This window comes from Amblyomma maculatum, chromosome 9, assembly GCF_055883805.1.
Source record: "Amblyomma maculatum isolate TAMU_Amacu chromosome 9, ASM5588380v1, whole genome shotgun sequence".
NCBI classification, from domain to species: Eukaryota; Metazoa; Arthropoda; class Arachnida; order Ixodida; family Ixodidae; genus Amblyomma; species Amblyomma maculatum.
This window is the reverse complement of record NC_139352.1, coordinates 40134285-40206373: the sequence shown is the minus strand read 5'-3', so window position 1 is coordinate 40206373 and position 72089 is coordinate 40134285. Positions and strand designations below refer to the sequence as shown.

At 46.2% G+C, this 72089-nt stretch overlaps 1 protein-coding gene and 1 long non-coding RNA gene across 2 annotated transcripts; both read left to right on the top strand.

Moving 5' to 3' along the window:
- Nucleotides 1-39050: 39050 nt before the first annotated feature.
- On the top strand, nucleotides 39051-42353 carry LOC146178900 (uncharacterized). Its single transcript, XR_014700889.1, has 3 exons — nucleotides 39051-39242; nucleotides 40789-40940; nucleotides 42166-42353. It is a non-coding gene; the product is annotated as an uncharacterized LOC146178900 (long non-coding RNA).
- A 15508-nt stretch (nucleotides 42354-57861) lies between these two features.
- Nucleotides 57862-60397, top strand: LOC146178899 (uncharacterized; the record flags this gene model as incomplete). Its single annotated transcript, XM_084580065.1, has 2 exons — nucleotides 57862-59275; nucleotides 60290-60397. Coding segments are annotated over exons 1-2 (1446 nt in total), but the record flags the coding sequence as incomplete, so codon positions are not given.
- Nucleotides 60398-72089: the final 11692 nt, after the last annotated feature.

Genomic DNA, 72089 nt, shown 5'->3' with positions numbered 1-72089 from the left:
ATCAACCTATATATACGGAGTCACAAGAAGCTCCAACCCCGCCACCCATGTTTTATCTTGCACACATTGCGGATGATATATGAAAGAGCACCAATAAACGAAAAACAACGCAGCCCGCCCCAAAAACGAGCTGAGGTAGATATGTGCGAATAACTGCTTCTACAGAAGTTTAGATATAGGCCTAAGTAATTAAATAAAATAAGCGCCCGTGATGTGGTACCCTTGAACACAACCGGTGTCTAGCGTTGTGGTTACGGCGTATCATGTTAGCTCCAATCAAGACGAAAAAAGGAAAAACGCGGCAGATAGAACAAAATGCAAATGGCTTATAAACATTGATAATGATGTTCCCCTACTCAGAGACGCCGACTCGAATAGGGGGTGGGGCCCTGCAACTAGAAGTGCTTAAGAACATACTGATTCTTCCCGACTTCAGTCGCTAGGCGGACAACTTCTTTTCGGTTCTTAGAATTTTCACTTCGTAGGAAGGATTCCCAAGCTTACGTGTCTTGAAAGTTAGCCATTGCGCACGGGGAAAAGAGGCATTGCGAGATTATGCGGTCTAGTGTACCTCTGTGCCCGCAGTGCTTACAGTTCTCGTGTTCTCTGTCCTCTGCTTTTAAATGCGGCAGCCATACTGGGTTAGGTTGGCTTCTTCGTTGTTTAGTTGTTTATGCGGCGTGGAGAATGTTTTCTGTTGAGTTGGTAACAGACCTCGTGGTATGTGTTTAACCTTCCCCCGGGTTTTGTGTTGTCGACGCGCACGACGTGCATACTGTAGTAGAAATCTCGGGCGAGCGGGTGAGCGTCTGCGTTTCGAGACACTGATTCGTGACCACCGGTCCATTTTATCGTGACCCTTCATGACACCCCCCGATTCGATAATTTTCTTTGCTGTGGCTGAGAATCGTTCTTTTGTTAATTTCCAGATGGCTGTTTTGCTGTCGCCTATTACCACCTTAACTTTTGAGCCGATGCAGGGTAGCGCAACTGCTACCATTTCGGCGATGACCGAATTTCTCGGTGATTAGAGGGACTCCGGTTCTATCCACCACTGCTGCGACTGCATCTCTCAATTTCCCGTTGTCAGTGTGCGCCACGGAGTTCGGGTCTAGCTTGCTCATCTCCTTTTCGGTAGCTTTGGCTCTATCTCCTCCTTTTTTGAATGAGGCTGAGGTTTTTTGGCATGGGTGGAATGTACAAGTTTGTTCTGAAGTTTTCGCTCAGGTTGGTTTTGAGGTCCGTCCTTCTGTCGTGATGGAGCCCTACCTAATCTAGGATTCGTCTTTCCGTCTGGCATTGACTGCATCTCTTCCTTCATGCTATTCTTGTGTCTCCCATCATTTCCTCCAATGTGTTGTGCACCCCGTTGCCAGCAGTCTGGTCGCGGAGGCGCCGTTGGGAAGGCTGAGTGAACCTTTTATGGTTTTAGTTATCACGATGTCTATTTGTTCCTTTTCGCTTGTTGTAACGTTTAGATAGGGTGTTGCATATCCTTCCCTGCTGATCATATAAGCCTGTACTACCCTTCTGAAAAACGAAAAGTTCTACGAGATAATAACCTCACATAATTTCATCAAATCACATAGACTCTCATACGTTTTATGGTTTTAATTATCACGATGTCGATTTGTTCCTTTTCGCTTGCTGTAACGTTTAGATAGGATGTTGCATATCCTTCCCTGCTGATGATATAAGCCTGTACTACCCTTCTGAAAAACGAAAAGTTCTACGAGACAATAACCTCACACAATTTCATCAATTACATAGACTCTCATACGGTGCACGTCATTATCATACAATATCTTCCATAATTTATAGTAATGTACAAGAAACTATGAGATATTACGCAAATATATGCGACTTGCATGTGATTTCTTATGCGCATTGAGTGAGACTGTGTGAGAAAATGTGAGGTTATTGCCTCATACAAAGTTCTTAGCAGGCTCTTTTCTTTATAGTCCCCTGTGTTTGCAGATACTGTTCTGATGAAACCCGCTGTTTGTGTCGCGCAAATCTGTAGTTTGGATATTAGGGGTCAGATTCTGCCGTCTGCCTGGATGATGGGCCCGAGGATTCTAATCAGATTAACCTAGGCCACTTTTTAACTATGCACTGTAATTTTGAAGCGTTGTTTCTCCTTTTACATGTAAGTTAGTAGCTCTGAATTTCGCGGTGAACACTTGCGTCGCATACTATCCGCGTACCCTGTGACAGGTTTAGCCACGCACTGGAGCTTCTTCTGTATTTCTGTATCCGAGTTTGTGTTTAGCCAGATGTTGATGTCCGCGTATTCTTTTAAAGATATTGTCCCACATTATCACATTTGCCATAACCTTTGCAGTCGCCCGAGTAAAGGTCTATCAAGACAGAGCAAGTGCTTATGCCTCTTCTCTATACCACCACTATCTGTACATGGCAGCATTCAAACATTTGGTCCTTCTCTCATAAGTAGCTGTTCGCAATGTGCGGGGAACGTTTCGGACATCTACAACATGAGGTGGGGCTGCTAATTCATACCAGCTATCAGCTATACCCGTCATTATAACGCTGCTCGGGAAGTTTGGGATGCGATCCTGCTCGGCTGCTATGATCTGCATGTCCAAACGGCCTTGGTGGAGCGCGACCGGAGAGCGGCTGACGCCACTCGTGTCCTGGAATAGGGACTCCACTTGGCATATTTAAGGACCGGGCCTTTAAGGGCCGTCTAATGCACACCTGCGTGTACTTTCCTTTTCCTCCACGGCATCTCCTCCATTCCTCCACTGCTATGTCAAACCTTTGCCTTTTCCGAATTTAACGAGGCCATTCAATGGACTAAGCTTGCAAAACAAATCCCTGAGGTACTGCAGCGTTCTATATGGTGTCTGAGGAGCATTATTGATCCATGCAGATCGCGGCATCCGCTTGTATGAAAACAAAAACAAGCAAACTACTGCATGGGATGCATGAATGCATTGCAGCCATCGGTATTCATATGTTCATATGCGCACTTTTCGGAAAGTGGCACTTTGTGCCACATTTTCCGCACGCAGATTGCGCAAGTCGTCCGCTTTATCCGGATTTCTTGACTTGGTGTGTATTTTGTCCTGACAAAAACAGAAGGAACAAGGACAGTCTTTGAAGAGAGCAGCTAGAAAGATGTTCCCGTTTTTTTTTTTTAATCACACCTTTGTAAAGAAGAGCAGACTACCTAGTCGCGTACGCAAAGTAAAAGACATATGGAAGTAAAGAAATACCGAATCTTTAACGGCGCGTATTTTATTATCTGCAGATATGTCATGACCCGCGAAACAACATAAAACTTCCTGCCTTTGTGTCCCAAGCATGTCATATATTACGTTTATATAATGCAAATAAGTAGACAGAGCTAGAAAACTATAGAGTGGGTCGTATGTAGATCGATGTACATCTTGCACGGGACATGGGAAGTTTACCTTTCTGCGCCATGTCTGGTATTGTACGGCCGATTCCGATCACGCGAAACAATCCCGATCGCGGCCAGATTATTTTCATCACAACAAAACACAGAAGTCGTTATCTTTTCCGTATCCAGCTTATATTCTCATATCTGGCGTCGCTGGAAGCCTATAGCCATGTTCCAATTTTCCCATGTGATGACATTCAAATAAGAATAACTACAACGACCTCCCTCGGAACCGGACAAGTCAAGCATGAGCATCACTTAACTGAAGTTTCAACCTTAATTCTCCTGTCAGGAGTTTGGAAGCTGAAATTCTATAGTTTGGATGCAAAAAGAATACCCCATAGTCCAACTCATGCATATGCGCACAATATATTTTTATAACGTGAAAATAAAAACGTTGACGAGGTAGATGTTTTAACGTTGAAATTCTTTTATAGAATAGTAATTTGAAATGATAACTAGTGAATTCGAAGGCTGCCTACAAAAAAAAAAGTGTATGAACCTGAAAAAGTAAGAAACGCGTCAGTAGTATTTGCTGCTGTTAAACAGTAAGAAAGATGGGATATGTATGATATGAAAGATTCCTTATCTAAAAAAAAATAAATAAGTATAGAAACTCTCCAAATGCTAAGAACGCATTCGGTCTGCGGCAAATTCTCAACCCATTAAGGCCCACATCGCTGATCTCAGCAGTAACGTATCATTTGTGTCGCTATTTGTGTTCAAAAAGAAATAAAATGTGACGAAAAAGGAGGGACAGTACAAAGAACGATCAACAATAAAACCAAACTGCCATCATGATTTGATGCTTCCATTTAGTACGCTTGGCTGGATAAACAAGAAATGAGCGAGGCTGTTTGTTCAGTTGTACAAAGAAAAGAGGGCCTGAAATGCTGTATCGTGCTCGAGAGTGGGTGGCGTCTGTACACATCGACGAATCCTTGGCCGCCTGAGACAGAATGCCATGACCGTACAGGAGGGCATCCAAAGCCCTCAACGTACATCTTGACGATCATGAGGCGGGAAACGAAAGACAGAGAGAGGCGTAAGGAGTGGAGGTGCCTAGGGTGAAAGGTTGCAAGTTGTTTTCGAGCTCAAGTATGGCTCTCATTCTTGAAAGGAAAACGGTTGCCGTGTGAAAAAAAAAAAAGTAATACAGCAGAAATCACTAGCAATCTAGGTAGGAAGCTGCGCGATGTTGAATCAACAATCTTCACCGTCACGGGCGAATTGGGTTCCCGTTCGCCTGCTCTTTGTCGCTTGAGAGCCGCTTCAGAGAAAAACAAAATGCTTCTTTTCACGTCGAAGGTGCTGGTATTTTTTGGTCCAGAAAGGTTTGCGTTTCGTTTGAAAGCTTTTTCTTTTAGTTTTCTACTGCTTCACAGACACTTCTTTCATAGTTAAATTTTATGTAAGCGAAGAACGAATACTCGGACAATCAGCCAATGATAACTTCAAATATGATGCCCTAAGAAAGCATCGTAGTAGCTTGCTTCAGAACAAAGAAAACATTGTGGCGAAGTATGTGTAGGAAGAACACGGGTTTATGCGTGGGCCATCTTCCATGGCTGAAAATCAGTCCGAGATGCTCCAATCGAAACGTGCTACCATGCACAGCAAGAAACACGAACCATAGCACGAAACACGACGATACTAGGCAAGATAGTAGTTAAGTTACGTAAGTATTTTTCAGAAGAAAGTAGTTTTGGCTTTATTTTGGGCACAAATGTGACATGCGTACGGAAGAAGGTTGGCTTACGCGTGAACCACATTGCCTTCACCTGGCACGCGCTCTCTTCTCTCTTTACGCGTTGTACCAACCCTCTTTTGAATGTTCATGTCGATCGCTTCAGAACGATATCCTACAGCCGTCGAGTTGCTGGATTCTGTGGCGGCTTAATGAAGTAACTCGTGAGACTCCTATGGGTACCTCAAAGAACAACAGTATAAACTACACTGTGTTTCGGTTCGCTCGTAATATGATTATTTTTAAAATATATTTCTAGAATATAGAAACATAATATTGGTCACAGCATGATGCAAACTTTTTGCGTGGTGACGAAAAAATTGTGCGCACAATATTGAAAAACGCACGTGGCACGGAAACAAACCCTCCACTAGCCAAACTTGCCCCCACAAGGAACCAAACAACTAATCGGCCGTTACAACTGTAAGCGAACTCTGAGGTCTCTCAGAAACACGAAAAAAAAAACACCACTGCTATTGACCCTGCTGGATTAAAAGCTGGCGAATAAAATTCAAGCCAATTGTGAAAAACCACCTTTTTGAACCTCGAATACCGTAGATTCAGTTGCTGGAGCCCTAGCAGCGTTCTATGTACATTCTGTTGCATCTTATGTCAGAAAACGTGCTATCCAATTAAATCCAATCCAAGTTTACAAACTCTGACTTGAAGCAAGATCTCACTCATTATTATACAGTCTTAAAGTACCACAGTAGACGAAGACTCCGGCTTCAAGTATGAAGCCCGCTTTACCGAAGCAGTGTCTGGCACGGCATCAACGTTTTCCGGATAATTCAATTTTTATCTCGCCGTCCTATTCCAAAGGAGTCGTCCGAGTTGGTAGCTTCTGCCAACGAGGCCACATAATATGTTAAAACAGATGCTTGGGCAAGTTGGTAACTCATTTTGACCGGAACAGCGCGCACTAAGACACAGACAAGAAGAGAGACACGACACACACGAGCGACACACACAGCGCTCGTGTGTGTCGTGTCTCTCTTCTTGTCTGTGTCTTAGTGCGCGCTGTTCCGGTCAAAACACATAATATGATTTCGTGACGTCAGACAGCCCGCCGGCCAATCACGTAACCTCCCAACTACTTGCAACAGTACCCCTTGCTGGGCAAGTTGGTGTGACAATGTGTTAACAAAAGAAAAACAGCGATAAATTTTACACAAACTGGCTGTTTTTACTTAGTTAACACAACTGCCAACTACTACCGGCAACTTCCATATCCCTGATTTGTCGCTCACACATCCGGAGTTTCTGTAGAAAGGGGCCTTCAACCCTTCCACGTCAGCACCTTGCTGTACTGCGACACAATGTATTTGAGCAACATTTGCAGCAGAAGTTATTATGAACCTGTATTTCTGGAGGCATTTGCTACAATCGTGTATAAGGGCGTGCCTTTAAATGTGGGAGGGCGAATTTACAAAAGAACCGCTTTATAGTTGGCTCCAAAAGAAACTCACGTAGACGTGACGTCACTCAATGTAAAAAATTGGCAGTCTCTGGGAGTTCGGAGTGCTAATGAGCCTATGAGCCGTCATGTTTGTAAGGCAAAGGCTTCTGTAGCAGCGTCGATACTAGCTTGCATTTACTTTGCTTTACAGTGCATTTGCGCGTTGCTGGCAGCTGTTGACACCGACTGCACCACTTTATATTTGATTTGATTTATTTATTTCTCAGAAAGCCTCACTCATAAAATAAATAAACAAACAAACATAGCAAAAAGCCTCACTCATAAAGGTCAGAAAGGTCGCTTTCTCCGGCGAGACATGATAAGATCGCGCGTGTGTGCACGCGAGCTTTCAGTCGGACAATAAACACGCATTAAGCGTTCACAAACGCTATTAATAAACGGCAAGTACCTGTACATTAATATTTGCACAATACTGGAGTCTTCCCAATTGATTATATGCATGCACGCATAAAGCTGGAGAGGAAGGAAGCATTACTACATTAAGATTGGATAAAAAAGAGATTCTTTGGGCGAAGGTTTGCGAAAATGGGATAAAATAACCATCTTAGGACACTTTACAATGAATGTTTTCTGAAAACTCAGTCACAAAAAAAGAGCGTTTCGAAAAGCCTTGATTTACGCGCCGAAACTCATTGGCTGACAGGTATGTAATGCAGGGTGCATTTGCGCACAGGTTTTAGGTAGGTGAGGAAGAGTTTAATCCTGAACTCAGCGTTGCTCTTACACCAGTAATTTTCCTTATTAAAGATACGACAAACCTTGGGGCAAGGCCAGTTTTGCAATAAATGATGTGTATATGTTCCCACCTATGCTCTCATATCATGAAACATTTCCATGTTCTTGTGAAATATGCCTGTCAGCTTCTTCTAGGTGTCGCATTTGTACAAAAAACATCCGGGGTCTAATTCATACTAACTTGTCAGACATCAAGGTTTGATAAAAAAAACTTGCCAAATTGCAGCACGTAATGTAAAAAATAAACAGGTCAAAAGCAATTCCACAGTAAAAATTCACTCTGTATCTTCTGCACTACCTTCCCGTAGTTTGAGCCAAATATTCACGTTCGAATGAATAACGTCCTTGCGACTGCTCATTCGGCCACTAATTTATGAATCCATACAATTCTACAAACTGCAAAAAGCAAAAAAATCTTTCCGCGCTGATCTTTGGAATAAGAACGCTGCCTCTATCGTGCTGTCGTCTCCAAACCTAATTTCACTGTAGCGAATAAAACCAAGCATAAAAACAATAAAAACGGGATTTCTACGAAGGCCTAGTGAAGAAGAATGACTGGGCTGCGAGCGTAATCCACGTTGGTTACGAGCGAGAGAGTGACTAATTCGCCCACGTTGCACAACGAAACAGTGTCCACTGAATGGAAGATGGCGATCATTTGCAAACTTTCAAAACGGGAATATTCTTTTCGTAGAGACATCTGTCGTTGTTATCGCTTGACAAATGGCCTTTTCCTCTTCTGCATGTACCTCGTAGCCGAGTGTGTTATCACCGCTAAGATAGCCCAAGTTATTCGTCGCGTTAAGACTCATTTCAAGAGCGCTGAAACTCTGCAACACATAGCTCGTTTTCAGACCTGCACTACGCAGACTTGCCTGCAGTCATATATTAGCTCACAGTGTACTTGAAGAACTGCAGTCAGGACTGCACTGGAGGCGAGCGTGATAGCGGCTCTATTTTGCATATCAACTTCACACTGACATCTTCAGTGGTTTTAAAGGGACACTCAAGACACCCAAATATGCTATCAAAATTTAATAAACTGCATTTCGTGACACTGATGCCGCATATCCGGCAGCAAAAAATCGAATTACTACTGTGATATTGTGATAAGAAGTTGAGGTTTTTTTTTTTTGTTCCCGCGGGTCGAATTCAAACTGTTTTCTTCTACTTCGTAGTAGGACGCAAGAGAAGACTCCGTGATTGCTGGCGAGCAGGCGCGGCCCGCGGCGTTGACCGGTTAGCACCCCTCAAGGGCCAACATGGCAACAGCGTACTCGCAATCGACCATCGGCTCGCAATAAGTGATGGCTACAGTCGAAATAAATAAAACGATGAAGAGAGTAATTTGCCGAGCGATGGGCCGAGAAAGGAAGAAAAAAAGAACATAGAGCGCTTGTAATGCACAATACTTTACAAGTTTCTCAAGCTTTTGCGCTCCTTCTTGCACTGCGTATAAACAAACCGATCCCTCGGTCATCGCAAGGCTTCTAGAGATGTTTACATACAACTAAGATTTAGTTACCAGCAAAATAGTGTCCTCGCAGCTGCGTTTGCTAGTTTTGAAACTTCGTCGCACTTTTGTCTTTGAAGGTTTGTGCTACAGCTCGGTGTTCAGCGAAAATTACGCCCACGGTACCATAGCATGATAGAAAAGCCGGAGCTCCTAAATTTGCCAGCGCTGTGAAATTCCACATGTTAAACTGGTTCAAGTGCACAATATAGTGTGCATAGGCATCCAGAGCATTAGTTGCTATAGTCGTGAGAGCAGGCAGTATGCGCCGATGGTCAAGAAGCTGTAATTTTTAGATCGGCGGCAATGGCCTGTACCCCTCGAAGCATGAAGTTCCATTATAAATGCGGCCGTGACTTCATATGCAGAAATATTTCCCTGCTTCCTCTGTCTCGTTCGTTCAACACATTTATTCAAAAGAGGGAGTAGATATGACGGCAGTCGTGGGTGGCGCCCGCAGTCCTCTGTCTCGGCGGGGCCGAGATTTTTTTTTTTTTTCTTATTGCATGGAAGTACTTCGAGCACTTTAACCAGATCGCATTCCGCAACCTGTCAATACACAGTTACACCAGCGTCGAGCTCTCACTTTGATCACACATCAAAGTTCCGGGAGACCATGCATCTAGTAAATGTAACCAGGCTGGAGGTCGATCCTGCGCAGTGTATACCCCCGCACCATAGCACAGTTTTCTCTAAACAGGACTTCGATGAACGTGGTGGCTCTGCCTGGCGATCGGTCATGCGACTCTTCCACAGGCTAAAAAGTCCCATGAGCACAAAAAGGTCACATGGCGCCTCAGAAGCTTCTTTTGTAGGCAAAAAAACCTTTATAGTATAGGGCGTAATATTGATGTCCTTTTTGAGAGCCCGTTGAAGGATGTCCCAAAAAACACTGCATTACAGCAATACACAAAGCAATTATCTATAGTCTGCTGACACAGGCGACAGTCTACTGTCCATGACACAAAAGTCCCTTTTGCACGAAGCCACGTTTGGACAGGTAAGGTTGATGTGTGAAGTTTAAAAAAGAAAGTCTTTGCGGCTGATTGTACATACATTCGTTGAACACGCCTTAATACACTATTGTCTAGAGAGGGTAGGTAAGGCTGCCAATAGATCGGTACAAGAAATAATGTCTCAATAACAACTTATGTTATCTGTCTTCTGGATAGACTGTAAGGTATTCCAAGGAAAACCATACAGTGAGGAAATGGAATGTTTTAGAAACTTCCTTAAGAAACCCCCACGAAGGACCCTCACTCCTATGACCAGTGGGCGCAAACAAATTAGGCAAATGGGCACTTAATCCTCTATTAAACACAGCTAGGAGGAAGGGATGACTTTCTTTTTTAGAAAAGAAATACCTTGAAACAAGCTTATGAACAAACAAGTGCTAGAGACCAGCTCCACCAGCCTCCAGAGTGAGAAAGAAATTATTTCGAAGCATAGGCTCCCCTTAGAGCGCCACACTAAATGTAGCAAAAATGCTATGCATGGACTGTACTTTGTTTCTTGCACAATGCAACACCTGCAATACATAGATAAGCTTAGAAATCAGGAAGACATTGCAAACTTGTGCTCGTGCAAATAAAGACAGCTCCCTACCCATTCATGGTTTGTCTCCTAATTGATGAGATCTGAGAATCCCAGTGAGGCCCACTATTGCCATATTGATGCAAGTGAGCGCGGAACGTTACGGAGTTAGCAGTACTGAGTTCGAATCCTGCTGGTGGTGTCTTTTTTTTTCATTTATTATTTTTTTACATTTTTTATTGTATTTTTAGTGCTTCGTTATATTTAGTTTTTACCAGCGCAATAAGCAAGGATACAATAGGGAAACAATGACATGTTGAATAAGGTCGACGCTCTTCTGGGTATGAGCGGCAAGTCTGCCCCTTTTGTTTACGACGCCTGCAAATAGCACGTTGAAGCTCTTGTTGCTACAAGATATGGGTCAGATGCGCAATGATTTAGTGAACAATTGAATGATAACGCGTTTTTCCTTCGGCACTTAGCATATGTGAGTTTTTTGTGGCGTACGTAGCTGCAGTTGAGCGGTCAGGTCAGGGTTAACGGGAGCTCGCAGTCGAAGTGGCGACGGTGGCGATATGTTGGCTCAGAAGTGTGTAAAAAGGAGCGTGTCGGCGGCAGCGGATTGCGCTCGCTCGCACCTCCGAATGCTCAGATGTGAACGAGCCAGGCGCATCTGCTGCTCCAAGCGCGTATTTCAGGCGCCGCAGGTCCAAAACGAAACTATACGAGTACGCACGAAGTGCCCGAGCCGGAACATAACACAAACTCAAGTGGGCGCCTGTGGCGCCTCCAAGTATATATTTGTATTTGCCTTGCAACGTTTACGTTGTCTTTTCGCCGTCGTTTACGTATAAGCATGTTATCATATTCAAGACAAAACCTACTACCGCATTCAAACGGGCAACGTAATTCACATTTTTCAGCCTCCGGGATCTCTAGCGCGTCACGTGATTTGTAGTTGCAAGTCTCGGCCGTTTTGGCTGTAGAGGCGATGCCTGTATTTCTGTTCTTCCTCTTTACTACCTTATTACCGCTCTATTTTCGGTAAGAGTGGATTGTTTTGTAATCAGGAATTGGCATTCTATCGATACAAGCCCACTTCATTTTTCTCTTTAGTATCCCTTTAAAGCTAGATCCAATTTGTTTTCTACCTCTTGAGATTTCAATCAAATAATTTCTCCGTACCATTTTTCGAGATATTTTGGTTCGTTTTAGAAAATTTCGCCTAGAGGTGGTGTTCTGTGCCACACAAATGAGTTCTAAAATTTAAGTAAGTGGTGGTGGGGGTGGGTGACAATCGTTTAATGATTTAAAAGGGGTGGAGGTATGCATGAGAGGGATCTTTGAAGATCCAGCCCTTACAGATCCTAGGTGGGGTCCCTAGTACGGGACCCCAGTGGCGTCGGTCGCTGCCCGGGCGCGCTCGACCATGGCCTTTTGGGCCTGCAGGTCATACCAGCCGAGCAGGGTCACCTCCCAGTCCTCCCGAGTGGGGTTGGGGTGAGGAGAATAGCTGGGTTGGATGGGCAAGCACACACCATGTGGTAGAAGTCCGAAGACTTCTCCGCCCGGTGCAGACAACTGCCCGTGAAGGAAGGATTAAAATATTTTAGTGCTGCCGGGCTGGTGTACAGACGAAGTAGAAGACGCTCCTCCGTTGTAGATAGACCTTTACTCGGGTGAGAGTAAAGACTATGGCAAGACTGATAATAAAGAACAATGTCTTTAAAAGAATACGCGGGTTCGAATTCGAGATCCCAATCTAGGGAGTCGAGATGGGAAGCCCGGAACGAAAGCGAATGGGTGGCGGCGTCGGCTGCATCATTCGCCTCGAGACCGACATGAGCAGGAGCCCATAATAGTTTCCGGTAAGCGGGGTCCCCGGTATAGGTGCAATTTTGAAGTAGTCGGTAGGCTAAATATGGCATCCAGCCTTGCTCGACGTTCCGACAGGCTCCTCGCGAGTCGGAGATAATTGTTTTGGAATCAGTCTGGGTAGCTGCCAGCGCAATGGCGACCTCCTCCGCGTGAATTATGTCATCATCATCATCATCAGCCTGATTATAACCACTGCAGGGCGAAGGCCTCTCCCATATTTCTCTACTTACCCCGGCTCTGTGCTAGCTGCATCCGCTTGACCCCTGCGAACTTCTTAATCTCATCCGCCCACCTAACTTTCTGCCGCCCCCTGCTACGCTTTCCTTCCCTTGGAATCCAGTTTGTTACCCTAAGCGACCATCGGTTATCCTCTCTTCGCACTACATGTCCTGCCCATGTCCATTTCTTCTTCTTAATTTCTACTAGAATGTCGGTAACTTGAGTTATTTCTCTGACCCACTCTGCACGCTTTCTATCTCTTAATGTTACCCCTACCATTTTTCGTTCCATAGCCCTCTGGGTTGTCCTCAACTTAAGTAGAACACTCTTGGTTAGCCTCCACGTTTCAGCCCCATAGGTGAGTACAGGCAAGATGCAACTGTTGTATACTTTCCTCTTGAGCGATACCGGTAAGCTGCTAGTCATAATCTGAGAGTGCTTGCCAAATGCGCTCCATCCCAATCGTATTCTTCTTGTTATTTCCTTTTCGTGGTCCGGATCTGCGGTTACTACCTGTCCTAAGTAGACATATTCGCCCACTACTTCCAGTATTTCGCTACCTAATTTAAACTGCTGTTCCTTCCCGAGGCGATTGAACATTACCTTAGTCTTACCGCGAATTATGTCACGGGTGCGAAATGTAAGCCCATTGACAGTTTTGCACTGGTGGACCACTGCGGCTGTGTACCATCCCTTATGGGGGGGGGGGGGGCGGAGGCGTCCACGTAATAAATGCCGGGTTTCGATCGATAATGGCTGCCCAGGGCTTCCGCCCGCGCCAGGCGCCAGGTCGTTGTGGTCTTCACGTGTCATGTTTTTAGGAAGAGGGCGTACGTGGAGGGCGCATCTCCACTCGAAAGGGAGACGTACACGATCTTCCATAAGGGTGGTATGTCGGATGTGTAGCTGGGCAAAGAGGCGGCGACCCGATGGTGTCTTAGAAAGACGTGTGTATTGGATGGTTAAGTGAGCCTCTCGGATCTCCTGGAATGTATTCACTACACCCAGGCCCAGTAGACGCTGGTTGGAGGTGTTCACGGAGAGATAGAGGGCTCTCTTAAAAATTTGCGCAAGATGACTTCGAGTGCATCCTCGTCTTGTTTCCGAAGGTGGGGGTAAGGAGTCGAATACAGGATTCAACTGGTCACGAATGCATACGCCAGCCGCAAGGTGCCTTTGCACTGCAACCCCCCCCCCCCCCCCCCCCGTTTGTTAGAAACCCGGCGGACCATGCTGCCCACCAGGTCCCCCACGTTACGGAGTTTCGCCAAGGTAGTGTCCGTCTGTCTATGTTGATGAATGAAGAGCCCCAGTACCCGGACTTCTGTGCGTTCAGGAATTCGTCCTGTCTCCAAAGAAAACTCAATTTTGGCCGTACAATTTGTTGAGGGGCGTATGTGTACAAATTCACATTTTTGAGAGGAGCATTGACGGCCGCAGCGGCGAGCATAGCGGTTCACTATGGTTGCCGCTTGCTGCAGGTTGGCCTCAATATCTCCAAGGGAAACTTGCGTAGCCCACAAGGTGATGTCATCGGTATAAAACGCATGCTGCACACCAATGACAGCACCCAACTGGGCCGACAGGTGCATCATAGCCAGATTGAATAAGAGAGGAGACAGCACTGCACCCTGTGGTGTTCCTCTGGTTCCAAGTTAGAACGGGCCATGTTCTGTGTCCTGGAGTTTAATGTAGGATTGGAGATGTGTCAAAAATTGCCGAATTTATCTGAACGCGTTGCGTCCGCAGCCGGTTGTGAAATATTGAGTGAGTATTATCTCATGAGTAACGTTGTCGAAGGCTCCTTTCGAGTCTAAGGCGAGTATGACCCTGTCGTTGTGGGGGCATTCGACCGGGTGAAGAAAGTCCCGATTAGGTTGTAGCAAAACATCCTGTGTGGACCTGTACGGGCGAAATCCGAACATGGAGTCTGCGAAGATGTGATGATTTTCCATGAACTCGGACAGCCAGTCATGCAACATCGTCTCATTAGTTTCCCCGCACACGAGGTTAGAGAGATGGGGCAAAGGTTGTCCGTGTTGATGGCCTTGGTAGCTTTTGGAATCAAGTGACCAGAGCAGTCTTCCAATCAATGGGGAGTGGCGCGTCCCCCAGCCAAATTGAATACGCAGTGGTAAAGATGCCCGACTACTGTCCGGATTACCCGGGTCGACCCCGACAGCCGGCGGTTGCGTTTCGATGTAGGCGAAACGGAGATGCAACGGTGGGCTGTGCGATACCAGTACACACTTATCATGTGGTTGAAATTACTCCGTAGTCTTCTACTACAGTACCTCTTTCCACTTTAACTACAACCATCCTTCTTTTCCTTACCACACGATTCACTGTCTACGAAAAAACGTGAGCCAGATACTGCGCTTTTCCTTTTTAGTAAACGAGTTATTATTAACGCGAAAACATTTAATGACTGATGCTGTCGTGAACAAAATGTGTCCCGCATTTTCGGCGGCTCTGATTGGCTGAGACGGAATGACGTCATAGAGGTCTCGACCAATCAGAGCGCCACCACACTATGCACAAATGCGTGCTTTATATGGCTGTATTTCAGTCAATGATCAATTACGGATTAATGTATAATCAATGACTTATAAATGACTAACTATAATGCACGTATTAACTAATGAACTAATAATTTGAATACATAAATAAGTATTTTTTCACATACTTGCTGTCTCAATAATTAAAAATTAACTAATTGCAAATAATAAAAAAAAATACAACTAACTAGTGCCAGTTGCGTACCAGAAAGCGGCGCTCAGGCTTTCGCCTTTCACTACTTTAGTCGCTAATGTCCCCGTAATTTTATTATTATCATTACTATATTATTATTTTTTTATTATATTTTTGTTGTGATAGTGGTGTGGAAAACGTTTCAAGAGTTTAAAGAGAGTTTCTGGGTCTGAGGACCCCGCTACACAGTTGTGTTTTTAGTCTGAAACACAGCACGATGAGGCCCCGTCGCAAGACCGGTTTACTAGAGCCCTTTGGGCCTCCAGAGTGGAGAAACTGATGAAGGCAGTCTCCAATGCCTCTCGACTAGGGGTAAGGGGAGGTGCGGATTTTGAACACATGTCAACACCATGCGATTGTCCAAAGTGTAGCGATGTCATTGTGCGCACGGTCGAGCTTATTCGCTCGGCTTTTGGAAAATATCGAATTTGGAGTTTTTACGCCAGTGTCACGATATGCGAGAGGGGTTAATGAATGAAAGACCGCTGCCAAAGTCTCCCCGCGCTCTCAGTTATCAGTTTTGGGGGGCAGAGGGACAAACACCTCTACCCGAGTGCTAAAGTTAATGCAGGGCCAGGTGGCTAACCGGCGATAGGTCCACGCCTGATCAGCGACCGACCGAAGGCACGACACAGGAGTCGGGAATGGAAGGAAAAAGATTTAATTTCTGAAAGACAAAAATCAGCACGTTTAAAACTGGTAAATCCTAATCCAAAACAAAGCAGCTGTCACAGAATGAACAGAATAAAATAACAGCCCCCAATTATACAGATGAAGGGATATACAACACAGAACAATTTGGAAGGGAAGAATTAAAGAAAGGGTTCACCAGATGACAGGGTAGCGAGTGCTTAGCTGCTCGGGGTGGTAGGGTCCGATCCGAAGTGAGCGTCGCACTGTCGTCGTCGGCTCGCCGGAGACATTCCTCGCTGGGCCGGACACTTTGCGACGAGCAGACGCCCCCTTGCTGACTCACCACACACACGCGCTGTTAGAGAGCGCGACTTTACGAGTCTCCATATCGGCTTGGGGACGCCCGTAAGGTCACCCTCCCCCGCCGCCGTCTGCAGACAGCCCGGGGCACCGGACGGACGAATCAGTGATTGCGGTAAAACGCAAACTCTTCGGCCGAAACGTCTCGCCCCGAGCCGCCGGCTGTCCTCGCAGACGCTCGCAATCCGGGAAACACTGCCTTCCCAGAGTCGGGAGCCAGACAGTGGGGAATGGGTGACGAAACTTTCGATACGGCGTTCCCAGCGCTGGGTTCAACAACCGCGTCTGGCGGTCGCAATATGGGCGAATTCTGCTTCACTACCCTGGCGTTAAGAATGTTATTCACAATAACATTTTACAAAAGGAACAGCAGAATTCGCGCACGCTCGCAGAAAGCCACACAAGAATATTGCACTGAAATCATATCACTAATAAAACAAGGCGCAATACATAAGCATAGAACTATATAACACTGCGCAACACATTGAATACTGAGAACAAAGGAAAAACACGCTGACCGCTAGTTGTCAGCAAGAAATGGACCGGGTGCGATGGACCCTGACGCCCGGCTGAGGTAATCAGCCCCGACATTATCTTTGCCCGTATATTATGCACTGTGAAATCGTACTCCTGCAGTAGGAGTGCCCAACGGAGCAGTCGAGAGTTCATGAACTGCGCCTCGCGGGGTTGATGGTCTGTCTGAAGGGTGAATTTCTTCCCATACAAGAAAAAATTAAATCGCTTGATGGCCCAAACGATTGCGAGGCCTTCTTTTTAGACTGCTGAGTAGGCTCGCTCCCGCTGCAATAGCTAACAACTTGCGCAGGCCACGGGCTGGAGCAATCCCTCTTTACTCTGGAGAAGTACGACTCCCAGACCCCTGTCAGAGGCATCCGTGCGGAGCACGAAAGGCTGATCAAAACCTGCCACCTGAAGTATAATGGGTGGCTCCGAGAGGAGTCTTTTCAATTCTTCGAAGGCGCGTTTCTCTCGGTCCCTCCACTTTACCTTGTTGGTCGCTAGCTCCTCATTTAGGTCGGCCAAGTGAGCTGCCACAGTGGCGTAGTTTGGAATGAAGTCCCTGTAGTAGCCTGACAGTCCCAAGAATTCCCGAACTTGTCGTTTAGTCATAGGCCTCGAAGCGTCGCGAATCTTCTCCAAGGTGCTCTTCATTGGGCTTGGGTTACCCCTTACGATGTTGTGCCCGAGGAAGGAGAGTTCCTCAAACCCCAGGTAGCACTTTCCCGGATGCACCGTCATTCCAGCCGTTCCCGGATTCGATCGAGAACTTTGTTGAGAACCTCAACGTGGTCCTCCCAGTTTTCGGTTGCTATTAAGGTATCATCATAGTAGCGGTACACGTTGTCAACTCCTTGAAGAATTTTCCTCATGTGCTTTGCGAACACGGCTGGGGCAGTTTTAATGCCGAATGGCATGTTCTTGAAGTGGTAATGTTCGCTCGGGCTAGAGAAGGCGGTCTTTTCTTTTGATCTTTCCTCCAAGGGCACCTGCCAGTATCCCTTTGCTAGGTCCATCTTCGAAAAGTTCCTCCTCGAGCCAACTTCAGCCATTAAGCAGTCCGCCCGGGGAATCGGTTCTGCGTCTGTCACTATCAAGTCATTTAGTCGTCGGAAGTCCATGCAAAACAGGTGCGAACCATCCGGTTTCTTGACCAACACAACACAAACCAGCACAAAGCTTGGTGATCCATAAAAGATCGAATGAGCGCCCGTAAAAGTATTTCCGAAATTTCTGAAGCGCCCACAAGGTGACGTCACAAGGTTGCGGCAAAAGAGGCAGGGGCTACCAACTCTAATAGTTCATTTGGAATGTGAAGGTGGGATAGGGATTGAACTCTATGATACCCCTAGATTCTGATTTAGATCTGAGGAATTAAAGCAACGATGCAACACTTGTATGGCTGGGTTATAATGGGGCTTTATATTCATGTCGAGTGATATTTCACATGATGCCAGCTTATTAAAGACCAAATGCTTTAAGCTTCCATAAAATAACAGAGGCAATTAAAGTATTAGTGATAAAGCGATTAGTGAAGTGCATAATATATCTGGGACAATCGCCCTTGAAACAGGCGCAGCACTACCGAAGCACTTTTCTTATTGGCCAGTAATTACAGACAAAGCTCGTAGATGTGAAGGTTGGACTGAAGTTCTCTTATGAACACTAGAGAAATAATATTCCCTCTTGTGGCTACTTTAGTCCAAAATTGACAGATGCTTGCTCATGTGCCTATTGTCCCATATATAGCACACGAACGACCATGCGCAAATGAGGCCAATTATACTCTGGCGTCATGTATTTACATTGAAAGGCGGGCTTTCAGTGTCCCTGAGTTTCTTTTTGGTGCTCAGTACCTTGCAATATCACAAGCCTAGCTGGCCGACTGCCTGCTCTGGGCTCGCAGCCATAATAAACACTGCTTACCAATCAATTGGTGTAGATTTGATGCTTCCTGCTTTTCATAGAAGTGTATGCTAACGAAGGAATACCTCAACTCGAAACATTGCACTCCGTATTGAGGAATGCAGTCGTCGCATCCCCTCACGCACGCGATTTTCTTGCAGCGTGTAGTTTCATCTTTCAGCATTTAGTGCTTGCGTCTCGCACTCATCATTCATTTCGCTATGCTCACCATGGCAAGAATACTAATTTTTTTTTGTCAAAACATAACTTGAAAAATCGATTTGGAGACAAATTTATTTATTTGTAGCGGTTTAAATAGAAACAACTATCTTCTATGTAGGACATAGCGTAAGGTTTTTATAGTTAATCCAAAATAGTGTATGGGGCCACACCAGGAAGAAATATTGCAGCCATATTTTCGCTGTAACAGCTATTTGCTCATGTACCGCACCGCGCACAAACGCTCAATAAAAGGACGGATAGAGTAACGCCTAAAAAAAGAAAGAAACTACATTAGTCTAGCACTTTCGTTTCAGGGCCTCGGAATACTTGCTCCTTGCTGGCCCGTAACTGGTGAATAGCTGTTTTCCCATGACTATCGCACGAAACTAACAAATGGTGCTCAGTTGCTCGGCCTCTGGTCTAAGACAAGTCCCAAGTGAGATACCAAGGCTTAGGTAAGGAAGGACGAGCGGAATAGGCTGACACTGGCAGCAACATAAACAAAATGTGCCCGGAAGAAAAGTAAACACCTTCCACACTGCGGGGAAATAACGATTAATGATCATAACCTGTCCTCTCAGCTCTGGTGGGTGTGATACCTGTCTCGACGCTTCCGAAGTCTGCATCAAAAGGCTGTCTTCCTACGCGAACAGTCTGTTTACTCTGCTGTCAGCAAATACTATGAGGACAGGAAACAGGCGTGCTAGGTTCAGGCGCGTTTCCTGCGACGATGTCATCGTCGGCCTTTGTGTTCATACCTTCCGCCTCAGATTGCTGGATGCGTTTGTTTATCCTAAAGGCACTCTAAGTAAAAAGACAGAAAAAGTATTATGAAATGATAGAGACGCTGGAGGCCTGTTTATACAAAGAGAACCAGCTGATTTAGTGCACGCGCCTATAGGAAGCGGTCGAAAACGCTTCCAAACGTTTGCATTTGATTATTGTGTGGTTTAGCTTACGGGTACTTATAAAAATTGATTATCTTGTGTGGCTGTGCTATACAACGTAACTTCGGAAACTCGGCGAGCTAGTGTAGATTTTTTACTTCAGTAAAATATTTTGCGATTTGTACCTATACTTCGATTTCTTCTATTTAGGTGACACTCAGGATAAGACTCCTCAAGCGCATTTTCTAATACACATTTATACGCCTACACACACGCTCGTAGGGATCGCAAAGGCGTTTCTAAGCATTTGAGGGTGCAACAGGCTTCCAGAATAGTATAGCTTCCGAAGATTCAAAACAACACTGATATTTGGGTTACGCAGCGTTGTGACCTCATCTTGTCAGATAACAAAAAAGGTTGCGTGATGCGTCTGCACGGCCGAAGTGTGGGCGCTTTGATCGGCTGACCGCTGATGAATAAATGGATAGGTTGTAAGAGCTCCTTTTTGAAACGGAGGGGGGAGGGGGGGGGGGGTGGCTTGCCCCATGTTCGCCTTTCTTTTTGTTATGTTTTGAATGTTGTGAAAATACGTTAAAATTCTCGGTATTTCAGTTAATAAATCATTATTTCTGTCATCATACCCTGTTTCTGCTTTTCACCCACAATTTACCAATCGCTTTCTGCTTACATGTACCGCAGATGCATTTTCTCAACCACTGGGTGATACCATCGGATTCGATTGTAAGATAAGATATTCAGATGTTTCTACGGATTTACCACACACTGCACATGCGTCATCTTATCTGAAATTCATTTTGTATTTGCATATTTTGAGAGCGCCTTTCTCGGTCAGTCGCTCTGCCAACTGAGCTAAGCAGGACAGTCAACATACCAGATGGTAAGGCGAGAGCGAATTCATCAATAGCTTGAAGTGGTAATGCTGTTGGCGGAATGTTTAGAGGTGGCGCTTCTTTACGACTTTTCTGCCGAATCTATACGACAGATTACCAACTAGACTACTATCTTGCGCATTCTTCTCACATTTTAGATATGAAGCTTGAACAGTAGTGGTGTCTTAATCCTTTGCATACCTCGGCACTTTCCATACTTCCTATCCCTTCCAGCGTCTCTCATAGTCAGAGTTGCTTTGGAACGGTAAATCACACAAACGAACTTTATCCCTTCCCAAGTAATTTCTACTTTATTATCCCGGTATTTTTCCTGTAGGAAACCTCTTACCTTATGGCCTATACCTTAACCTTCCACATGCGTTTCCTGTTTAAGTTGTGGTCTGCCCCGTTTATGTCTAGGAAAGGTAAAAAGGCATGTCTGTTTCCTGCCCTTGCTATTTCTATGCATTGGGTAAGCAGGAATTGACTATCTAATAGTCTACCATTCCTAAACATGTTCTGAAGTTCTGCGAGTATTCTATTACCTTCTACCCATGAATACATTCTTAATTTCATCGCTTGCATTTTCAATCTGTTCATAACAGATGCTATGATCCTGTAGGATTTAATTTGTATCCTATATCATTTCCCTTCATAAATCATATTCATTTCTACTCTGCCCCAGCTGCTCCGAATTCGCTTATCTTTTATGACGTTTGCCAAAGCTTCAAAGAACATGTCTTTACTTCTTAGGCCAAGTACTGCCCCGTCCTCACCTCGACCACAAGACACGATGGAGATATCCATCCAAATGATCCTACTGACCGGAGACACCACCCACACGACCAAGACACGAAGAAAGACGCGATGACCAGATGACCCTTCTGACCTGAGATGCCTACGAGGCCCGAATGATCCAAGATGGCACCACACATTAGGACAGCACCCTTGTCCACGTTTTTCGTTTCGTGCCTGGACCTCGGCCATCGGATCCTGGCTACCTGTGGCACGAAAGCGCACTGAGTCAGGCTTCATGTTGTTGTTGTCGTTATACCTTCAGATAATGGCACATACCGACGAGGGGAATTGGCCGCACGTGAAACCAGCAGTAAGCTATTAGATATAAGAATAAAAATCTAATTCATAGTAACATTCAATACGTTAGCAAAAGGCCCTACTAATAAGAAAACAAAGGAATAATTTGAGCTCAATGAGAACCTGAAGAGGGGAAGCAGCGGAATCGGTCCACCTAGCAAGGAATCCGACCAGAGACATTAACAAATTTGTGTACCGCTGAGCGAACTGTCCCGCTGCTGAAGCCCAGCGGAGTAGCGTCAAACGAAAGTAAATTTGGAACAGTTAACGATATAGATAATGTTTTGCACGGAATTTCAAGGAAGAGGTTTCGGAGCGAGGCGACAGGTCAGGAAAAAATGCTCCAACGTCTCAAGTTCATTGCAATATGAACACATGGCTGAAGGAGAACAACCTGATCTATGCAGATAAAAGTTAGAGAGGAATCCTACACCTGAAATTTGTCAGACACACCTCGCACTGTCGTGAAAGGCACTGCCGAGGATTCCATTAATACCTAAAATGCCGGAAGTTGTCAAAAGATAAAAAGGCCGAATTTGAGGATTTCATCTAGTGAAATTATTTCAATCGCGCCGCCACCCATAAAGAGAAGTGTGGAATTAATGACAGGATAGGTGCATTCAAAGAAGCGGATGCTAGGAAATCTGCGGATTCGTTCATTGAAATTCCACAATGACCAGGAACCTACACAAGTCTGATGTCGTGGATATGAGACGGCGCCAGGTCATAAAACTGGCTACGCAAAGAAGATACAGTCGAGGAAGTCAAGGTAGTACAAACTGAAAGAGCGTCCGTCACTACAATAACGTTGGAGTGATCTAAACAAACTCTCCGGATGGCTATAACAATAGCTAAAATTCCGCAATAAATGGGGGGGGTATAATCGGGAAGGCGGAGTGAAAGAACCCAATCAAGTTGAGAAAAACAAATCCTAACACCCACTTATTCCTCGCGCTGTGCAGCATCAGTGGCAATTACAACATGTGAATGGAAATGTTGCAGATGTTTATTCAAAATGTTAACCAAGGTAGACACTGGCAACGAGTTGGCATGATTGAGATAATTGTCATCATGAACAAATCACCATGAGGTAGACGGGAACTGGCTTGTGAAAGAAAACACATTTCTGCTGACAACGGAGTTAATAGCGACTGCACATATACGGCCGCTTTTCGATGCAGGCGAAAAGCAAGGCGCCTGTGTGCTGTGCGATGTCAGTGCACGTTAAAGAACCCCAGGTGGTCGAAATTTCCGGAGTCCTCCACTACGGCGTCTCTCATAGCCTGAGTCGCTTCGGGACGTTATACCCTACAAAACCAAAACCAAAACCAAACAACCTACGGTCGTTGATAGGGAGACCAATGCATACGAAAAAATAAACTAGAAGAGGTAATGAAAATTGTGAACACGATATGAAAGAATGATATAATTTTAGAATGGACTGTACCGTAAACTGCTGAAAACGGTAATCCGAAGGAAGTACCCCGAGCCTCAAAGTATAAGACAGTTAATGCCACAAAATTAGGAGTGCCCAGGCAAAGCCGCAATGGGGCTGGGACAAGTAGGTCACCGCCGCTTGCGGCAGGGGCCAGCCTGCCACCGAATTTGGTCTGTTGTAGGCCGTAATTGCACCCGCCACCGCTTCGGTGGTGGACGAAGGCTGTTGTTGCTGCGCGGGTCTTTCTCTCCCTCTTCCTTTTCTTTCTTCTCTATTTTCTCTTCTGTCTGCATGAGGCAGTGGAGGTGGTTCAGCTACAGAGCCAGTAGTGGGCCCGTGAATCTTGTTTTCCTTTTTCCGACAGCCACAACAACAACAACAACGCAATGCTTGCCGTTCAATCAAGAGAAAGAAATGCTCCGGCTTTGGGGATTTTTTTTTAAATGGCTTACAGGTATACCACACTTGCTCTGTGGACACCTAAACCGCGCCATAAGGAAAGGGAGGAAGGTGTGAGTGAAAGTGGAAATAGAGAAAGGGGAGCCGTAGTGGAGGGCAACGGAGTAATTCGACCACCTGGGGATTTAACTTGCGCTGACATCGCACAGCACACGGGCGCCACTTTGTTTCGCCTCCATCGAAACGCAGCCGCCGTGGTCGAATTCGAACCCAGGAACTCCGGCACATTAGTCGGGCGTCTTACCACTGCACCACCCCGGCGGGGCCGGCTTTGGGGATAAACCTACAGATACTCCACATTGTACGACTCGCTAACCAATGGTCTTAAGTAGCGCACCAACAGCAAGCACCATGACAATGACCTTGTCCACGTACGACGCGTCTGACAATCGTAATTGGGGCGCAGTGGTATCATATGTTACCCAGAAAATTACGAGGTCACCCGGTACTATTCTTTTTTTTTTATATTTGCAATATACCTCCCGCGTTTTCCTCAATAACATCCTCCCAGTTTCCGCAAACGACAAAGCGTCTTTTGCGCAGATACTATGCTGTGCCGAAGAAGACCGTACGTTGTATAAGCTCGCTTACGTATATTTGCCTCTCAACGCCGCATGAAAGAATATTACGACCTGCGTCATCGTGCACTGACTTACTCTCTTTGAGAGTTTGTCTGGTTTTGGACGCCAACCCGTAAGAGGAGATTGTATGAGAAGTTTCTGTACAATTAATGTGGCCGCTTCTTCGTGTTGAACCGACTGAATAACGTTAATTAGACCGTCGCCAAGGTGATAACCTATGACAGCCGTTCCCCTAAGAAACAAATCGTTCATGTGGTTCGCTTAAAGCACTGCTATCATCGACGTGCCTAACGTTTTCGAGAACGGGAATAGTTTGCCCTAGAGAAACGCCACTTAGCGGCTTGCTGGCAGCTCAAGGCCGAAGAGGAGAGCTGTACAGTCAGCTATGTGAGCTCTGAGGCGTTTGCGATCAGCTTTCATCCTCCGAGCTTTCACCTGTATTGCGACCATTTCATGTTTTGTTAAAGATCAGTATGCGTGATTACTTGAAGCCCTGATTAATAGTTGACACGTAATGATAACGATGTTGCAGGCAGTTAAGAAGGCCACTAACTCGAAACCCAAAAGTGGAATGAATTCTCTACTGCACTGATATGATCCCATTCAACTAACTGGTCGGCTGCACGGTAGCAGCAAGTGTACTCGGCGGTCTTCAAGAAAGGCATGCTATGTGCAGTGTCCTCTGTTCTTTACCGTGTACGTTTTCAGTTTTGGTCGTGTGTCATCACACATGTCAATGGTAATGTCTAAAACCGTTTTTCTAAACACGAACTAACCACCCCGCTCGGCTGCACTCAAATCGAAGCTGAACAATAGCTTTCGCAGTAAAGCGAATAAGGTAGCTAACACAATGTCGAATAATATAGATAAAGTGCACGTGGCAACAATCGTTTGATGTCTGGCGTCATAGACTGATAAAGCCACATGCTCGAGATTTTAGCATCAACAAGTGTACAACAAACATCCGTAATCACACCGCGGACCACCTCGGTGTGATTACTTTAAATTATTGACACTCATCAGCGGATTACTCGTGTTGTTTTTAAAGTTTTTCGGCGCTTGGAGTGTAACACTATGCGAAGCTATGACGGACACAGCCAGTAGCGGGTGCCTACTGACCGAACTTCGACAACGCAAGTGCCTGCTTTTCTTAAAACCGCTTAATTTTTTTTTTTTTACTTGCATCTATCGTTCGTGATGCTATAAGAAACTACTCTACTTTACTGTTTTGTACACATCAGTTCCTCATGAGATTTTTCCCGATATGCCTTGTCATTATTTGGCATTAATGTCGAGGATGACTCGCAAAAAATTAAGAAGGTGCTTAACTTTACCTCAACAGCAGACGCGATATTAATTTTAGAAAATTGAAATTGCGAGCAGGAGACGGGGCAAAAAGGCACGGACACGCAGACACAGAGCGCAGTCTTCTAATTGAATTTAATATATGAACGCAAATGACTTATAAAGATTATCAACATAAAAAAGGAAAGATGTGAAAGGAATTGTGCACTTTGCAGGGTGCGATTAACAACAGCCCACGCGTTCATTAAGACTGCTGAAGTGTTCTGGTGTTTTCATTTAAGAATTTGATCTCTTTTCATGACAGCAGTACAGATGAAGCGCTAATGGAGTTATCAGCAGTTTTGATTTTGCTAAATACTTGGATAACTTCCGTTCACATTTTTTTTTTGTATTACATAAAATGAAGATCTTGCAATGTGATAAGGATTACTGCCTCAGCCGATTTGCATGAATAGCTTGTGCACCAGAGCACGCTCTATAAACCGTGCCCTGCTTTTTGTATGTAGGATCGGAAACACGACTGTGGAATCACGTAAACAATATTCGAGATGCATTTGGAGACCTTGTTGTGATGATATGTACAGTCCTGAGCAAAAACTGCATCCCAAGTTTATCAAGCACCAGCTATCGAAGCTCGAGACAATAGTGGTGGTGCCCCAATTTGTCGACGTGCATATGTTAATGTCGCTGTCCCTTACGCTGTAGTTAGATGGCATATCTGTGCAATTTTCCCGAGCTTTGTCAATGGCTAAGTGTTGTATACCACTTTTGCTCACGACTGTACATGAACTGGAGTCCCTTTTTGAGTTGTTCAGAACGGGACACAACTTTGTAAGTTATCAGAGCCTTGTAGAGTGACTTAAATACCGGAGGTTCTTCCAACCTTATTTATACTGTGGTACAGACAATAAAAATACGTCATAATAAGTAGTATAGTTTTTAGAATCAGTGTAGCTCTTTTCTTTCAAACGTTCCGAGCTTTTTAAACATACTTTCACACACGTCGTTAATTAGGTTATGCGGGACGAACTATAAAGCAATCGCTTAAATTTACTTTGAAACTAGATGATGCTCTGTGAACAAGAATTATGCTCGGCGGAGAGTCAAGTAGACTTCATTATGCCTCGTCTTACTAGTTCTGAATAAGCACTCCTATAGGTTTTGGTTCGAAATATGAAATGTAATATCCCAAACTGAATCCGGCTACAACAGAGGTCGTGGCAGACGGCTCTGGAAATCTCGGCCACCTGGGGTTTTTTAACGTGCACCAATGCCGAACAGCACACGGACGCCTTCTTTGTCGACTTCATCGAAAATCGGCCACTGCGGCCAGGATTCGATCCCACTTCCTTGAGCACAGAGGTCCAGCGCCCTAACCACTGCGCCACAACGGCGAGGCACTATTATAGGGCCTTAAGCCCTGGTCTAATGACTTGTGCTTAAGATCCTATAAGTGGTCTTGAGTGAGTGCATAAGAGTGATAGATTTTGCTTCATCTTGGGTGCCTGATCTTGAACGCGAAAACAAAAGATAATTAATAAGTGGCAAGATTTGAAAGCTTCTCCGAATGACTCACGAACCGGCTAGCCCTTTATTATTCTGGTCAGCATTCCCATCTGTGAAGCTTGGGTATTGCAAGTGGTGGTGTGAGGAAGAGCGGTTGTGGTATATCATAGCCGCTGAAAGGCGCGACCCTTGAACTTGAGGGCACGTTACGCCACACGTTAGACGCACAACGCACAAACTTACTGTTTTTGGAGGCACGGAAATAAATTTCGCTGTCTTCTGGCTCTGATGAGAGAGGGGTGGCTGGAAGAAGTCTCAAGCGGCGGATAACGTCACGAACCCCAACATTCGTTACGACCATTGAGTGTATGCGACTCTAGTGTCAAGTGCAGAAGGATATGGTTTCTTGCTGCTTTCTTCAAGAAAATTATCCGCTTCAATTGTTCCTTGAGCTTAATTATCTTTTCATTTTTATCTTCCTCTTAAAGAAATTTTGAGTTTCTCTGTTCCAAACAGTTTTGCCGTTGAGCAATGTTTTTCGTGTCAAAACTGAACTCCAAAAAGCCACTAAAACATTCAGTAAGTTGACCTCTTTCCACACTTGAAGACAGCAGGAATCAAGGATGAAATAATGGAAACAAAGAAAAGCGCTCAAGAAAAAACCTCGCCATAACGAAACCAAACGGTCTCCTAGAACCGCGCGGTACGCTGACGCCGTCATCCACTTCTTCAAAGACATTCTTGGGACCCAAATATAACTTCTAGTGATCTTATTGTCTACCCCGCAGACCAAGAGTTGTCTTGCCTTTTGTGCTAGTGCTTACAGATATGGTTTCTGTGCGGGGCTATTATTGCTACAACTAGACCTCATTCGCTCCATACGTCGGGTGAATCCATGTCCCCCAGGCGTCTTTTGTTCATCCGTGCCCGTTTGTCGGCGCATATAGCATTGCGCTGGAAGCAATTCGTGGCTTTTCTTACTCCTTGTCGCGTTAGTCGGTGGTTGCTCTCCCCTGTGCTTTTCCTTTGTCAGGGGAGGTCCAGAGATTCTGCCTCCGATGAAATGATATTTATGTCTTGCCGCTCGTAGTCAACGGTTAATGTTCGTCCAGCCGCGCTGTCTGCTTGCAGCCTTCATCACTGTGCCCTCACTCGGACACCAAGTTTGATAGCGGAGTGCGCGTAACCTTGGTTGGTGGTTACGGATGATGAAAATAGCTGCGATCTGTCCCTCGCTAAATGCTATCGCAAGGACCTTCTTTAGTATACGGAGTCTTCACCGAGAAGTCTAAGAAATTTCTAACGAGTGTTCACGTCATAGTACTGGGTTTCAATAGGAAAAAGAAAGTGGGAAGATGCCTTCTGGTGAAGAGGTGATCTGGGGTTACCGCCCAGGAAGGAAAGTATGTTAGAATGTCAGCACTGAGGGAAGCAAGAAATGGAGAGGGAAATCTGGAAAGAGTGGAAAGTCCATCAGTTGAATTCTACCAGTCTTGGCAGGCCACACCTTGTGTTTACCACTTCCTGAGATCAGCAATTCTAAACTAGAGCTGCAGAACGTGAATGATTCCAAGATTTCTCGTCTGGAAATGGATTACCCTGGGTTCAATACAAACAACAAAGAGAAAGGTCATAATTCGAAACTTGAAGAAAAGGGTTGGACTCGTTGATGACCGCCGCTGTGCCAAGCTATTTATTACAAAACAAGTTGTGAGACGAATAGGTGACGGTCTTCGATAACAATAGAGCAACAGACGGGCCGAGGAAAACTACAGAATAGTTTGCCGGCAGCGAAGAACGACAAAAACAACAATTACTGAAAGAAAAGAAAGCTCGCTTGTCTGCAATGTATACGCCTTGCCTCCCACATTCTCAGACCTAGAAAGCATGATGGAGTTGATGCCATCTTTTAGGCTTGTTATCGATTGTTTCTTCTTGCGAGAAAAAATGAATTCCTCTAATTGAAAACCTATGGGTTGCTTGATGAGGAACTCAAAACGCTCCGTCACTTGCCAGAAAGCAGTGATGGGGTCCTAGTCTGTATACAGCACTGCGTGCTCAGCAGAGAGGGCTGGTGGCTTTTAGAAAAATTTTATGACAAGTACTGCAGAGGCTGCAAGAGAAAGGTGAAGAAGACGCTAGCGTTGAAAATCATCGTATTGAGATGAGCTTTATCCGCTATGTGTGGGCAAGGGAAATCATCGAAGTACTTACGAAAGCGCAACTTCATGACGAATGTATTAGCGCAGCCCCTGTGAAGAAAGCGATGCCGGCAGAGTTACAGGTAGCTCCTTACCTATGATCGGCTGGCCGCTGCGTGGAAGTTGTGATGTTTATACTGAGAATCATAGCGGAAGGATATGGTGGTAGGCTTATCAACGCACAACATACGAATGACTTCATAGCAGTGCACGGTGAGACGAAGACAGTGTTAGAAGACAGCACTAAGTAGATATGTACTGCGCCTGGGGTGCTCGCTTGGCTTGTTCGTGGGGTCGCCAGAAGTGAACACAAGGCGTAACAGTACTCGCGTCATCTTGTAGCACGCCCACAGCTAGCCGGCACTGGATTTTACTGGATGGTTCACAACTAAGCGTCTGAGACTGTCGCCCAATAATTAGCTGAAATATCGCACTGGTTGCTGCTGTTCAGGCGTTCAGGCATGTTCAGGGTTCCGGCGTTGACATGTGGAAGGACGCACGGTGTGTTCGATCTCGCCGGCAATATTCACATGCACTGAACAATGCATTTTCAGTTATTTATATTTTGAGGACATTTTATGAATTCTGGTGGGCATGAAATTTACCATTGCGTAAACACGGTTCCAGTGTTTGTAAACTTATAATGCTACGACATGACGCCGCTACATTCTCTGACCACGATCGAACATCGTTCTAAATTTTGACCTGCTTAGGTACGCATTATCGCACTCTATTGCTGTGTATACCTTAAAAATGTAAATCATTTTCTCCAACTTAGCTGCCGCTGTCACTGGCGGTGTACACGCACGTAATAGAAAGCGAATTCCTGTGATAAAAATTAACAATGTATCCTCATAATCTCACTTAATGGTGTCGGTATTTCAGAAGTGAGGGACACTAAATCAGTCCCAAATGTAATTGCGCTGACTAGCGCCCACAAGAAACTCCATACGCGGCGCCGATATTAAAAAGTGCTTCGCTGACGTCGAAGGAATAAATGCCTACCACTAACAGTGATGCCCAATTTAAAATTGCCGAAGCTTCATCCCAAAAAAGTACCAAAAGCAACAACAACCGATGGCAATGTGGAAGCAGTGAGGCGTGGCTTCGGCCGGTAAAGATAATTGTGGAGCGTGGTCGCATCTCGCGACGCAATGTGGTGAAGCTGCGTACTGGCGGGGTTTCTTTGAACGAACTGTGCAATGGTCCTTGCAGCAATACATTAAAATTCGGGCACTGTGGAATCTACAGTGCAGATATGCAAAAGCCTAAGCGTTGCTTGTGCACGCGGTGCATTCCGTTTGGACTAATTATGATTATCAACTTAATGCTCGGTATTTATTGTTGTTAATGCCATCGTTGTCACTATCACTAATTGCAGCGTCATTGTCATCGCTACTATCATCCTTACTGTAGACAAGAGGAATTATTATGTGTGGTTAATGATCCTGGGCGTGGAGTATTGATTTGATGCTCTTTTCTAAATCATTTCTACGTAGTTGATGAACATAGGACATTGTTTTAGTGTAATAAATAACATGTTAAAAAAAGTCCCGGTCATGGCGCAGTTGGGTAAATTATTTTAACTATCATCTTCAAGGTACACATGGAGAATTATGACTTGCGATAAAAGACACCTTGTGTGGTGTAGTTGGTGTAAGTGTTCGGCTAGGGATCCGAGGGATGGATGTTCCATTCTAGGTAGAGAGCGGATTTTAATTTTTCTGATGACGTTAGTTTCGGTTAAGTGTGATGACGTCATTTTCTTGGCAGCTATAATGTGACCGACCGAACGCCGACAGCATGAGCCATTAAAGGCCTTCGCCTTAAAAAAGTCACGAAGACAAGTCACAACATACCCACCGCAGAAGAATTTCAAGCCTATGCCTGCCTCATTAGATCTGCTTTAACAATTAACTTAAAAGTTTGCTACTAATTACACACCTATATATCAGTGCACATTGATCATCACGACCAAGCAGGCGTTTCTTTGTGTAACGTTAAACACTGTTTTCAGTCATTTGTACTCACATTTCAGCTAGTCGAAACTATATTCCCAAGCAAGTTGTCGCCATTGCACACTTAAGTCATTTTTAGGGCTGCAGCGAGAGTATTTTTTATCTCTAAATGGTTACGAAAAATATCTGCATCTGCTATCAATGGTTCTATAGGTTTCGCAAAAAAATAGTTTATTTTCTGTCGCCTCAAGGCTAATATCTGTTGTTGCTGTGCAGGATTATGCAGTGTAGTTCTTGCCATTCACCTCTCTAATGCCATCGGCCGCTGAAGGTATTAAAATAAATAAATAACTAAACAAAAAACTAACTCTCGGTGTTTCCGCTCCGCTAAATGGGCATTTATTTTGCAGTCATTCTAAGACCTTCATTTTAGCTAGGTGAAAGCAATATACGCCACATTTCAGCAGAAATGAAATACACGCCACTTTGAAGACTGCCGAGGACGTGCTGGTTTTATATATTTGTTAAATAGCGTTGCAGCCCTTCAAATATTTTCGAAACTCCTACATGCTTCAGTTTGGGCAGCTTTTCAACGACACAACTTCCCATTCGCTACGAAATTATATCGTGTCAGAGAATGTTCATGGTGCCGAAATATTTCTCACAAGCACACACATTTGGGGATTCAAATCATATGCTGCCAACTTCTTTTCGGCAGATGGTGCTTCAGTATTTCTGTCGTAGTTAGGGAACAAACGGCAAACAAGAAAGCGATGCCTCTTAGCCCCAGCTCCCAGAGCCGCCCATCACACAACAAGCGGATGGTGTATTTCACAGAACGCAATGGCATTGCGAACACAAGCGCATCAGTATATTTCGGCACTGTACTAATTAAACTATCGCGAAACAAAAACTCTACAACCGCAACTCGCGATATATCGCTTTTCACACAGCTGGACAGCCGCCCGCAGAAACGTCCCCCTCGATTGACGCCAGCGACATCGCGCAGTCACTCTGGGCCGCACACCAAGCTCTTTGCTAAATTGACGGAGAAGGTTCAGGACTATAAACCTGTATTGAAGTACTTGGCCGTTACTGTAATTAATTGACCGCTGCTAGATTGGAATACATTTTTCAGGGCAATCTTATTCGCTTTGTGGAAAGGGTCAAAGCAAATTTCTTTCCTGGTCATCATATCCGTGTCTGTTTACAAATCAATATTTTGAAATAATACTGGTACCCCTTATAGCTCTGTTAGAAAATGCATGTCGGAAGTTCCTCTCTGATATCAGTTATATTTGCTATGCTTGCGGGCTAGTACAATTTGTATATTGAAACTCCACTCGAATGTGTTATGTGAGGTTATTAAAAAAATATTGATACTGTTCTGAAGCGTTCTGAAACGATGATGATCTCTATGCGCCTATTAACCTAGTCTGACGATACTAGTGATTCGCATGCTTATAAAAAAATTTGCCTTCCTTTTGTTTATTAGGTGAGAAACTTTATTGAGTTAGATGGGGTGACGTTTCAAAATTAGCTGCCAATATAAAGTTGTGCTGGCTAACAAAACTAGTTTCTGGAAAATAGCATTGAGTTGCGCGCAGTAAATATGTTGACTACTTCCTGTAAAATTGGGAAATAACCACTTTGGTACGAAAACATTTACACTTAAAAGATAGAAGAGGAGACCAAGGACAGGCGCCATTTCCAACAGTTTATTGCATAAGACAGGTACGTGCATTTATTACCTTATGTTACGCGTACATTCACTGGACGTACGTTAACGAAGTCGTGATTTGTCACCTCGCAATATTTTTACACAGTGAACATACATGTTGACTGACCTGTCGCTCACGCACTTGGCTGATTTTTGGTTATATAAGTGGCTTCCGACTATAACCTCGCCTCTTTGTTCTTACTTCTTCCTAGAATCCTCGCCTTTTCTACTCGAGGCTAGCACTTGCGCCTGTTCACATGGCTGACCAAATTAGCATATTTATCGTGATTGTTTTCTATTTTTTTGTCATGTTCGACAGGCACTTGTTGATGCAGCTCCCTATATGCTCTAAGTAGGACATTACACAGGTTAGAGGTATCTCGCGTACCACTCCTTCCACACCGTGGATGAACGTATGCTGATATTTTATTCTGCACACTGGGCGTTTGGCGCCACAACCGTTCCGATGAGGATTTCAGTGCTCGCACACTATAAACGCTTCCAATGTGTGCCCTTAGGAAGTCGTGATTTGCCTAATAACCCAGGCCTCTACCAGATTTCTGAAACAATTTTAAAACAAACGCTATCGGGCACAAGCAGCTACTCAAAGTAAGCGCTTCCAACCTATTCGTCGAGCCTAAATTTGTCATGGCGCACAACAATTGGTTAGTTCTCTCACAGAGTATATGGGGCCCTCTTTCACCATTCTGAAGCAATATACCCTACTGAATAAGTTGTATGAGGCAATAACCTCACATTTGCTCACACAATATCACACAATTGACATAAGAAATCCCATACATTTCGCATATAATTGCATAAGGTCTTATAGCTTCTTGTATATTATCATAAATTGTGTGCGATATTTTATGATAATGATGTGCACCGTATGAGAGTAAATGGGATTAGATGAGATTTTATGAGGTCATTGCCCCGCAGAACTTTTGGTTTTTCAGTAGGGTAGTATTGAGGTTCAGGAGGGTTACTTTGGAAGCCAATCAATTTCTCATTGAAAAACTGCTCGAAAAATGTTTTTCTGGGTTTTAAATATGCTACACCTTTTTCGATCTTAACCCAGCTGGTTAAAATTACGTGGAATTATCTGCAAAGGAAATAAGAGATGCTAGATCCTACGATGTAAACGCGCCCTCAGTTCGGCGGTGAGTATAGACTTTACTGCCGTCATTTAAAGTGGTCACTGAGGATAAGTGCGATCCAAGACTCCGTAGGCTTTCTGCAACCCTCGTTTAAAACGGACGCACAGATTCTCAAAATTGTGCTAGCCTGGATATGGGTTTTGCACTCCATGGTCTGTCGTGGTCGCCTATGGTGACTACTATCAACTGCGTCCTAGATCTGCTTTGAGAGCGGACTCTCATTGTGATTACCTACGTGTCTGCTGCAGCTAACAGGTAATACGAGTTAACCTAAATTTGACTTTTAGCACCCAAGGTGTCATAATAGTAATCAGCCTGACACCCACTACAGGCCAAACGCCTCTCCCATATCCCTCCAATTAAGGCAGTCCAGCTCTAGCTGCATCTAGTTGATCAATACAAACGTTTTAATATAATGACTCCACCCTACTTCATGCCTCCTCTTAATACGCGTGCCTTTCCATTTAAATCTACTGCGCTACATGCATCGAGAATCACCCCGCCGGGGTGGTGCAGTGGCAAGACGCCCGACTACTGTGCCGGAGTACCCGGGTTCGAACCCGACCTCGGCGGCTGCGTTTCGATGGAGGCGAAACGAAGAGGCGTCGTGTGCTGTGCGATGTCAGCGCACGTTAAAGATCCCCAGGTGGTCGAAATTACTCCGTAGCCCTCCACTACGGCTCCTCTTTCTCTCTTTCCACTTTCACTTCCATCTTCCTCCCTTTCCTTACGGCGCGGTTGCGGTGTCCACAGAAATCAAGTGAGACAGTTACCGCGCCTTTCCCTTCCTATAAATAAATCAGTTTCATCGAGAATCAGGTATCTTAGATTCGCATTCCATGTCCTGCCCGTGGTGTCCATTTCTTGTTCTTGATTTCGACTACAATATATTGAGTGGCATATGTTGTCTAACCCACTCAGCATGCCTTGTCGCTCTTAATGTTACACCAACAATTTTTCTTTCCACAGCTCTTGACAGCGCAAAGCAGCGCTCCATCCTCGAAATCCTGACGCAATTTCGCACAATGTGGCGCCACGAGCAGCCTGAGCCTTATGAAAATGACTGAAGCATTATGGAGCGCCGGAATGAATTACGCATCTGCTCTTCCGCTCTTCCAATTAGCAGAAGGCGGAAGCTCCTTTCGGATGACAGGATGCCTGCTACGTTTTCGCTATCTCCGTGTCCATTTAAGAATTTTATCTAAGGATTTTATCGTTGACTCATTTATTGGCTAACTATGACGCCTCTGTGCGCAAGCTGATAAGGTGAACGGAAAGCATATCACCGTTCTTCAGGGAAAGCTGACTAATATTTATTACAGCATATTTGCATAGCATATTTTTATCATGTAAACGCATAATTTTGACAGCCTCCCTGTCCCTTTGGCTGTTCAGTGAACTACTAATGTCGTTCTACGACACATTTCTTGGACTTTGCTTTATATTTATTGCATACCCTTTCTTTTTAATTTTCATTGGTATAACCGGGCCATGCTGGCCTTCATATAATGGAAAAATTATCTTTTTCGGACACATTAACCTCTACCACTTCTCCATTACAACTGCTGTAGACAAGATTTTGCTGACGCGGCCTGCGGACAGAAATCTGTCAACATAGAGAAGTAATGCTTTCGCATTAAAAATAAAAGAAACATATCGCCGAGAAGCGCTAGGGTTGAGCGCTTGCTGCCGCAAACTCTCGGCGGCAGAATGCTGGGATTGTACCACACCACGGTTGAACACATCTAGGCAGGAAACGAACACGGTTGCTTTAAAGTCTGTAGCCTGCTCTTTTCGGAAGCAGAATGCCAGCACCCCCTGAATGTTGTAAACGCCCGCAGCCGCAGCTTGGCTCACCAAGAGGATCGGGCTATATGTTTGGCCGATGATTGCGTCCCTCTAGGACCCGCAAGGCAGATGACGCCGGCTGTCGTTCCGCTGGTCACAAGCGAAGGGTGGCGAGCAAGAAGGCGCACTCCGAAACGCGGCAGCAGGGTTTCTAAAGCCAGGCTCACACTAGCGGGAACTTCCCGCAGCGGCGCAACGTTCATGGCGCCGCAGAGTCGCAGCTCTTCGGAAGGACGCTCACAGTACGCCCGTTTTTCCGCTGAGTTTGTCGTGGAATGTAGAGGAGGCGAAGGCGAGCGGAGCGAGAAAGAGTAGTCACGTGACAAGAGCGAAGGGAAAGCACGCGCTTTTCTCGTGCACAAGTGAGCGGGTTACTCAAGCGACACCAGCGATGCACCCGTCGCCCGCGCAGCCGCCGCCAGGAGTCATTGTTGTTGTTGTTACGAACTTTATTTTTCCACCGATGTAGGAGGCCCCCTACTCCCCGCCCCCGGCACGCAGGCCTATGGGACGGAGGCCGGGGCCTCCGCGACTAAAGACAGGCGAAGTGACAGTGTTTCTTCGCGGCTTCAGCCGCCAGGCGGACAGCTTGCTGCTGGTTGGCGGGGGACTCGCTCCGCAGTAGCAGTTCCCAGGCTTCTCTACTGTTTATGTTTTCCTTGGCGCCAGGGGAATCAAGGCATTGCCAGATTATGTGATCAAGAGTACCCCTTTCTCCGCAGGTTTCGCATCTATCGTCCGCCTTTTCCTCCACTTGCGTGTGGAAAAGCCAGACGGGACTTGGGAAATTCCCAGCTTGCAGGCGCCGCCAAGCGACGGCCTCCTTGTTAGTTAGCGTTCGGTCCGGTGGTGGCAGGGACCTTCTGCTAAGTCTGTAGTGTTCTAAAATTTCCTTATAAGTTTGCAGCCTCTCGTCCATCCCATCGCAATCAGGCGGCTCTACGGCTGCCCGGAAGTAGAGAGCTCGGGCTAGCTCGTGCGCCGCCTCGTTGCCGGGGACGGACTCGTGCGCGGGGGTCCAAATAATTCGAATCTTTCTTTCAAGTTTTCTTTTCTCTAAAATTTTGGCTGCCTCCGTCGAGACCCTCCCTTTTCCAAAGTTCCAGACAGCTGTTTTGCTGTCACTAATAACTATGCTGGCTTCCGTTCCAACGCAAGCGAGCGCTATTGCAACTTCTTCAGCCGTGTCTACATTTCGGCTTCTAACGGACGCGGCGGCGGCGGGCACGCCGCGGCCGTTGACGACCACAGCCACCGCCGCCCCCGACTTCCCGCTAGCCGCGTCCACGTAGGCGACCTCCCCCGGCTTCATTTTCCCCGCTTTCTTTGCGAGCGTCTCGGCCCTCTTTTGTCTCCTCTCCTTGTTGTACGTAGGGTGCATGTTTTTAGGTAGGGGGGGCACTGTTATATATTCGCGACACTCTCGTGGAATGTCTACTTTGTGGCTTGTTCCTCTATCTGACTGCAGTCCCACCCAGCCGAGGATGGTTCTGCCCGTGGTGGTTCTGCTTAATCTTTCTAGTTGCGCCATGCGCACAGCCTCCGCTAGTTCCGTCCAGTTGTTGTGCACCCCCATTTCGAGGAGGCGTTCAGTCGAGGTCGAGATGGGTAGTCCCAGAGCCCTCTTCGCGCATCGTCTGATGAGTGCGTCTATTCTCTGCCTTTCGTCTGATCTAATGTTTAGGAATGGTGTGGCGTAACATATGCGGCTAGTGATGTAAGCCTGCATTAGTTTCAGGAGGCTTCGTTCCTTAAGGCCCCGACCCTTTAGTGCGATTCTCCTGAACAGACCCGTGACTTGCGTGGCGTACGCGTTCAGTTTCTTTACCGTTGTATCGTTGTACCCATCTGCTTGTAGAAACAGCCCCAAGATCCTAATTTGTTCGACTTTTGGCACTATTTGGCCGTCTACTGTTACGCTGATGTTTATCTGGCGTTTACACCTGAGCGCCTTCGGGTTGTATATAAACAGTTCCGATTTTTGTGGAGAGCACGAGAGGCCCCTTTCGGCCGCGTAGGACACGACGGTGTCCGCCGCCGCTTGCAAGCGCTCCTCGATGCTCGCGTCACTCCCCACACACACTACACACGTGAAGTGGAGTCCGAGGAGACCGCAAGTTCGGAGGTAGGCACACTAATTTGCCTATTTTTCGGTGGCCCACGCGGGACCGCTAGGCCTACCCATAGGCCTAGCAGAAGAAAGACGCCAGGAGTCATTGAACTTGGACTGACGTCACGGTCTGCGCTCCGCTCCGATTGGCTACTTCGTTCTGCGGGACGGGAAAAATAGCTTCCGACCCCATCGCTCCACGGAACGTCAAGCAAGTCAGCCTGCGGGAAAAAAACGGTTTCTGCGGGAAGTGGCGCGCGGAGAACGTCCAGCGTTGCGCGTTTTCCCGCTAGTGTGAGCGTGCCTTTAAAGGGGTCGTGAAACGTTTTCCGGAAATTTTGCACGGCTTAGTTAAATGAAATCCTTGTCCTGCATCATATAATATACCTCGATTCGTTTCATCGCCCGCGTTGATTTAATAGCGACAAAAACAGAATTTCGGTTTCCTAGCGCGCGTCCTCCTCAACTCAACAGAGTACGTCATAGCGCTAAGCCAATGAGAAGCTCCCGTTGCCGGAGCCTGCTGAGCCAAAGTTGACCAAGCTCGGTGTATTTTAGAGGTTTTAATTGTGCCCTACTCTACGCTCACTCAGGGTTTTTTAATATGGCCGACGCCTAGGTTCCTTGCTGGGTTCCAGCGTCGCTGTGCTGCTATAGTGAACTAGAATATAGTCGCTACTGTTAAAACATGGTTACATCGTGGGCTTTGAGCCTTACGCCGACGCAACTTTTCGGGTGCCAGGTCGGCGAAGATGGACCCTGCGAGCGACCGGTACAGTAACACTTGTGTCGAGAGGTCGCGGTAACCGCGGCACAACTCCGGCTTGCAGAAGCCCCGACCGTCAGCCTCCCGATCCCAGCAGTTTCGGAACTACGCATTGGTATGTATGTCCACGGCCGGTCTCGAGGGAGAGAGACCGGCCGCGGTATGTCCGAGTCTTGCAGCCTAGCCTACGTTTGACCGTTGCGAGAGTGCGCAATCGCTAACCGAAGCTTTCGAACAGGTGCAGCTGCGGGCGGTGCGTGCCGATGCCGACTGCTCTTGAGAGCATCTGGCGAGATCCCGGCGGCGACTACGTAGTTGAAGCAGCCGTCTGGGTGTTACAGATCATCCGCATTTACTCCAAATGCTTCTTGATCATGGACTGCTAGTCGAGAACACAAGGTAAGAACCTTGAGCGAAAGGCGACATAACTTGAACAAGCGGCACCTGTTTTTCATTTTCTCGAGCAAGAAATGCTGTAATGAAATCTATTGCGGAAGGCAGTGTTAATAAAATAAAGCTTCCCCTTTAACGTTACTTACCTGCGATCATCTACACTGTCTACAGTGTTGATATTGCGCCACGTTAGCGCGAACACATCGCTGGTTTTCATATTTTTCTTGTTTTCGTAGAAGCGCATGAGCATGACGTTTCACCATGCAAATTACTGGTTTGCTTAATTACATGCACGAGTAAATGAGAAAACACGCATCATCTGATAGTGTGAACTTGCTAAATGGAAAGGGCATGCACATTGATGTGAAGTAACGAGGGGGGGGGGGGGGGGGGCGGACGCTGTCCGGACAAATTTGCTTGTTTTATTAGCCAGTTATGACCTTCACCAAGTGCAGCACTTCAAAACATAAATACATAAGGAATGCCACAAGAAATGCAGTAAATAAGTACAAAAGCAATCTCATTTCGGAGGACTCTGTGCTAAGTGAAATTGCATGCAGTGAAGTAGCCTGTCTCCTGCGGAAGCCGTGGGAAAATGCACTAAAAAACGACACAGAAAAGAAAAACACACAGAGCAGGACTGGCTTCTGCAGACGATCACTAACTAGCCCGACAACTCTTGTTATAGCCTGTCCCCACTTGCTGCCAGAACAATCACCATACCAGCACTCAAAGTTTTATTTGCTAGTTTTTTTTTTACCCACTTGCATTAGGTGAGTGTTGTATGGTGTGCAAATATAATTAAGAAAATTGACTTCACTGATACCATCATCAACACCTGCACACAGTAAACCTCTCCAAAATGCTTTGACACTGACATTTTACATGTGCTGAAATGTAACAACCAAAAAAAAAAAAGAAAGAAAGACGTTCTCCCAAAGGCCAGTACACCGAAACTTCCACAGTTTGAGTAAGTGTTGGAAATTTTACAGTTAGCAAATGAAGTTATAGAGTAGTTTTGCGGCACTTGCAGAAAGTTTGGCACGTGCCGTGTTGTGGGAAAACAACGGAGAGCTGTTGACAGAAGTGCACTTGTAGTTTATGGCTCCTTCGAATAGAATGACTCCATGCACAGAGCTGCTTAATGCATAAGTCGCATACTTAACATCTTCGTGCTATGCGGATGATATCAGCGTGGACATTGACATCGGCCACAACACTAGTATAGAGGGTGTAAGACGACTACCAGATTTTTTCAGTCAAAAGCTGCATTGCCTTCAGGCATTATTTTGCTGCAGTAGCAAATTGTGATTGCACTGGAGTTCTAATATTGGGTGGGTCTCATTCTCTCTCAATCACCTGCAGCAGAATTCAAAGTTTGCCATACTTCCAGGGAGAATAAATTGACAGTGAAAGTTACACTGTACAGCTTCTGTTAGATGGGAATTAATTGTACAGATGCATGAATAACTTTCAAATTTGTAAAAGACCTAAATCGTATTTTCATTTTGCTATGCTGAAAAGTGAATATTGCTTTTTCTCTTGTCAACAGGAGGCACCACTACCTCTGCTACAGCCAGCTTGCGCACTGGCTTTGGGGATGCCTCGGCAGACATCACAGTAAAGTCCTCCCTATTTGTAATGCAAGCCAAATAAGGGAAAGGTTTCCATCTGACAGTTACACTGGTTTCCAGTTTGTGCAAGGTTTGTAGAGTCATCACCTTATTCATTCTGAAACAAGCCGGAAAATATGAGAAGAGAGAATTGCAGGACAGCTGGACTAATAACTGAAATTTTATTAAAGGATAGAGGCAAAAGAAGACTTGCACAGAGGTGCACAAGTAAAAAAGGCCCCAAAAGACTGTTGACCGATTTCTTAGCCACACACACGTCCTTAGCCTTTGCAGTATAGTGTGCCTTTGGACTTGGATCTGTGGCTTCCCTTTTGTAACGAGTGGTTCTTGACCATAAGGAATTTGCTTTTTTTTTAGGTTTTGATTTTTTAGACCCTTTCTGCTTTCCACGCTTTCACTGCTTTGGGGGTTTTTCGTGCACGTGCATTTCTGTGCGAATCTTCTTTTGCCTCTTTCCTTCAGTAACATTTCAGTTGTTAGTCAAACTTTGTCTTGTGCTCCTCTCACGTGTTTTGTCTTCTGGCTGGTTTTAAGATGAATCAGTACCAACTCATCCAGTTGTTAGTCTTGTTGATATCACTAGCCTGACTGCACCCACTGCTGGGCAAATGCTTCTCCCATATCCATCCGAATAACCCGATCCTGTGCCAGGTGCATGATTCTTGCAAACTTCCTAATTTCATCTGCTTGCCCGAGTTTCTGCCGCCCCCTGCTAAACTTGCCTTCCCTTGGAATCTAAAAGACATATATAGGCTCACTTAGAATGAATTTTGTGTACTGACTCCCTTCCTTTACCTTTGATGCGTAGAATTTTTCTTCTTTTGGAACTGACCGCAGATACATCAGCTGCATCCATATGATCCCCGCAGACTTCCTAATCTCATCTGTCTGCCCGAATTTCTGCCGCCCCCTGCTACGCTTGCCTTCCCCTGGAATCTACAAGACATATATAGGCTCACTTAGAATGAATTTTGTGGGCTCACTCCCCACCTATCCTTTGATGGGTGGAATTTTTTTTAGCACTGACCGCAAATGCATCATAATTGTGCAGTTGTGTGTATACTACCTGCTTGTATAGATGTCTCTCCCATATCTATCCAAATAACCCGATCATCTGTCAGCTGCATCCATCTGATCCCCGCAAACTTTTTATCTGCCTGCCTGAGTTTCTGCTGCCCCCTGCTAAACTTGCCTTCCCTTGGAATCTACAAGACATATATAGGCTCACTTAGAATGAATTTTGTGTACTCAATCTCTAACTATACCTTTGTCGGATGCATTTTTTTTTTATTTAGCACTGACCTCAACACATCATGATTGTGAAGCTGTATATACACATTTGTATATTTAGGAGAGAGGAAGACAGCAAAGAAGCGTGAATAAAAGATGTCTTGCTCTAGGTCAACTTCCTTCTAGCCTAAAAATTTTGTATGCACTGATGAACCTGCGGCTAACCAATAAATTATTTTGAAAGCAACATGTCTCTAACACTCATTTGGTAACATTAGATAATGCCCAAATGCACTACAAAGTGGTGGTCCTTGTGGCACTGACAAACCTAGATTTTCTAGTTGCCGCGTTCACCTTTACACGGCCTCGAAAAATAGTGGCTCATGGGGAATAGAAAAATCAAACCATTTTCTGCAAAAGCTGCTTTGAAAGGTGGCCACTATTTTCAGCATTTTGCAGTCTCATTCAGAAGCAAGCCAGCATAATCTGCAATCTGTAGACATGCATACAATAATATGTGCCTTATACTTTGAAATGTACCAGACTTTAACCAGTCATAAAACAGCGTGCTGAAAAGGTATGTATAGTAAAGCCTCCTTCGTTGATGATACCCGTAGTTTGCATGAAAACATCTGCACTAGAACCTGCATGACGTTGAGTTAATTGGCCTGCTGGTTGAATATGCCACCAAAATGCTGGTAATACAATGAACTTTGTCGGTGCTGGGGTCAAGTCTAGAAATATAAAGTTGGGATGATTTAATTGTGAAACCTTGCTGCTGAATTCACTGCAGCCTAGAATGTAACAGGATTAAAGGGCAGCTGTAGACGTAAGGGCAGTCCACATTGTCACGGCATCTTATGCGTCCTAGTACACATATCTACGTACCGTGCATGTTTTGCTAGTAAACAATGTATCCACAGATTTGCGAAGCTCCGAGAATGCTACACTGATGCTGTCTGAGTAGCTGCTTGTGTCGCTGAATATTGTGAAAGCCTTTTGATGGAACGAAAACTGCTTGGTGAATACTTATGCAGAGTGAGGTTGGTCAGGAGCGCAGGTGATATGTACACCCTCGCAATTTAACCATACAAGCACAGACTGTATGATACTCATACAAATTGAAAAATATAAGGGAAGGAATTGAACTGAAGACTTCGCGGTTCGACAGTCCAAACTTCTACTACATGTGCTTTGGGCTGTGTGTGCTAGCCCGCCTGCAATCTGATTGCCCGAGCCAGGAAAATGGTACACACCCATATGAGCACCACTCCCAGTACTCTTTAACATGTACATAGAAGTGCAGGTGCTTGGGATAAACCTTGGCTGCCGCAATGCACCTCAAACAATGGCATGTTAGCCAGAATAGCAGGTTGGGCTTGTTGGTTTTCCATCCTGAGGTAACAGCGCAAAATGTGGACGGGAGCACAAGACGAGAAGACGATGAGACATTGTGTCGTCTTCTCGTCTTGTGCTCCCATCCACGTTTTGTGCTGTTACTTCAGAATGTCACGTGCCTGCCCAATATCTACATAATTGTCACACGAACCACTTTGTGTGTATTTACGACTACTTGCACAACACCATTGCCACCCACTGATGATGAGCAGCTGAACAGCAGTTTTTCACGTACACTCCGCTGCCATTAATTACAAATGCTATCACGCTACGACTTCCCATACCACCCCACCCAACCTCTGTGTGTAATGACTCAACCTTTGGTGCATTTGCATGTTCTCGGGATACTGGAGAAATCCAAGATATCAATTAGTAGATTCAAGCAACTTAATCTGACATACATCTGGTGAGAATATTACAACTCTATCCATGTATACACAGATCTGTATCACCGCAAGCGTCGCCTACAATTGTGGTGATGCCGCTCAGAACATGACTCGTCTTTTTTTTAAGGGCATAATTCTCCACAAACCGCTGCTGAGCTTGTGGCCCCTTGGTAAGAGGCTTTCCACATCTGTGGGAAACCACTTTAGAAGTGGTGTGAATTCACAGTTTCAAAGCCTGCATTACAAATTTTTGTAAGTTTTCAACACCACACCCTTACCAGCCTTTGGCACTACACATCACTGAGTTCCTTATATCTACTTGTCCTCAAGGCCACAAGGTAGTGCTTTAGTGGATCCATACCCACTTGCCAATTATATGCCATTATGCATGCTTTCTCCATAGACCATCTAAATGTGGTTTCACACACAAATATTTATACTTAATTGGACAGGCGGACTGCCCAGAATGTTCCACATGTGACATTACGGAGACTCTGGAGCGTGTACTAGTGGTGTGTCCCAGTATATGCGTGCAAAACAATAACTCGAGTTACTTCTTTGAAGTGTTTTGGCAACAGGCCTCTCTCAGAGGACTTATTGGCCGGTTGGCCAGAAATGGAAAGCTCTACAGGCAGTGCAGGCTTTCTGCTGCTTCTTGCATGACACAGGACTTGACTCGTGACTGTGGTGCAAGTTACTATTCCTGTATATATTTTAATCAAGTCATGACCCTCTTTGTTCTTCTCTTTCTGTAGCAGGTCAGATATTAAACTTTTAAGCCAATCTATCCGCCTTTCCAATCAATAACACTTGCGTGAATGCACTTCTCCTGGATGGTTGATCTGGTAATCACACCATCGTAATGCAAGGACATGGGGCGTATGAGCTTTTGAGGTGAACAATTTTTACCCTAGAAATGTCTTTTAAATGATGTGAAGGATTCTGAGCTCTGCTCAACATGATCCTCCTCTTTGGAGTCTTCATCAGGTTCTATGGGACTAGATGAGTGCTGTGGAAAGAACGTGATCGAAGTGGAACCAAGGGGCCTGTTCTGGGTGGTACGATATGCTGGTAGGGGCACCTGTTGTGCTGGCCTCACGGTACCGCTCAAAATAAAAAAAATCCAAAATGCGCATATTACTGCTATGAGGGCAATCTGGCAGGAAACAATCAAATAGAACTGGTGGCTTCTGCGAGTCGAGTAGTTCTCAAATAAGCATATCTGTAAGGCTACAAATCGCAACTACGTTTACTGCCTTTATCACGCGACCTACACTTTTTTTTGACAATGCACTGGGCCAGCGGTTTTGCGTCGGTACGACGCATCGTTTGAGGTGAGCTTTCTTCGTTTCCGGTCCATGCCGAGGCTTCGAATGACGCCAAGGTTCATTTAGGACTTCCAGTAGAAAGTAGTACGAACACATGAACCCAATCGGTGTGCCAAAACTTGTGAAAGCGAACGTTACTTCCACTCGGAGAAGCCGTGCTGCAATCGATCGCGACGTACACGGTTGGCATAGCGAGCACTCAAACACGCACAACACGCCTAAACCCAGAACCTAACGGTGACAGGAAAAATAGGCGAAGTCTGAGCACTGTAGACGTTGTAGGAAGTATGCTTCCTCTTTTTTTTTTTTTTTTTTTTTTTTTTTTTTTTTTTTTTTTTTTGAGAAAGGTTACGAGAGAGGCGTCGGGAAGGTGGGGGAGCAAAGCTGCGACAACGCGTAGGGTGAAAGGGCCACCCAAGTACATTGTAGCAACCTTTTTTTTTTTTTCGGTTTCCGGCTTTCCGTGTAGTGCCATAGTTCAGGTCATCCGGCCGAAATAAAGGAAGCGAAGCTCGACACGCTATTCTCAGTGATGCAGCGCGGAGGCGAGCAACTAATATACGAGTACGCGCCGCGGCGCCCGCTCCTGAAACACTCCACCCACCACTCGGATTGAACACACTTGTCGATTTCTTTGACCTGGAACCGTATTTAGATCGTATCTTTAATGACGCCGAGAATAATAATAATTAAAAAAATTACAGCAGCGGCCGCACAACCAAGTTGTACCGGTGGTATGAGACTGCTCAAGACGTTGTGCTCCATCACGAATGTTCACAAAAAGAAAAAGAAAATAACAACAACAAATTAGATTGGAACCATTGTCATTTGGAGTACCCGGCGGAGCGAGGTATAGCCGTCGTTACCGAAAATCTGAACTTGAGCGTCACCTCTCGCTCTGTTCCAGAGCGCAGCGAGAAGCAGACACCACCCGTAAAGTGAGCTTTACCACCCGTCCTCCGCCGACCGCGCGTCACGTGACAGTATTGTTGAAGAAATGCGTTTGCGTGAGCGAATAATTGATACTATAATGTATTTTTATTTGCTAACTTTAACAGCAACCTACTATTGTATGGGAAATAATGATTATATCTGCGTTTCCAAAAGGCTAAACATGACGTAGGCGAGTACTTCTAATTCCGGCCTACAGGGTCGCATGGTCGCTTCAGAAACGCAAAAATTCTTTGATTTCAGAATGGTATTATTAAATGCAGAAGCAATATTTCGACGAGATATTTTGGAATAGGCATACCTAATGTTTACTGAAGCAAGGAAAATTGCAACTGGGCTGCTACATTTTCGTTTCACGACCTCTTTAATGTCCGTTCGATGCAGCTGGGCTTTCTGCACAAGTTTCGTTCATTTCTGCGCCGCTGCAGCGAGCATGTAGCACCAGTTCCAGCAGTTCATGTGCAGCGTCGGCTTCGGCTGCTTCCTAAATAAATGATAGAGTGCAGGCCGGCTCGACCGCTTGCCTTGGCGTCGCCAACAAGCTGCGGTCGCTGTGTGTAACTCGTGTAAACCGACACAAACGTGCCGGTTAACTAGATCAATTTACAAATACCGCCCGTGTGCTGTGCGATGTCAGTGCGCGTTAAAGAACCCCAGGTGGTCGAACTTTCCGGAGCCCTCCACTACGGCGTCTCTCATAGCCTGAGTCGCTTTGGGAAGATAACCCCAAAAAACCAACCAACCAGCACTTGCACATGTACTTATTGCGATGTGCTATTTGAAAATTATTTTCGGGATGATTAGCGCCACAGCCGATCGGATGGATCCATTCATTCTAATTCCAAGCGCACGTAATCATAAAAGCCGACTGCATTCATGTGGTCGCGACTAGCTTGCAATGTTGCCAATCACATTAACCGGCGCTTACATGCCGAATAAGATAACGAATTGACAAATAACTCATTACAATGAAGCGTTGAAACGAACCAGCCTCGATGCATGTGCACCATGTGTGGCAGGTTTGTTTCAACGCTTCATTGTGATGAGCTTTTCGTTGTCTTATTCGGCATGTTACAACACCTTGCCGTTTAATGTGAGTGGCAACATTCCAAGCATATGTGGCAGGTACTCCCCAGATGGGGCTGGGACAGGTATGCCACCGCTGCTTGCGGCGGGGGCTAGCCTGCCACATAATGTTTATCTGTTGTAGGCTGTCATTTTACCCGCCACCGTTCCGGTGGTGGACGACGGCTGTTGTGGCGCCGCGCGTCTTTATCTCCCTCTTCCTTTTATTTCTTCTTTTATTTCTTCTTTATTTTCTCTTCTGTCTGCCCCGCCTGGGTGGTGCAGTGATCAGACGGCCGACTACTGTGCTGGAGTACCCGGGTTCGAACCCGAAGTCGGCGGCTGCGTTTCGATGGAGGCGAAACGAAGAGGCGTCCGTGTGCTGTGCGATGTCAGCGCACGTTAAGCATTCCCAGGTGGTCGAAATTGCTCCGTAGCCCTCCACTACGGTTCCCCTTTCTCTCTTTCTACTTTAACTCCCACCTTCCTCCCTTCCCTTACGGCGCGGTTCAGGTGTCCACAGAAACAAGTGTGACAGATACTGCGCCTCTCCTTTCTTATGAACCAATTATTATTATTATTATTATTATTATTATTATTATTATTATTATTATTATTATTATTATTGTTATTATTATTATTATTATTATTATTATTATTATTATTATTATTATTATTATTATTATTATTATTATTATTATTATTATTATTATTATTATTATTATTATTATTAAACAACGGGGCTTAAAACACCGAAGAAGGTTTTCGCATGCGGCAGCAACTACAATTCTAGTGACACAAGAATAAGCCCGCAGCAACGCACAGCAGGGCGCAGCTGCTGCGTTCGTCGTAGTGTGATGACGTCACGGAGGAGCGGAGAGGCCTTGAGTAGTCTAGGTGGTGTTGAATAAACTGACCTATGGAACAGTTATCTCAACGGAAACCACTAGAAGGAGATCTGAAGGCACGTTGTGGGACTGTTGGGGGTAAAATAATTTTAATGATAATGTTTAGGAGGTTGTAGCGGCGGTTGGAGTCCTTAGTCTGGAACCCCATTGGCGTAGGCTGCTGTCCGCCCTCTTTCGATGAGTTCCTTTTGACCCCTTGCGTCCGAGATGGTCAGAGTTGCCTCCCACCCCTCCTGCGTTGGCTGGGTATTAATAGTGATAGTCTGATTTCGCTGGCATGCCCACACCATATGATACAGGTCCGCCTTCTCCCCGCAGAATTTGCATTTTGAGTCAAATGACTCTGGATGTATTGCGTTTAGTATTCGTAGGTTGTTAAAGTAATGGACTGTAGCTTGCGGAGGTGTACCTCCTCCCCTTTGTCTCTGCCGGTGGAGGGTAGACCCGGCGAGATAATCTTAATTGTGAAGTATTTCAGTGTAAGTTAGCAATGGGGTAGGAGATTCCACGACATCCGTATTGGGTGACCAGGGGAGAAATGCTCGGGCTGAGGCGTGTGCGCTCTCGTTCCCTGAGATGCCCTGGTGACCTTGTACCCATACTAAATGTTTATGCGTGGGTTGGTAGCCACGGGTGTAACTACCTTGCAATATTTTAGCTGCTAGCGATGCAATCCTGCCCCTAAGGTAATTGCGATATGCTCTCTGTGAATCTGTACGAATGTATTCTGAGGTAGTGTGTGTTGCAGCTAGGGCAATCGCCACTTCTTCCGCAGCCAGTGTGTCTTGGTTGGGCAATATTAGTACATCCACTGATTTTGGTGCACTACCGCAACGGCCGCCATTCCCTGTTCAGGACCCGCAGCATCGACATAGAACACGTCCTCGTGCCCGCCGTAGTGCCTTTTTATAGCTTCCGCTCGTGCTTGTTGTGTTGGCTGGTGAAAATTGGAGTGCATAATCGCGTGACCGATCACTCCATTCGAGTTTACGAAACTGAATCTGCGACCCAGGCATTTGAAGCAGACTTTGTGAACGCTCCGTTTGGATACATGTGTGCGACAGACTGTGGCAGCAAATGGACATGACACCGGCAAATAATCCAATCTATGAGACTGCGTTTGGAGACACGGCCAAATCGAAATACTGTGTAGACAACATTGAGACCGCTGCATGCTATTTCATAGATCATCGGGCAGTCTTCGTTTTTTCAAAGCAAAATGAATAAAGTATGTCTATACACAATGTCTCTAATCGCTAAATATAAATGATCGCAACAAGCTCAGCCAGGGAAACGTACCTCTCGCTACGCATATCCTGGCATAGCTGGACTGAGCCACTGCCAGTTTTTTGAAACGAATGACGAAGTGTAGCACCACATGAAGCAATTAACGTAACGCAAGTGAATCAAATGGACCATGAAGTTTAGAAAAGTCTGTTTGAAGCGGAGGTTTCAGGAAAAAAAAAACGCCTTTCTTCTCGCGGCACTTGGAAGCGTGGCTTGAACTGATTTAAACTGATTTATTTATAGGAAGGGAAAGGCGCGGTAACTGTCTCACTTGTTTTTTCTGTGGACACCACAACCACGCCGTAAGGGAAGAGAGGAAGATGGGAGAGAAAGTGGAAAGAGAGAAAGAGGAGCCGTAGTGGAGGGCTACGGAGTAATTTCGACCACCTGGGGATCTTTAACGTGCGCTGACATCGTGGCTTGTGTGTGCCGTGTTGTTGTTGTGGTGGTAGGAAGAAGGAAGGAGGAGGAGGAAGAACATTTATTTCCGCCGAATATGGCGCGGAAGAAAATGCATGGACCTTTTTTTTTTGCGAAGTTTATTGCCTTACATAAAGGTATAAGAGGACGTGTACGGCGCCGGAGGTGCTCCTTTCTTCTTAAAAGCAGGGTAATTGTCAAATTTTACGGGGTTTGGCGATGTCAAGGTTGAGTTTGAATGGCGGGTTGCAGAATCCGCAGGGCTTTGAGCACTTAAAAGCTCACGCTGAGTCCATTCAATGCGAATTGGATTTGGTATGCGAGCCACTAGACTGTATGTTTTGGCAGATTTCCGGACTACTACTAACGCGCCTAAGTAGTTTTGTCACCTGGAGGGCATCCGTACGTATGACACTAGGGGTCGTGGAAAGCATGGGAATGACGGTCACAGAACCAAGCGCCTTTTGCACTGCAAGCAAACAGGCTTGCTACTGGCTCTGTAGCTGAGCCATCTCCGCTGCCTCGTGCGGACAGAAGAAAAAAATAGAGAAGAAAGAAAAAGAACAGGGAAAGGAGGAGGAGTAGAAAACTTTATTTCACGAGCGAGTTTGGACCCTTCGAGGGCCCAGGGCCACCGCACGGCCCTCACATTACGCGCACGTGTCCAGGTCAGAAAGACGCGCGCCGCAACAACAGCCATCGTCCACCACCGAAGCGGTGGCGGGTGCAATGACGGCCTCCAACAGATAAAAATTTGGTGGCTTGCTAGCCCCCGCCACAAGCGGCGTTGACCAACAGTCCCAACCCCATAAGGCAAGGAACAGCCACCCTTCTTGCGTGCTATGTAGCTGTGCTGCGAAGGATATACTTTGGTGTGCCAGTTGCTTTCGCTAAGTCTACAATCTCGGTGTTCTGTACACGAGTGCATAGAAGGAGGAGAGCAGGGTTCAGCGCTGTTGTGTGTCTGTCCTCGTCACCTGTCCGTCTACAAGCGCTGTGGTGCCTTCAACGACCGCGCTCGAACGCTTGCCACAATGTAGGCGCAAGCACAGTGTTAGCGGCTGTCCCACAACGACTGGCATACGGTCATCAGCTGGTCGAGGCACGGTCAGAGGAAGCAGGGGAGCGCGGAGAGTATAGCGTCATTTCGTAGCTTCGCTGTTTCTCCCAGTAGGCACCGCAAGAGATGCAGCTTTACGCTGAAAACGAGATGGTGCCACCGGTGTCATCACTCTGGCAACGGCAGATACTGTCGCGTATGCTCAGAACACAAGATCGTACTCCGGCGAATATTTATTGAGCGCGTCAATGGTTTAGTGCTTCATTGGTTTTCCCTGCAGAGTCCCCTAAACAATCGGAGATACGTACAGCTCTGGCTGGAAATACAGGAATGATGTTGTGTGAATATAGGTATGCAGGAAAGTAAAATGTTCGTCAAATTAAAGTATTAAGATAGAAGTTGGCTAAGCCAAACCAATAGGAGAAAATAAAAAAATATTATATTAGAATTGCTATCAAGGAAGGATTCATGAAATAGTAACTGATGTTGCAACTAAAATAACAAGTCCACAACTGTAGGCTTTAAAAAGAAAGCTTAAATTTTTTTGTTAGCGTTAAACAAGTTATACCTGTAAACAAACGCAAGTGAATATTCCTGTCAGTACGGGCGCAATTTATCTGAACACGCCAGCATACAGAAGCCGTAATATGCTTTATAGTGAACACATTTGAGACATATCTTGAGGGAACATTTTTGCAGGATAATTGGTGCATTATCGAAATTAGTTTGCAGCACAAACAGACAAGCACAGGTAACTTCGTTCCTACCTGCGTTTGTCTGTCTGCGTTGTAAACCAATTTCAGATTTGAAACTTTGGAAAAAAAAGTTAAAACCTCTAAAAATTCCCATCTGCTTCGCATGCTACAGCAGGATGCATTCCTTGTCTCCGCTAACAAAAGACTGACACTCCATGTTTGGCAGCATCAGCGAATATTGCATGTCTCTTCGTCTGAAGCTTACTTTACGACATGCGGTGGGCAGACGTGGCACCACTTCTCCTAAGCATTTTACGCAAGATTTCGTTCACATGTCCTAATTCGGCATATTAGAGGGTTTAAACTCTTCCTTTTATTCGCCGCTTCTTTCACACGACTGCTTTTTTCAGAAGAGTAGTAGCATCGATATCGCTGCGTCTAGTTGTGTTAGGAGTTGAGAATGGTAAATATTTTATGGCGTTCCGCAGTGCTCCGTCAGACGGCTAACAACTTTTTGCCTTCCCTAAGTGCCTTGAGCTTTGAAAGCGTGCGGTGAAGCCGAGCAAGAACTTACCAAACATTCGCTCGAAAATAGGGCATATGGGTGCTCACAGAGACGGAACATTCCTGTCTGAAAAAGCATCTCTACTTTGCCTTGTGTTTCCTTGGAACTACCCGCGGAATAACACAGCGCGAAAGAATGACACGAAATACAGCAGGCAACATCGGACGCGCGCCTTGGATAGCACTCGACCAATAGCATGTCCTTGTGGCAGTGAGGGAAGCCTGTTCATAGTAATAGATGGCCAACGGAGACGGTATCTGGAATGGTCTTGTAGACAAGCTTTCACTGATTACCTTGTGAAGGAACTAGCGAATGTTTACATGTCAGGCGAATTTGACACCTTTGAGCTGCCAGCCCCATATCCTGTTAGTGATCTCTGGTTTGTTTTCATCGCGTATGTTATTTTCCTCGAATGTGTCACGTCGTGTGGTCTACGAGACAGCATTCTTGACGCTCACGCTCACGAAGTGTCGAAGGCCACTTAGCAATGCAAGTGACCATTGCAAGTTTTATGAGCCTGCAGATTTAATTTGCTTCAGAAGAACAGAAATATCACTTGCGTTCAGACGCGCCATTGGTACAAAGTTTGTGACCGAAAGCTGATGGCCATCGGCATGACGGGAGCTTTCAATGCAGTATTTCCCTTCAAACAAATATACAATAAACGTTTTCACCACCACCACCAAGTATGAGGACCGTGTCCACAAAGGAGACCTCGGCTGGCAATGAAACCTGAAAGGTCGAAATCAGAACGCGCGACCTTTCTGGTGTTGAGCTGGGCTCTGCACACGGCTGCGTACTCGGAAAACACTCACAGCAAAGCGCGGACGCTGTCAGCATCCCGCAAGAAGCGGTAAATATCATCCGCGTTTTGCAGAGATGGCCATTGTTTCCTGCCCAACAAATTAAAAAGTGCGAATGCGCCTGTTAGCTGCAACTCTAGGTAGAAGAGGATCGAATGAAGAGGACCGGCTATATGGACACTCCTGCTGAACATCCCCTTGAAACAGGAAATAGGCCTGCAATGCCTCTATTTAGAAGAAGCTCACTAGTAATATACGCATAAAGAAACCAGACAAGGTGGATAAATTTCTCGCACATGCCAAAGGAGTGTAGCAAAGCAAAAAAAGCTGTGTTCAGTTCTGCCGAAAGCTTTTGGCCTGATTCAGGGTGACGAAGGCTCCCGCTACCTCTTTAGCAGTAGCATAATCTCTCGCTAGCGTTAGTGCAGCAAACACGAACCACCCGGTGACTGAGCAGCACTCATACTGGATTATCATGTCCTGCAAGTGCACCTGGAGCCTCTGAAAAATAAGTGTGGTCACCAGCTTTTTAGTGTTGAGGAGGGTAATTGGTCGCCACGTAGATGGACTCACTGTAGTCATACGCTCCTTTGGGAGCAACACAATGTGTCCCGAGCTAAACGTGGTGATTTAGCCCCGCGTTCCAGGAAGGTATTGACTACATGAAGCAAAAGAGGACAGAGGATGCCCTAAAATGTTTTGTAAAATCCCGTCATCACTCCATCCGGGCCTAGCGAACTGGAGCTATTCATAGCGCTTTACGCACTCAGTACGTCCTCCAAAGTTTCTGGCGACCAATGTGCCCTATTCGAGTCAACAGAAAGCTGTGCAATGATTTCCGACGGGTAGAGATCCCGCAGCTACAATTTTATCGGCTCGTGCCATCGACGACACAACAAAGAAGAAATTGGTTCCGCCGAGGGGCTGCAAAGGCTGCCGCCCCGACACCGACGACTTTCTAGGAGGCATCAATTAAGTATTGTGCCGAAGCTGCCTCCGGTAACTGAAAAGTAAAGCACTGGGCATCAGAAGGCATAGTGCTTAGTGGCAGTTGTTTCCTCTACACATAACAAAGATTTTAGGCAGATAATCTGGCTTCGAACACAGGAGCAGCAGGACAACCGGGGACGACGGCAAACTGGTTCGGGGCAGCCGAGTCTGAATGGCGCGTCCGCTAAGGAAAGTGAGCCCTGGACGCCAAGCAGCAGGCGGGCAGCAGGCCGTAGGACGTCTGATAGGGCACAGACTCGACAATTCAGTTTCCAGTTTCTACTGCATTTGAAGGTAAAGGCGGAGCATCAAATAACGATGTGACCGGAGCACGAGACTACCGGCACTGGACAGCAGTACTCGATTAACGACTACATTTTGAACTGGTTATCTGTCACCTGTCGTCCAGAAAACGGTACAAGACATCCATAGGTGCCCTGGTGAGGCTCAGAGTAATTTTGAAAATTTTCTTGTATTTTTCTAAGTGTCGCTTCAAAAATATTGCCAAGTGAAGCGATACTAACAGCAAACGGTCTCTTTAGTCACTACCTACAATAACGAAATCGCTAATACAGAAGATAGTCCGGGAGAGATTCTAGCGCGTGTTCCACGGAAATGTAAATGTCAGTTGATTTATGCGAAAGGGAAGGCGCTGTATCAGTCACACATCTGTTGTTGTTGTGGCTGTAGGAAGAAGGAAAAGAAAATGCATGGGCCTGCTTCTTGCTCTGTAGCTGAGCCACCTCCCCTGCCTCGGGCAGACAGAGGAGAAAATAGAGAAGAAATAAAAGGAAGAGGGGGAGAAAGACGCGCGCCTTAATAACGGCCGACGTCCACCACCAAAGCGGTGGCGGGTGCCATGACGGCCTGCAACAGATTAAACTTCGGTGGCAGGCTAGCCCCCGCCGCAAGCGGCGGTGACCCTACATATCTGTGGACGCAGGGACGTGTGCCGCGGAAATGTAAATGTCATTTGATTTATGTGAAAGGGGAGGCGCTGTACCAGTCACACTTCTCTGTGGGCACATGACCCGCTCAGTAAGGGAAAGGAAGAAGGTAACATTGAAAGAGAGATTGAAGTGCGGTAGGGGAGGGCTTTGAAGTAATTTGGACTCTTTGGAGAACGCTGCACTTCAAACTCTTATCTCAACCCCTAATTATGTTCCTTATATTTGGAAGGAATCTATTCGTGCAAATGAAAAAAAAAATGCAGATGTGTAACTCAGTTAATCATCCTATATCATCCAACAGCTGGACGTTTCGGCAGGACTGTGTTTACTGTGCCTCAATTATGAAACGTTATTTTGTTGTGTTAATCAGAAGGCCATGATTCCAGACAAAACATTGAATGTGCTTCACAGGTACGATATTCTCAAAGTAATGCTTTTATTGTGAAGAATTTTAATACGTATCACACTTTGCATGAAAGCCTGATCGGTGCTGCAGCACAGGCCCGCCCCTTGCTAAACACAGCGAGGGCTCCGTTGAATGCATTAAAGTTCACCGGCTTTCTATAATTGGTTTACGGGAAAGGAATTGTTTGATTTATAAACTTTTTTGGTGAAATTTGGGGGTTAGGGAAAGCACTGTATCAGTCACACTTCTTTCTGTTGATACCTGAAGTCCCTCCGAAAGCTCAAAGATCAATTTGACTTCAAGCATACGGATTTGCGAGAATGCAGCTAGTAGTGCTGCAGCACAAAATTTGGAGGACGGTTAAGCTTCGCCTTTAACAATTGAACGCGATAGCACAAGAGACACCGTAGTGCACCCGGCTCTGGGAGACGCAACCGCTTTCATTACATGTCTCTCAAGAGCGAGCTCATGTTCCGACGCTTCATGCCCAAGTGGTGACGTCATCGCTTCCCCTAGCGGTCTCTGCGAGAGAACCTTTCGGTTCCAGTTCGCGCGTACAAGCGTTCCTTTGCTTACTGCGGCTGAGGCGCGCACTGAGAAGGTAGGCTGTGTTTTGAATTCCTACATAGAGCAACTTGCTATACTCATTTTTATTTATTAATCCTTTTCTGCGACACGGGGCCTTAACACTACCGCATTAAAAGATCCACGTTGCTTTCAAATATCGTAATCTTCGGAGTAGCGCTTCACCTGGAAAGCGTGCTCTGTCAATATATATGTGAGTATGAGGCAAAACAAACTTCAACTTACGCGGTTCGTTAATTGCCAAATGTCGATGTTCGGAAAGCACCCAATGCCTGAGTGTTTTTTTTAGCCGTTTAAGACAGCTGTAGAGATGGCAGTTAGGACTGGAATTGCGTAGTAGGGCACGATTATTTGAAACGTAATTATGTTTTAAAGGCTTATTTCGAAGCAGAAGCCAGCTCGCAGTGTTAACGTTGTTGCGGTTGTTTTTATTAATTCTTATTTGAGTCATTTATAAAGGCTAACGCATGTTAACGCATGCGTCAGTAATAATGCAGTTATTCTATTCTGTCCTCATTTATATAGCCAGCTAACTAAGATCCACATTGTTTTCAGATTTATTAATCAGGCGAGTGGCGCTTCCCCTGTAAAGCGTGCTCTCTCATTATAAATGTGAGTATGTGGCAAAACAAACTTCAACTTACGCTCCTCATTGTTAATTGCCTAATGTCGATGTCCGGAAGGCACCCAATGCCTGAATGTTTATTTACTTAGCCATTTTAAGACTCCTATATAGATGTCTTTTAGGACCGGAATAGCGTAGTAGGGCATGATCATGTGAAAACGTTTTTTTTTTTTTTTTTCAAGGCATATTTCGAAGCAGAAGCCAGCTCGCAGCCTTAACGTTGTTGTTGCTGCTGTTTTTATCAAAACTTTCATTTCAGCCATATATAAAGGCTAGCGCATGCTGAAGCATGCATCAGTAATAATGCTGTTATTACCGTTCCGTCCTCATTTGTATAGCCAGTAAATAAAGATCCACATTGCTTTCAAATTTAGTAATCTGGCGAGTAGTGCTTCACCTGTAAAGCGTGCTCTGTCATTATAATAGTGAGCTTGTGACAAAACAAACTTCAACCTAAGCTGTTCGTTGTTAATTGCCTAATGTCGATGTTCGGAAGGCACCCAATGCCGGAATGTTATTTACTCAGCCGTTTTAAGACGTATGTACAGATTTTACTTAGGATCGAAATTGCGAAATTCGGCACGAATATGTGAAGCGTTTTTCTGTTTTAAAGGCTTATTTCGAAGCAGAAGCCAGTTGGCAGAGTTACCGTTGTTACGGTTGTTTTCATTAAAATTCTCATAAGAGCCATTTATAAAGGCTAACGCATGTTGACGCATACGTCAGTAATAATGCTTTTATTCCATTCTGTCCTCATTTGTATAGCCATCCAACTAAAGATCAACATTGCTTTCAAATTTATAAATCAAGCGAGTGGCGCTTGCCCTGTAAAGCGTGCTCTGTGATTATAATTGTGAGTATGTGGCAAAACAAACTTCAACTTACGCTGCTCGTTGTTAATTCGCCCTTTGCGCGAGTTTTCTGCGCATGCGCGAAGTCGTAGCGGCGGCCGATGGAAACACATTGGACGGCGTCGACGGCGTTTCTCGGCGCCGCCAGTGCACGGGGGCAGGCGCCATGGTTACCGTCACAGGCTTCGCAAAGCGATGCCAACTACATCTGCCGCGCTCGGCTGCCACTCTCTAAGCGTGCCGAGATGCAAGAGGCGGTTGTTCAGGTTTCCTTCGGCGAGCCGTGTATCGTATATAGCACGGCGGGGCCCTCGCATCAGCAGCGTGTGTGACGCGGCCGATATCTGTATCGCAATCGAGGCATGCTGGCGAGGGAACACTACCTCTCCACCTCAGTGTATAAGTAGCCGGCTGATCAATAAACGGGCATTCCTTCTGCTCCCTTTGCTCGCTGCCTCTGGTCACGCTTCGTCCGCGGAACACAACGATACATGGTGCCAGAAGTGGGGTGAGCGTCGACGTCCGGTCTGGGTGAACCAAAGATACCACTGCAAGATCGGCCCAATGGATTTCCTGAAGCTACCAACACCGCTGAGCTCGGCCGGGGAAATTGCCAAGAACTGGCAAGCATTCAAGCAAAGGTTCGAATTTTTCCTCGTCGCATCAGAACCAACCGACAAGCCTCGATCAGAGTCGTGCAAGGCGGCACTTCTACTGAGTGTGGCAGGCGAGGAAGCCATCGAGACCTTCAACACGTTCGGCTTCGGCGAGGGCGAGAGCAAGAGTGACTACGCTACGGTCATTAGGAAGTTTGATGCGTACTGTGCGGCTCAGCAGAACGAAGTGCATGAGCGCTACGTCTTCCGCACGCGAGTCCAGGCCCCTGGTGAGCCGTTTGAACCTTTTCTACGAGACTTAAAAACCCAGGCACGAGCATGCAACTTCGGCTCTCAGATGGAGGCAATGATCAGGGACCAAATTGTTTTTGGTACAAATGACGAGAAAGTTCGGGAAAGTTTGCTGCGTGACACCACACTGACGCTACAGAAGGCTGAGCAGACTGCTAAAGCAGCTGAAGTGGCAGCTGAGCAAAAGAAAGTATGGACACGGGAGGAAAGCCACATTGATGCGATGCACAAGGAACACTTGTGCAGACAAAGAGTGTTGCCCAGACGTAACACTTGTCGTAACTGCGGACGTATGCACGCGCCACGAAGCTGTCCGGCATTCGGAAAAACATGCCGGAAGTGCCAACGACCTAATCATTTCGCTATCTGCTGCAGAAAGGCTGCCGAGGTTGGCGAACTTCACGGCGCAGAAGATAACTGCGACATTCTGGATGTATCGCGCAGCGTGGCAAGCCAACACGACTGGACAGTGCGTGCCCAAATCAAGAACATGCCGTTCGAATTCAAGGTAGATACAGGAGCGCAAGCAAATCTACTACCCTTGGGATGCTACCGTAAAATTCGCCCCAAGCCGCCCCTGAAACCCAGCAGCACGGTGTTGCGCTCCTACGGCGGCGGTGTGATTAAGCATGAGGGTGTCATTCGTACAGAAGTAGCACTGGGTGACCGCTGTGCTGTCCTCGATTTCTTCGTGGTGACCAAGGGGCGTCAGGCCATTTTGGGCCTACATGCCAGCGAGACGCTGGGACTCGTGTCACGCGTACATACAGTTTCACAAAATAGCTCCGAGGAGATTACAAAGACGTTTCGCCACTTGTTCACAGGAACCGGGTGCGTGGAAAGGGTCTATCGGATGGTTCTGCGTGACGATGCTACGCCAGTAGTCCAAACAGCCCGGCGAGTACCGCTGGCCCTCCAGGAGCCCCTTCGAGAAGAACTAGCGCGCATGGAGCGCGCCGGCATTATTGCCAAGATCACAGAGCCCACAGACTGGGTAAGCCCATTGGTCATTGTGCGAAAAAAAGACGGGAAGATTAGAGTATGTATCGACCCCAGGCGAATTAACCAGTGTATCAAGAGGGAACATTACACAATGCCGCGACGCGAGGACATCGAGGCAGAGTTAGCAGGTGCTAAAGTTTTCTCGCGCCTTGACGCAAACTCCGGGTTCCACCAAATTCCGTTGGACGACGACACCTCCCGGATTTGCACCTTTGCAACGCCATTCGGGCGCTACAGATTTCTGCGCTTACCGTTTGGTATATCATCAGCCTCAGAGGTATTCGAGAAAACCCTGAATGAAATTGTTGAGGGTCTTCCCGGCGTCAGAGTATACGTCGATGACGTGCTAGTTTGGGGGTCGTCTAGAGAGGAGCATGACATGCGCCTGCAGTCGGTACTGCGAGCAGCAGAAGGCGCTGGATTGACATTTAACCCGGACAAGTGCTCCATTGGTGTCGACAAAATAGAGTTTCTGGGTGACGTAATTGACAAGGACGGGATACAGCCAAGCCCATCACTGATAAAAGGCATGACACAAATGCCACCACCGGCTGATAAGCTCGCGGTACAGAGAATGCTGGGCGTCGTGAACTATTTCAGTAAGTTCATGCCGTCGTTAGCCCAGAGGGCCACCCTTCTCAGAAACATTATCAAGAAAAGTGCTGCGTTTGCCTGGACGCCCAATCACGCTAAAGAGTGGAGGCAGCTGTGCGACAGTCTAAGTACTCCGCCCTTGCTGACCATTTTCGGTCCAACAAAACCAACAAAGGTGTCTTGTGATGCATCGCGAAACGGAATCGGGGCCGCGCTATTGCAGTGTCGCAACGACACATGGAAGCCGGTAACGTACGCTTCTCGAGCACTGACAGAGTGCGAACAGCGGTAATCGCAAATTGAAAAGGAGGCGTTGGCGGTTGTGTACGGCTGCGAGAAATTCAATCATTTTGTTTACGGTCGATCGATTATCCTTGAGACTGATCACCATCCCTTGCTCGCTATCTCGCAGAAAGCCATTGGAGACATGCCCCCACGGTTGCAGCGGTTTTTTCTGCGCCTTCTTCGCTACGACGTCAAAATGCAGTTTACTCCAGGAAAGAAGCTACTCCTCGCTGACATGCTGTCCCGGGCAACAACCGAGACCATCGCGGAAAACGACGTCATTAACGACGAGACTGAAGTTCACGCAGTGAGTGTGATCTCTTTACGTGTTACCGAGAGCACTTGGGGAAGGTTGGCAAAGGAAAATAGTCGTGATGAAGACCTAAAGCAAGTGTGTGACGATCTGGCGGCCGGAAAACCACTTAAAGGACAGTGGAAGCCGTTTGAGGGAGAAGTTTCTCATGTGAAAGGCATACTCTTAAAGGGGTGCAAAGTTGTCATTCCAACTTCCATGAGAAAAGAAACCTTGCAACGAATTCATCAATGCCATCTGGGCATTAATAAATGCAAATCAAGGGCACGGCATCTGGTCTTCTGGCCAGGAATAAACTCCGATATAGAAGCATTTATACAGACATGTTCTGCGTGCAGGACACACGCCTACAGACAGCCACCGGAGCCGTTAATGTTGCGCCCGGTACCTAATCAACCATGGCATCGTGTAGGCATATATATTTTTGAGCATGGCGGACGGTCATACCTATGCATCTACGACGCACTATCAAACTTTCCTGAAGTAGAGCTGCTGAAAGATACTTCCGCGAAGACTGTCATTGAAGCAACAAGCGCGATGTTCGCCAGATACGGCATACCAGTGGAAGTTTGTTCAGACAATGGACCCCAATTTTCTGGCCATGCTTTTGCCGCTTTTGCTCGAACGTACGACTTCCACCACATCACTTCAAGCCCTAGGTACCCCCAATCCAACGGTCTGGCGGAAAAGGGCGTTCAAGTAGTGAAGAGGATTTTAAAGAAAACCATTGAAATGAATAAAGATTTTTGGCTCGGTCTTCTTGCTTACAGATCAACGCCAATGGAATACGGGCCATCACCAGGCGAGGTGCTTCAGGGAAGAAGACTTCGGACAACGTTACCCGACGTCCTGCCATCTCCAATCCACAACGTGCAGAAGCGTCATCAGACCGAAAATTCAAACCGACAACTAGCACCGCTTAACCCTGGAGACACGGTCCGCTTCAAAAAGGGGGCATGGGCGACGAAAGGTCAAGTCACTCAAGTTTCCGGATATCCCAGGTCCTATAACATAATCACCGAAGACGGCACAATCTTGCGCCGCAATCGCCGGCGTCTGCTGCCTACAAGGGAGGCGTTTCGACAGAAAGGCTGCTATCAGCCCGACAACAACCCCTGCCAAGTAGCAGATCACACTTCTTCAGAATCCAGCAGCCGGAATTCCACAGGGTCAACGGCCACAACTGCCAGCATTCCTGCCTCCGTCAACTCTCCTGCAACAGTACAACAGCACCAACAATCTGTATGCAGAAGATCTACCCGAGAACGAGGGCCGCCACAGAGGCTTGCTTATGATCGAAACTTTGTGCAGATTTCCTAGGTTCGGTATTTCATTTCTATCCCATGTTTGTTTTCCTTTGAAAGAAAAGGGGATGTATCGTATATAGCACGGCGGGGCCCTCGCATCAGCAGCGTGTGTGACGCGGCCGATATCTGTATCGCAATCGAGGCATGCTGGCGAGGGAACACTCCCTCTCCACCTCAGTGTATAAGTAGCCGGCTGATCAATAAACTGGCATTCCTTCTGCTCCCCTTGCTCGGTGCCTCTGGTCACGCTTCGTCCGCGGAACACAACGATACAAGCCGCGACCAACAACGACGTGAAGCTTGAATTAGGGCCACCAAGCGTCCAGATGTGAATGGCCGACCTTAGCAACAGACTGCGTACTCTCGACTGTGCGAAAAACACTTCGTTACAGGTATGTATGCATCTAAAGGAAATGTGCATGAAGAAAAGTATCTACCGGAGTTTGCACCAAGCCTGTAACCCACCAGCGATAGCCACAATGAGCATTTGTTCGGCGCGTCTGATGGGGATGTATTTTGTAGTTTGTTTTCCTTATGTGCGAAGGAGCCGGGTAGCGCAGATTTCACTGGTGGCTGTGTGCGCTACACCGTAATGTTTAGCATGTTTTATCGCGACTACCGCCTGACTAAAAAGAAGAAAAACATTGGGCGTTTGTTCTGATGCACCGCCGTTCGCGAGCCGAGTGGTTGAGCTGGTCATCAGGCTCGCGAACGGCAGTGCATTAAAACGCCGTATTTTTTTCTTGTTATTCAGATGGCAGTCACGATAAAGCATGCTAAATATTACGGCCTAGCGCACACAGCCACCTGTGATATCTAAGCTACCGGGCTCTTTCGCGCATAAAGAAACAACGAAATACATCGCCCTCAAGCCCCGGCGCAACTAAAGCAATCACGCACCGAAGAAATTCTCATTGCAGCTATCACTGCTGCGTTAAAGTCTGGGTACAAACTCCAGTAGGTACTTTTCATCATGCGTATTTCCTTTAGATGCATACATACCTGTAGTATCTGTGTTTTTGCGCTCGGAGCATATGACGCACACTCTTGCACGACGCACAGTATTTTTTTAACCCTCAAGGCTCGCCTTCGTGCACGCCAAAGCAATCGGATTTTGTTCCTTTGGTGCACGCAATCAGATGCACGTCGTTAGGGAGCTTGATAATCGTCGTCTTCGTCCAACCGTTTGCAACGGCAAGGAAACCGCCCGGCACAAATGAGTCTCCTGGAGGGTTCATGCTCGTTCACATGCAGAGTGGATCGCTCTGGACGTAGAACAGGGTTGGTTCCTGGCCGAGATGCGCATCCGATATGTAGGAGATGCACATGTGTCACCAAGTCGTTGCTTCCGCAGAAATCGCGGCGGAGGGAGAAAGGTTGTGGATCCTTTCACAAAAGAATGACCATTCCGTATGCACCGAGAACCTTTTCACCACTGCGACCACATCCGTTGTGACTCCCGAGGGCAGAAACCGAGCGCTGAATCATCCGTTGCCAGAAAAATGCCGCGCGTTTCCTGCAGGTGTGCATTCTGGCCGGGACAATGCCCTTTTCAGGGGGGGGGGGGGGGGGGGTGTATAAGTGCCTCTCTGCCGAGCTTCGTAGATGAAATCCTATAGCTGCACGCTTGTAGATGACGCGAGGACGAAGCGACGCCCATTGCGCCATGCCGGCGCCGCGGTGACCGCAATGTACTCAATAACTCAAGACACCCCGCGCATATGCGCCGCTCGAAGTCAAAGGAAACGATTCCACCTAACTCTGCAGCATCAACAAACCCCTGGCTGCTTTGCCCTTTGAGATCCCTCTCTCTCTCTCTCTCTCTCTCTCTCTTTCTCTCTCTCTCTGCCTCCGCGCTCTCCTGCCGGCCGAAAACCTGCACGCTGAGAGCGTATCATTCTGTCACGTCGAACACGGCCCGCTCTACAAGCTCTCACAATACGAAGATAGTATATGCGTGCGTTACGAGTGGATTGTGAAAATGCTGTACATTCCCCCATACTGCGTGAACATGATATACTGCAATCACTGTCACTACTTTCCGCCCCGAGGCCAAAAACGGGGGAGCTTTCCCTTTCTACCTGCGTTGGCGTGGCCATTTCGTATGGTGCGCTTTCGCATCGTCTGCTACACTGCCGTTCAATGTGTTTCTCGCCCGCTCCCGCATGATGGCGCCACATCTTCCCGCAAAAGGCGGATTGCCTAATGTCGATGTCCGGATGGAACTCGAAGCCTGAGCGCTTATTTATTTAGACGTTTTAAGACTGCTATACACATGTCTTTTAGGACCGAAATATCATAGTAGGGCATGATCATGTGAAACGTTTTTTTCGTTTCAAGGCTTATTTCGAAGCAGAAGCCAGCTCGCAGCCTTAACGTTGTTGTTGCTGCTGTTTTTGTCAAAACTTTCATTTAAGCCATATATAAAGGCTAACGCTTGCTGAAGCGTGCATCAGTAATAATGCCGCCATTCCGTTCCGTCCTCATTTGTACTGCCAGCTAAAAAAAGTATCCACCTTCCTTTCAAATATAGTAATCTTGGAAGTAGCGCTTCCCCTGGAAAGCGTGCTCTGTTAATATAATTGTTAGTATGCGGCAACACAAACTTCCACTTACGCTGTTCTTTGTTAATTTTCTAATGTCGATGCTCAGAAGGCACCAAATGCCTGAATGTTATTTACTCAGCGGTTTTAGGACATCTGTATAGATGTTATTTAAGACCGGAATTCCGTAGTAGGGCATGATAATGTGAAGCACCGTTTTTTGTTACAAAACTTATTTCGATGCAGAAGCCAGCTCGCAGTCTTAACGTTGTCGTTCCTGTTGGTTTTATGAAAACTTTTATTTGAGACATTTGAAAAGGATAATGCATGCTGACGTATGCGTCAGTAATAATGCGCTTATTCCGTTCTGTCCTCATTTGTATAGCCAGCTAACTAAAGATCCACATTGCTTTCAAATCTAATAATCAGGCGAGTGGCGCTTCCGCTGTAAAGCGTGCTTTGTCATTATATTTGTATGTGTCAAAACAAACTTCAACTTACGCTGTTCGTTGTTAATTGGCTAATACCGATATTCGGAAGGTACCCAAAGCCACAAGTATTTATTTACTTAGCCGTTTAAGACAGCTGTAGAGATTTCATTTAGACTTAAATTGCGTAGTAGGGCACGGTTATGTTAAGCATATTTCTGTTTTAAAGGCTTATTTCGAAGCAGAAGCCAGCTCGCAGTGTTAGCGTTGTTGATGCTGTTGTTATCAAAAATTTCATTTGAGCCATTTATAAAGTCTAACGCTTGCTGACACATGCGTAAGTAATAATGCTGTTATTCCGTTCCGTCCTCATTTATATAGTCAGCTAGTTAAACATCCACATTGCTGTCAGATTTAATAATCTGGCTCGTAGCACTTCCACTGTAAAGCGTGCTCAGTTATTATAATTGTGAGTATGTGGCAAAACAAACTTCAACTTATGCTGTTCGCTGTTAGTTGCCTATTGTCGATGTTTGGAAGGCACCCAATGCCTGAATATTATTTACTCAGCCGTTTTAAGACATCTGTAGAGATATTACTTAAGACCGGAATAGCGCAGTAGGGCATGAATATGTGAAACGTTTTTTTTGTTTTTGTTTTTGTTTTTGTTTCAAGGCTTCTTTCGAAGCAGAAGCCTGCTCGCAGTCTTAACGTTGTTTTCCTGCTGTTTTTATCAACGCTTTCATTTGAGCCCGTTTATAAAGGTTAAAGCTCGCTGACGTATGCGTAAGTAATAATGCTGTTATTCCGTTCCGTCCTCATTTATGTAGCCAGCTATTAAACATCCACATTGCTGTCAAATTTAAAAATCTGGCAAGTAGCTTCCCCTGTAAAGCGTGCTCTGTCATTTTAATAATGAGTATGTGGCAAAACAAACTTCAACTTATGCTTTTCGTTGTTAATTACCTAATGTCGATGTTTGGAAGGCACCCAATGCCTGAATGTTACTTACTCAGCCGTTTTAAGACAGCTGTAGAGATGTTATCATGAGTGCATCATGAGGAAGGCCGGTATGGACGAGTATTGAGCTGGAGTGAAGATTGCTGGGAAACGTATCAACAACCTTAGATATGCGGATGATACCACTTTATTGGCAGAAAGGGAAGTGGAACTCAAGAGACTTCTGATGCGCCTAGAAGAGGAGAGTGAGAAATTTGGGCTTAAACTGAACATTAAAAAGACACAGATCATGGCGTCTTGCCCTATAGAGTCCTGGAGCATCAAGGGACAAGAAGTGGACGGTGTGACAGATTTTCTCTTCTTGGGCTCCAAGATTACCTCGGATGGAGACTGCAGTCATGAAAGTAGGAGACGCCTGGTTCTGCGAATTAGAGAAGTGGCTAGCCTTGACCGCCTAGTAAAGAGCAGAGACATTATACTGCCAAGCAAGATCCGTATAACTCGTGCTATGTTCTTTCCGGTTGTGATGTATGGATGCGAGAGTTGGACTGTGAAGACGACTGACCGCCGAAGAATAACGCGTTTGAATTGTGGTGCTGGTGAAGACTCTTGAGAGATTCTTGGACGGCCAGAAGATCAAATCAGTCGACACTGTCGACCATAAACCCTGACTGCTCATTGGAGTGTCAAATTCTAAAGTTAAAGCTCAGCTACTTTGGGCATCTGATGAGAAGAGAGGAGTCGCTGGAGAAGATTTGATGTTGAGAAAGGTTGAGGGTAACTAGAGAAGGAGTAGGCAGCGAACGCGATAGTTGGGTGGCATCCTCGAGGCGCTGCGGATGAAGTTAAGTGATGTTAGGAAGACAGTGAGAGACCGGAAAGCGTGGCGTGATATGGTCCATATGGTCACGAAGAGTCGGACACGACTAAACGACCGAACTGAACTGAACTGAAAGATATTATTTAAGGCCGGAATTGCGTAGTAGAGGATGATTATGTGAAACATGTTTTTTTGTTGTTGTTGTTGTTTCGAGGCTTCTTTCGAAGCAGAACCCAGCTCGCCGCCTTAGCGTTGTTGTTTCTGCTGTTTAAACTTTCACTTGAGCCATGTATAAAGGCTAACGCATGCTGAAGCATGCATCAGTAATAATGCTGTTATTCCGTTCCGTTCTCATTTGTATAGCCAGCTAAAAACATATCCACCTTCCTTTAAAATATAGTAATCTTGGGAGTAGTGCTTCCCCTAGAAAGTGTGCTTGTTCAATATAATTGTGAGTATGTGACAAAACAAATTCAACTTACGCTGTTCGTTGTTAATTGCTTAATGACGATGTTCGGAAGGCACCCAATGCCTGAATGATATTTACTCAGCCATTTTAAGACAGCTGTAAAGATGTTATTTAGGACCGGAGTTGCGCGGTAGGGCGCGATTATGTGAAACGTATTTCTGTTTTAAAGGCTTATTTCGATGCAGACGCCAGCTCACAGTGTTAATGCTGTTGTCGCGGTTGTTATTAACAACACTTTCATTTTAGCCATCTATAAAGGCTAACGCTTGCTGACGCATGCGTAGGTAATAATGCTGTTATTCCATTCCGTCCATTTATATAGCCAGCTAATTAAACATCCACATTGCTGTCAAATTTAAGTCTGGCTAGTAGCGCTTCCCCTGTAAAGCGTGCTCTGACTTTATAATAGTGAGTATGTGGCAAAACAAACTTCAACTTACTCTGTAAGTTGTTAATTGCTTAATGTCGATGTTCGGAAGGCACTCAATGGCTGAGTGTTTATTTACTTAGCCGTTTTAAGACAGCTGCATAGATGTTATTTAAGACCAGAACTGCGAAGTAGGTCACGATTATCAGAAACGTGTTTTTTTTTGTTTTAAAGGTTATTTCGAAGTAGAACCCAGCTCGCAGTGTTAACGTTGCTGTTGCTGTCGTAGTTATCAAACTTTTGACTTGAGCTTTTATAAAGGCTAACGCATGTTGGCGCATGCGTCAGTAATAATGCTGTTATTCCGTTCTGTCCTGATTTGCATAACCAGCTAAATAAATATTCGCATTGCTTTCAAATTTAATAATCAGGCGAGTAGTGCTTCACCTGTAAAACGTGCTCTGTCATTATAATTGTATGTGATCAAACAAATTTCTACGCTGTTAGTAGTTAATTGCCTAATGGTGATGTTAAAAAGGCACCCAATGCCTGAGTGTTTATTTACTTAGCCTTTTTAAGACAGCTGTATAGATATTATTTTGGACCGGAATAGCGTAGTAGGGCATGATTGTGTGCAACGTATATATGTTTTAAAGGCTTATTTCGAAGCAGAAGCCAGCTCGCAGCGTTAACGTTGTTTCTGCTGTGTTTCTCAATATTTTCATTTGAGCCATTTATAAAGGCTAGCTTATGTGGACGCATCCGTCAGTAATAATGCTGTTATTCCGTTCTTTGGTCATTTGTATAGCCAGCTAACTAGAGATTCACATTGCTTTCAAATTTAATAATCAGGCGTGTGGCGCTTCCCCTGTAAAGCGTGGTCTGTCATTATAATTGTGAGTATGTGGCAAAACAAACTTCAGCTTACGCTGTTCGTTGTTAATTGCCTAATGTTGATGTTCGGAAGGCACCCAATGCCTGAATGTTATTTACTTTGCAGTTTTAGGACATCTGTATAGGTTTTATTTAAGACCGAAATTGCGTAGTAGGGCATGATTATGTGAAACGTTTTTTTTTTCTTTTTTTTTTTTTGTTTCAAGGCTTATTTCGAAGCAGAAGCCCGCTCGCTGCCTTAACATTGTTGTTGCTACTGTTTTTGTCAAAACTTTCATTTAAGCCATATATAAAGGCTAACGCTTGCTGAAGCGTGCATCAGTAATGTTGCTGATATTTCGTCCTGTTCTCATGTGTATAGCCAGCTAAACATTTTGGAGGACGCTTAAGTTTTGCCTTTAAGAATGGAACGCGACAGCACTAGACACACCATAGTGCGCCCGGCACTGGTAGACGCAACCGGTTTCATACACACGTTGTTGTTGTTGTGGCTGTATAGGAAGAAGGAAAAGAAAATGCACGGGCCTGCTACAGGCTCTGTAGCTGAGCCACCTCTGCTGCCTCGGGCAGACAGAAGAGAAAATAGAGAAGAAAGAAAAGGAAGAGGGAGGGAAAGATTGGTTGGTTGGTTGGTTGGTTCATAGGAAGGGAAAGGCGCAGTATCTGTCACACTTGCTCTGTGGACACCTGAACCGCGCCGTAAGGGAAGGGATGAAGGTGGGAGTGAAAGTGGATAGAGAGAAAGGGGGGCCGTAGTGGAGGGCTACGGATAATTTCGACCACCTGGGGATCTTTAACGTGCGCCGACATCGCACAGCACACGGACGCCACTTCGTTTCGCCTCCATCGAAACGCAGCCGCCGAGGCCGGGATTCGATCCCGGGAACTCCGGCACAGTAGTCGGGCGTCTTACCACTGCACCACCCCGGCGGGGCAAGGAGGGAAAGACGCGCGCCGCAACAACAGTCGTCGTCCACCACCGAAGAGGTGGCGGGTGCAATGACGGCCTACAACAGGTAAAAATGCTAACAGGGTAGCCCCCACCGCAAGCTGCAGTGACCTACCTGTCCCAGCCCCATCACGTCTCTCAAGAGCGAGGTCATGTTCCTATGCTTCATGCCCAAGCGGTGACGTCATCACTTCCCCTAGCGGCCTCTGTGAGAGAACCTTTTCGCTCCAGTCATTGCTCCAGTTCGGGCGTACAAGCGTTCCTTCGCTTACAATGCGGCTGAGGCGTGCACTGAGAACGAAGGCTCTGTTTCGAATTCCTACATAGAGATATTCATTTTTTATTTATTAATCCATCCGGGACGTAGAAGCGCTGCCAGTCACCTAGCCGAAACGCGCGGCCTCAAGTTGCAGTCGTAGTTCGTTGGCAACATCGTTGCCGATCCAAGCCGGCGCGATGATCTCGGAGGCCGTGCGCTGCCTATCTTATTCCGTGTGCCACACGCATGATAGCGCTACGTGCTATTCGGGCGTCTTACCACTGCACCACCCAGGCGGGGCTGGGTGAATACCAAAAGTTAAGATTTGGTAGATGCCCCACCGTAGTGGTGCAGTGGTAAGACGCCCGACTACTGTGCCGGAGCTCCCGGGCTCGAACCCGATCACGGCGGCTGCGTTTCGATGGAGGCGAAACGAAATGGCGTCCGTGTGCTGTGCGATGTCAGCACACGTTAAAGATCCCCAGGTGGTCGAAATAATCCGTAGCCCTCCACTACCGCCTCCCCTTCCTCTCTTTCCACCTTCACTCCCACCTACCTCCCTTCCCTTAGAGGCGCGGTCATACCAAAAGTCCAGGTGGCGCAGTGGCAAGACGCCCGACTACTGTGCCGGAGTTCCCGGGTTCGAACCCGACCTCGGCGGCTGCGTTTCGATGGAGGCGAAACGTAGTGGCGTCCGCGTGCTGTGCGATGTCAGCGCACGTTAAAGATCCCCAGGTGGTCGAAATTACTCCGTAGCCCTCCACTACGGCTCCCCTTTCTCTCTTTCCACTTTCACTCCCACCTTCATCCCTTCCTTTACGGCGCGGTTAAGGTGTCCACAGAGCAAGTGTGACAGTTACTGCGCCTTTCCCTTCCTGTGAACCAACCAACCAAGATGCCCCGCCGGGGTGGTGCAGTGGTAAGACGCCCGACTACTGTGCCGTAGCTCCCGGGTTCGAACAAGACCACAGCGGCTACGTTTCGATGGAGGCGAAACGAAATGGCGTCCGTGGGCTGTGCGATGTCAGCGTTGTTGCTGTTGTGGCTGTATAGGAAGAAGGAAAAGAAAATGCACGGGGCTGCTGCTGGCTCTGTAGCTGAGTCACCTCCGCTGCCTCGGGCAGACAGAAGAGAAAATAGAGAAGAAAGAAAAGGAAGAGGGAGGGAAAGACGCGCGCCGCAACAACAGTCGTCGTCCTCCACCGAAGAGGTGGCGGGTGCTATGACGGCCTACAACAGGTACAATTTCGGACAGGCTAGCCTCCGCCGCAAGCGGCAGAGACCTACTTCTCCCAGCCCCATCAGAATGGCAGCGCACGTTAAAGATCCCCAGGTGTTCGAAATTTTCCGTAGCCCTCCACTATCAGCTCCCCTTTCTCTCTTTCCACCTTCACTCCCACCTACCTCCCTTCTCCTATGGCGCGGTTCAGGTGTCCACAGATCACGTGTTACAGATACTGCGCCTTTTCCTTCCTGTGAACCAATTATTATTATTTGATGAGCATGCAAGACCGACATTATAAGCATGATGCCAGCCAGTAGTGTCTCTTCAATGGTTCACACATTACCTGTGGATGTCCACAGGGTGAAGTCATCAGCATTTAAAGAGTGCGGGTGGGCGGGAACCTGAAGCAGACCCAGATGTTTAGGGGGCGTTAGTACAGTCGGCCTCAACGGAGTTTAAATTTGATTTAGAGGATAGAAAGTTTATGTCACAATTCTCTGTGTACACATGTACCACGCCATAAAGGAAGGGAGGATTGTAAAACAGTATTCACCCTCTTTACTCGATGCATCATTCACTGCCACATTTGAAACAAATGCGTAGCAGAATGCGGCACTTAGGCTTTCGCCTTGCACCACTTTAGTCGCCAAAGTGTCTCGTACTTTTCACCAGTCCTTAGTCGCGGAGTTTCCAGCCCCCGTTCTTCAGGCCTGCATGCGAGGAGCGGGGAGTAGGGGGACTTCTAAATCGGTGGAAAATAACGTTTTATTCAATCAATCACGCCATGAGGAGGCAAAAATATTCGCCTTTAAGAATGGAATGCGATAGCGTTATTGCGCCCTGTTCGCACCATCTACTCACTTGCTTCTCGCGCTTTTGAGTGACACAAAGACGTAGTTCACATGATACAACACTCGTTAACTTGTCCAAAGCATGATTGTTTGGTAATTGCTTGTCCTAAAACGTGAATCTGAAACTCAATCGATGAGCGAAGAGGGTTGTTGGCTGTGTCCCTTTGAACGTGCCTCAGGATCCCCACACTACCATTGACGAGCCTGTCCAATACGTCGATACTCCGTATGACCATATAGTGCTTCTCGAGGCATGGTAGGATGTTATTCTCATTTTTATTTAATAATTCTTCCGGGACGTAGAAGCGCTGCCAGCCACCTTGCTGAAACGCGCGGCCTCAATTTTCAGTCGCAGCTCGTAGGCAACGTCGTTGCCGATTCGAGCCGGAAAGATGAAGATCTCGGAGGCCATGCGCTGTCTATCGTAATCCGTGTACCACACGAATGATGGCGCTACGTGCATGCCAAGCGAAGAGGAAGTACAGCGGAAAAGTAATTTGCTACTCGCTTAACTGCGTGTTCTGTAATTCTGAAATTTACAT